Source organism: Trichechus manatus, unplaced genomic scaffold, assembly GCF_000243295.1.
Source record: "Trichechus manatus latirostris isolate Lorelei unplaced genomic scaffold, TriManLat1.0 scaffold00054, whole genome shotgun sequence".
Lineage (NCBI taxonomy): Eukaryota > Metazoa > Chordata > Mammalia > Sirenia > Trichechidae > Trichechus > Trichechus manatus.
The window spans coordinates 998,029-1,070,117 of NW_004443990.1; positions in this window are offsets into that span (position 1 = coordinate 998,029).

A 72,089-nucleotide genomic window follows, 5' to 3' on the forward strand; every position below is an offset into this window, starting at 1 on the left:
ATATGGGATGATTTAAGGAACCCATGGGCAGGAACGCAGCTGGCCTGGAGAGGAGAAGGCTGGAAGAAGGCCTAAGAAGTATTAGAGCTTTCTCTCCATATTTATCTCCTCTAAAATTATCCTTCACCTTTCAGAGTCTCCCACCTCCATTTTTATTTTCTAAATTATCTTTTTTATTATGAATTATTTCTTGTGCGGAGACAACTATAAACAATAATGTAATGAACTCCCGTGTATCTCCTAACCAGCTTTGTTATTTGTTAAATCTTAACATTTGGCCACATTTGCTTCAGGTATATATTTTTTAAAGAAATAAAACATTATAGTACAATGGAGGCTCCCTGTGTGTTCCTCCCCTGTCTCGTTCTCCTCCCTCCCTTCCCAGAGGTAACCACCCTCCAGAATTTAGGGTTTAGTCTTTCCCTCCAAGCTTTAACTACAGACTATAAATATATAAGCCACATGTTGTATTTGCATACTTCTAAATTTTATATAAGTGGCATCCTGTATGTAAACTTATGTGCCTTGTGTGCTTTGTTCTGTATATTTTGAGAATTTATCCTTGTAGCTCTGTGCCATATTCATTGAATGATGGAATATGCCTCAATTTATCCTTCATTTATTGATAGGCTACAATAAGCATCCTTGTACAGATTTTCTTGTGTACACATGGAAAGGTTTCTCTGAGGCATATAACTAGGAATGGAATTGCTGGATGACAGGTCTATTAGTTATCTATTGCTGCATCGTAAACCACCCCAGAACTTAGTGGCTTAAAACAGTATCCTTTTTATTTGCTCACAATTCTGTTCTGCAGTGTCTGGGGTCTTAGCTACAGTGGTCAAACAGCTGGAGCCTGGTTGGAACAGCTCAACTGGGGCCATATGTGTGGGGTCTTGGTTCGATTTTCACATGGGATCCTCAGTTGTCCTCCGCATAGCCTTTCCATGTGGCTAGCTTGGGCTTCCTCACAGCATGGTGGTCTCAGAGTTCCACAAGGGAGTGTTCTAGAGGACAAGCCCCATTGTGCAAGTGCTTATTAAGACTTTGCTTGCCTCACTCTTGATAATAACCCTTTGGCCAAAGCAAGCCACATAGCCAGGCCTAGAGTTAATATGGGAGGGGACTATTCAAGGGTGTGGATGATACCGCGAGATATGGTTCACTGGGGACCACCAGTATAACAGTCTACCACAATAGGGTATGAGCATCATGCCCTTTCAAGATATTGCCAAATTGCTCTCTAAAGAGATAGTATTGATTTATAATCTCCCAACAGTGTCCAAATTGTTTGACATCCACACCAACACATGAGTATTGCCAGGCTTTTAAATTTGCCAACCTAATTATTTGAAAAGATGTCACATTGTTGTTTTAATTGCATTGTCCTGATTACTAGTGGAGTTGATCATCTTTTCCTATGTTTATTGATCATTTATTTGGATTTCCTTTCCTGTGAATTGCCTGTTTGTATTTTTTACCCCCATTTTTGTCAAGTTCTGTTTCTTTGTCATATTAATTTATAGTTGTTTATATTTTCTGGATCTCCAATTCTTAGATGTTTAACCTGACTGTAGAAGGGATGTCTTCTTACTCTCAACCCCCTGGAATAAAATGCTGTTATTGAGGACCCTGGGGAAAACCTTAGGTGGGGAGTTTGGGACTCCAGAGTTCTTTGGGCTGTGACTCTAAATGGCCTCAGCATCAGTTCCAGTCTTCAGGTCTTTCTACCAGAGTCAGGATGCAGATGAGGAGAGCCGGTAGGGAGACCTCATCCTGTTCCGTTCTCACATGGCCCATGGTAGTTTGGCTTTCCTCCTTGCTTTCCCCTTTGCCTTCCCATCATCTCTAGAAGACAGGGACACAATGGCCCCCATGGCAAAACTAGACAATGGTCAGAACATGACAAGGTGAAAGAGGACTAGGAAATCTTTATGTCTTGCTGAGCCTGTATGCATCCCATGCACTGGGCATTGAGCCTGAACATACCCTGCATTTCCTGCCTCGGTGCCTTTGCTTATGTTGTTCCAACTGCCTGGGATGCTCCTCCTCACTGATCTTACCTATAGACCTCCAAGATCTACCTCAAGTGCCCCTTCCATGAAACTCTCCCTCAGGTGGCCCTCTTACCCCTGTACAGGATATAATCTATCCCTCTTCTGACACCCCGTAGAATTTTCTTTATATCATTTGTCCCTTTTTACACACCCAGATTTGAGTTCCAGATAGGATGAGATTACTCAGCAGGCAGACTTAGTGGTTTAGGGTACCCCTAAAACAAAAACAAAACCCAAACCCAAAAGTTCAGCTTTGGTGAACCCAACTGGAATTTTAAAAGTAGAAAATCTAGAAAGAAGTGATGTTAATTTAGCAGATAGCTCTGAGCTGTGCAATACCACAGCCACTAAGCACAAGATGTGGCTACTGGCTACCACACTAGGCAATGCAAATGCAGAACATTTCCATCATCTCAGAAAGTTCTGCTGAATAGTGTTGATTTTTACAAGTTCTGTGTTTTAGAGCTTAATGTTATTTCTTTTTTGAAATGCCTGTGCTGGGAAAGAAACCAAAATCTCTTCATTGTTTAGGCTTCCAAAGGTATATTGCCCTGATTCCAGCTCAACCAATAATTTGCTGTATGACCTTGAGAAAGTCACCCTCCCTCTCTGGGTCTCATCTTGCTCATTTGTAAAATGAGGGCACTGATGTAGTAGGCCTTCCATCACTGACCCAGTCTGTTCCCCCTTGGAGAACAGTTATCTGTGTCCTGGCAGAAAGAGAACAAGAAGGGGTGAGGAGGGGAGGGGAAGAGGAGGTGGAGGAGGAGGAGCTCATTAATGGCTCCCATATTCTTGCCTTTGATCAAGTAGTCTAGAGGAGCTAAGGGGCCAGGAGATGGGGTGGTGGGAGGAAGAGAGGAGCCAGAGGGTTAAGTGGAGAGGTTGAGAGAAAGTAGATATGGGGGGAGGTGGGGTGGGAATACCCTGCCTCTCTTCACCTGGGAAGGAGCCGAGTATGAGTCCCTGCCCAGGGGCTGGTCCCTCCCACCACTCCAGCGCTCTGAGGGGGAGTTCTATGGTGAGACTGGCATATTCCTGCTCACCCCCCCCACCAGAAATACAAAGGTGAAGCAAGAGCTGGCGTGCCTGGAGGAGAAGGAAAATTGGGCTTCCTGGTAGAACCTTGGATAGGTGTCCATCCTGCCTGTGGAGATGGGGGAAGGAGGAAAAGGGACCCCCTGAAAGTAGTGCACTTTGAAATAAAAAAGGGACAGCCTTTTCTGAGATGTTGGCTTTGACTGAAGCATATAACTGGGTTGGTGACTGGGAACTGGAAGTTATCTTCCATCTTTAGACTGACGGTAGGACTTTCCAGTGGAGAGATAACCTTGGATTTGGAATCAGAAGGTTTCCAATCCTGACTTATTGGGTAAATTATTCAACCTCAGAGCCTCCAACTCCTCATCTGTAAAATGGAACCCAAGAAACAATAACAACCGTGAGGAAGAAATGAGGCCCTCCACATGCGTGAAGGCATCTAGCCCTCAGTAGACACCTGACACATAATTGGGAGTGTATGTATTTTGGAGTCCTCTGTAATCTGAGCTGGGACGCCAGCAGGGGAGCCTACATGCCCCACCCTGACAGTCACTCCCAACCTAAGACTCAAGACTGCATGGTGGGGAGGGGCCAGGACCCTTTGATCTTGTGAGTCGGAAGCCACAGCCACAGGGATGGATGGTTGGGTGGGGAATACTGGGGAGGGGGCACTGGCGTCTGGGCCCACTTGGCACAGACCCAGCAGTCCAGGTTTCAAAGGCAAGCTTCAAAGACAAGGCTGTGTTAATGTGGCTTCTTTTGTACCTGCTCAAGGAAGGAAAACAAGCCACCCTCCCTCCTGCCTCAGGATGGTGGGTCAGATCCCAGGAGATACTCTCTGCCCCCACTTCATGCCCTAATACAGTTAGTTTGATCTCTCCATCCGCAGGATTTTTGTCTCATCAAATCAGTGATTAAGGAGTGGATTAGGGTGGGCCCTGCCCTGTCTCACCTGTGACCCAGGGCTGTGCTGGGGTAGGGTGGGGACTCCCCAGTGATGGCGGGGTAGGGGGAGCCAGCACTGGAGGTTGGGGTGCCATGGGGAGGAGGTGGGAAATTAGAGGGAAGGAGGCCAGGAATCACAGCTTTAATGGAGGGGTGAGCGGCAGCGCAGCGAAGCAGAGCAGGCAAGAGAGGTTTGAGAACCTGGGAAGGTGCCTGTGGCCAGGGAGGATGCCGGGAGGGACTTCCCCTCACCTCCCCCTCTCTTCCAGCCCTCAGAGGAGGCCTCTTATCTGTCTCCAGCCCTGAGAGGGCCCTCCCCTCCTCTTCCTTCTCTGGCTACATCTTACCTTGGCCTGCACAGAAGGGGGGCCCTGCTCAACTCCCCCACCCCGGGGGCCGGCCGTGCCAGCATCTCTGTGACCCCAGCACGGCTCAGTGCAGGAATCTCGGTGACCCCACAGGTGCCCTGGCCGGGCCCCAGCAGGGGAGAGGGGTGAAGGGAAGGTGAGCATCCCAGTCCCTCCCATAGTGGGGGCCAGAGGCACTCCAGCGGAACAGGGCTGGGGCAGGAGGTGGCTAGAAGATGAATGAAGTGCTTAGTCTTCTGTCGAGTCACCCACACCTTGCCCTGAAATCCTGGGGCCTCATCCATGTGGAGAAACTCTGCCCCAGAAGAAAAGCCTCCCGCTGCCTGATCTTCCCGCCTCCACCCTCCCAGTAGAAGTTTCAAAGGTTCTCAGGCCTTGGAGGACCAGGGTTTTCTGCGGATTGATTTTTGGGTCTTAGATTTCTAAGCAGAGCACCCCATACCCTTCCCCAGGGAACTGCCAAGTATGAATTAATTCAGTCATGCATTCATTCATTTATGCAGCAACATTTTATTGAACACCTACTCTGTGTCAGACATCCTCACAACTCTGTAAGTTAGGTGTTATTATCCTTATTTTCGTAGTCCCTAGGTGGTGCAAATGGTTAATGCACTCGGCTGTTAAGTGAAAGTTTGGCAGTTCAAGTCCACCCTCAGGCATCTCAGAAGAAAGGCCTAGTGATCTACTTCCGAAAAATCAGCCACTGAAAACTTGTGGAGCACAGTTCTACTCTGACACATATGGGGTCATCATGAGCCAGGTGGACTCAACAGGTGAGGAAACTGAGAGCCAGGGAGGTGAGGTAGCTTACCGAGGGTCACACTGCTGTGAGGGGGCACTCCCAGACCCCCCACTCCCTACATCCAGTTAGTGGGTGAGGGAGGAGGGCTCTCCCAGCCAGGCAAGGATTAGCCCTTTTTCCTTGTTCCACACCCACACCGGAGGTTGGTAGACTGCACGGAGCCCGTTGTGTTGCTTGAGTATGTTCTAGTCTTGGCTGTGTTGTGGAACCCTTCTCTTGAGTGAGCCCTTCACTTGGGATGCAGCAACGTCATTATTATCTGGGCACAGTTCCTTATTAGTAAAGTGTGGTAGATGGACGGGCTTAGTGGTTATTTTGACCTGGGCTGCACATCTGTAATATTTTAAAATGATACCTCCTCACCCACTTCCCCCTCTCCATCCCAAGTGATTCAAACTTAATTAGCCTAGGCTGGGCCGCGGGCATCAGTATATTTTTTTAAGCTCTCCAGGTGATTTAAGGGTGCAGTCAGGGCTGAAAACCCCTTGGACTTGTGAGGCTAAGGGTGAGCCCAGCTCCTTTCCCTAAGCTTGGGGTCCATGGGTACAACCTCATCACCATCATAGCTGCCCATAACCTCTGAGTCTGTGTTCTCAGGGTGGTTATACTGTGAAGAAACACTGAGCAGCTGTCTCTTTAAGGAGATGGTGTACTGGGAGCTAGTAGAGAGCCAGGCCCGATGGCGGATTGTTAGAGGGACTGGCCTGTGGGCCAGGTGGCCCAGAGAAGGCTGGGGAGGAGCAGGTGCCTCAGCAGGAGTCTGGGGAAGCAAACTTCCAAAGGGAGGCAGGGAGGAGGGAAACTCCTTCAGGCCTGGGGCAGGGAGCAGAGGAGCTGAAGCCCTCCCCTTTCTGAAGAGAAGCAGCTCCTGGGTCTGACCCTTTGGGGCCAGCTCTGGGGGTGCGGGGCTGGGAGCAGACAGGGACAGGCTATGAGAACCGAGAACTGTGGTGCCTCTGGGGAAGGTGAACCCAGTGCCCTTGGCCACCTGCCCTGCCATCCCTGCACATAGCGTTCTTACACTCGGTCCCCACGTGGGAGGGGAGGGAACTAGGGGCACCTTGACTATCCTTCCAGAAAGATCTGCTGACAGAGACAAACTTCCCCACCCCCACCCTCTCTGGCTGTGGTTGGCAGTCACCTCAAGCAGCTCAGGTTGGGGACAACCTCTTCCCTCCCTCCTTCCCTCTGTGCTTTCAGCCACACGCTGTCAAGCCTCAGCTCTCCTAGAGCGTGTGTGAGCTGCTCAGAACTTGGGGGCCCAGGGCAGGGGGAAGAAGGGGCCCCAAGACCTGGGCCTGTTCTTTCGCTATTCAGTTTTCAGCTAAAGCAGGACTTCTCAAACTGGGATAGGCAGACACATCACCCTTGGATCTTGTTAAAATGCAAATTCTGATTCAGTAGGTAGGGCCTCACACTCTGCATTCTGGGCAAATCCCCAGGTGATGCTGATGCTGCTGGTCCACAGACCACCCTTGGAGCACAAGGAGCTGGAACATCCCCGCAGTTGTTCTCTGAGCCCAGCCCTCTGATGGGCTGGCAGGCAGCTGGTACGACCAGGGCAGGGCCAGGCTGGGCCGAATGGGCAGAGAGCCACCAGCCCCTGGTGGCTCCCAAGGAACAAGTGGTCTTCATGAGCCTGGCACATGGCGCCATCGATTGATCAGTGCCCAGACGAGAGAAACATAAAATCTCATTTCAAGCCCCAGTGATGGTTTGGTTCAGCTTTCCTAGCTTTTTAGGGACTTAATTCCATGCATTTTTCTTAAATGCAAGGCTGCAAGGCATACCTGTTTAAAATGATTTTTTTCCCTCTACGTTTGAATAGAGTCAGGCAAAGGGAGGCGAATGCTTTTCCTTTCCCTTTTTAGGGCTCTGGTTCTTTCTGTCTCTGCTGTGCCTGTTTTGATGTCTGTCTGTGTTGGCTTCTCTTGTCCCTGTTTCTGTCCTTTCCTTGAAATAGTGCAGGGCTTTGCATCTGTACAGAGCTGAGTTTGAGTACTTCTTCTGCCACAGTTGATTAGCTCTGTGACTTTGAGCAAGTCTCTTAATCTCTCTGAGCCTCAACTTCTTCATCTATGAAATGGGTTCACTAATGGGTGCTTCACAGAATGGTTGTAAATATTTTTATATGAGACCATGAACACTAAAGCACTTTGTAAAGTGAAAAGTGCTGGCCCATGACATGGAATCATTATAGAGCAGCGGTGAAGAGCACAGGCGCAGGAGCCAGAGTGTCTAGAACAGAAACTCGACTTCACCGTTTGTTTGCTGTGTGGCCTTGGGTGAGTTAACTAGCTTCTCTGGGCCTCAGTTTCTCCATTTATAAGAAGAATGTAATAATAGTGTTTACCCCACAAGATTATGGTGAGGACTAAGCAAGATGATGTGTGGATACTGCTGGGCACTGGAGTCTGATATCGTCAGACACACGTCACACAAGCACATACATGCAAACACACATTTTTTCCATCCTATTTTCTTCCCTTAACAATACATCATGAACATATCCCTGTGTTGTGTGTTGTTGATGCTGCATAATGTGTGGACACTGGTGGACTAAATCCCCTTATTGTCGGTCATTTGGTATCCCTGGCTGGTGCACGGGGTTAATGCGCTCGGCTGCTAACCGAAAGACTGGTGGTTCCAGTCCACCCAGAGGCACCTTGGAAGAGAGGCCTGGTGATCTACTTCCAGAAGAGTAAACCACTGACAACTCTATAGAGCACAGTTCTACTCTGACACGTATAGGGTTGTCATGAATCAGAATCGACTTGACAGCGATTTTTTTTTTTGTTTTTTTAAATTGTTGGTCACTATGGTTGTTGGGCTGGAAGTCTGGAGAAAGGTTATGAAAGAAGAGAAGGAGGGTCCAAGAGCCATTTCCTTTCCTTCCTTTTCAGCCTCCCAGGTGAAAGACTACCACCCTGGCTCAGGAGCCCCTCACTGGAGGCTTTAACCGACTGGTTTCCTCACCCATAGCACATCCTGCCAGTTAGGGAGCATAGAAGCCTTCCCTCCTTGGAAGTCTTCGTTAACCCCTGGTGCTGGAATGCAGGGTGTACGTGTGGTGTGTGTGGGGTGGGGGGGGTGGGGTGAGGTGCGTGCACGTACCTGCTGTGATTTGCCCAGTGCTGTCACCCAACAGAAGTACTGCTTGGAATATACAAATAGATAAGCCAGCAAAAAACCAAGGCCTTCTTGACGCTGAGAAGGGAGTACAGGCATGGATGAGGGATGGGGGTTCCCAGGGGCTGCGGGCAAACCCCTCACATTCCGTTTGTGCTACAGCGGGGCTTCCCGCAAGAGGAGGTCTCTGGGGTGGTGGGGTGGGCCCCAACTGAGCAAGGAAAACTTGTTTCTTTTCCACCCTCTTAGGCAGTCCCACCACTTACTAGCAGTAAGGACCTGGGAAAGGTTTTCTTAATCCCTCTAAGCCTCAGTTTTCTCATCTGCTAAAAGGAGATAAAAGAATAATTACTTCCTTGGGCAGTTGGGAAGATTTCCTGAAATGGTACCTGTAAGACAGTGTGTGCCCCTTCTCCAGAGTTCAAAGTATGTATCAGTGCCAGTTGCCATTGAGTAGGTTCTGACTCATGGTGACCCCGTGTGTATCAGAGTAGAACTGTGCTCCATTGGGTTTTCAATGGCTGATTTTCCCGAAGTAGATCACCACACCTTTCTTCCAAGGTTCCTCTGGATGGACACAAACCTCCAACCTTTGAGTTAGCAGCCAAGCATGTTAACCATTTGCACCACCTAGGAAATCCTAAAAGAATATAGCTGCTGTTATTGTCATAACTTTTCATGTCTCCCCGTCCTAGCCCATCTAACTCTGTCTCTGCTTTCCATACCCCTGTCCCAACATCTTACTGGTACCAACCCTCTTACAGCCTTCCCTTCCAGGAAACTCAGGCTCTCCTGGGGGGATAACACCCAGAAGCAGGGCTTACTCTGAAATTGTGTAAAGAGCCAGTGCAAGCAAGAAGCCCTGGTGTGTGAAGGCCGACCTCACCCCTGCCAGAGCAGTGTGTCTAGAGACCATGGGAAAGTGAGGTAGGAGCGGGGTCATAGCAAGGAAATATGTCCTGGTGGTCCAGGTCCCAGAAATTAGAGATTCCCCAGCTTCAGGAACATACCCTTTGCTGTCAGTACTACTGTTTCATGCAGGGCCATACCAAGAAGCCTTCCATATCCCCCGAAGACCCAACACAGTCTGTAGATTAAATTAAAGCAGCCGAGATTTGAGTGGGATATGAGGAAGGCTCTCTTGATACCTGGGATGTTGAGCAGGGGAGGTGAGGGAACACAGTTATGCTGCCCTGTCCCAGGAAGGGAGGCCGGGTAACTGCTGCCTGCAATGGACTATGGCTTAGAGCTGGTGCAGGTGCTCGAGAAATGTTGGTCAAATAAATAAACTGGAGGGAAGAGGGTGGGTTAGCTCATCTGTCCCGTTCTAGAATGCAATCATTTAATTGTGGTTTGACACCTAAGTTTCCCTTAAGCTTAAAGAAAAAATCGTCTCTATGAGCATGAATGTGGCATTCAGCAAATGTCCTGGCTGACAGGGCCCCCACCCTCACCCTTCAAGTTTCCTGAGGGCACGTTTGGCTAAGGGACTAAGTTCGAGGTGTGAAACCCAACTGTCGATATAGTCACTCTCCGCAATCAGGCAGAATTAATTGTGTGAACACCATTGATCAAACCACTTAATACTTACAGGGGCTGAGAAGGAGCTGAAATGTAATTTCATTACCAACCTGCTCACCCCTAATGAAACTCCTAATAACTCTCTAATTTTTCTTTCAGATAAGGACTGATAGGTGGAAATGGGTGTAGGGTGGTGGGGGAGGGACATGGAAACTCATTTTCTCTTCTTTGCTAGACTCCTGAGATAGATCCAAGTTAAATATCTACTTCCAGGGGCATCTTGTCAACTCAAGCCACTTTAAGGCTGTGGTCAACCCTGAGATCATGCCTGGGATGGGGTGGGAGTGGGGTCAAGGAGAAGTTGGGCACGGATGACCCTAAACTGCAAGTGAGGTCAACCAAAAATCAATTCTGATTTGACTTTGGGTGATTATTCAGTGATTCAAGGGCAGCTGATATCTTTTGTGCTGAAAACAAAACACGCGTGTGTTCCCTGGACACACAGCAAGGGATGAGGAGGGTGGGGTGTAAGCAGAAGTGGTCACAGGTTCAAAACTGTCAACGGATAATAATCGCGTGGGAAGGGTCACAAGGTGGGTGCCCACCTGACACAGTAGGTAGTATTAGTTCTGGCTCAGGCCTCGAGCAGACTGAGAGGAGTTTGCTTTCAGGGGCCTGCACACTCACAGACAGATACCCGTACACAGGACGTGGACACATACTGTAAGCACATGTGTACACATACATACACGGATGAATGTAAGTTCCATGAGGACAGAGATACCACCTGTCATGCTTGCTATTTTGTCCTGTGCTCCATAGGGTGTTTGAAACGTAGCAGTCACTCACTAGCTACCTGAAAAGCATGCACAAATAAATAGCACGTGCATATACATACACACAACCCGCACACATATATGCATGTATACACACGAGTGCACATGCTCTCTCCCACCCTTTGCTTTCTGGGAGAGCAGTCTTACCTCCCATTTTATCCCTGGACATAGTGGGCACTTGGGAATATCTATGGAAAAAATAGCTGGGTGCAATACATCTCCAGCAAAGCTCATCTGCTCACATGGTTGGATCATCCCTTAATTCAAAGTCCTGCCCAAGACTCCCCTCTTCCAGGAGGCCCTTCCTGCTTTGCTGTATTCTCAGAGATGGCCTGCCCGTCTGCTTGGTGTCTATTTACAATGGTTACTCTGCGTGTCTCTGTCACGTGCCTCCCTCATCAGACTCTCGTCTTCCCAGACCACCATCACCCCTGCTCCACATTAGGCCAGGAATTTCTTGACAGGAAGGACCCTCTCCTACCAAAGCTCCTGAAGGACATAGATTGCCCTCCCACTCCCCTATAAGACTGGGGGCTAGGACTCAGCCTCCTCCATTTGTCTGGGAGTTCCAAACAGGACAAGCATTCCTCGTTAGATTCTATTTTTTTTCCCAACCATTTTTAATTGTGGTAAAAAAAAAAATACATGCGTATATATTTGTGTGTGTGTATGTATATATATAAAACATAAAATTTGTCATTTTAACCATTTTTAAGTGTACAGTCCAGTGATATTAATTACATTCACAGTGTTGTGCAACCGTCACCACTTTCTATTCTCATTAGAGTCTGTAAGAGGTGCACCCCTCCATTTTTTGTTTAGCTCTCTGCCCTGCCCCCTCGAATCCCCCAGTGCCTGGTAGATGCCAGCAAGCCTGCCCGGTGCCCAGTTTCCAGGGCTGAGCTCATGGGTTGGGCAGGTAGGCAGATGAGAGGGAAAGAGCATAAACGGCTGGGCCCGGAGGTGTGTGCATGTGTACGTGTGCATATGTGTGTGCACGCAGTGTGTGGGTGGAGGTGAGTCCTGCCTTCCCAGATTTAGCCAGTTTGGGCAGTACAATCCAGGCTTCCATGACCTCAGCCCCACCGAGTTCTGCCCAGGATGCTCCCAGCCCACCTCAGGCCCCAGAACTGTGGCCTTTCTGGGGCAGGTGTAGGTGGGGCTGCCCCACGTCTTTACCCTCAAATCCTACAGCCTTCCTTCCTGCCCCAGCTCCTTTTACCTGCCTTCTGAGTCCTGAGAGCGAGGAAAGGGAGGGGGAGGGGAGGAGCGGGGTGAGAGGGGGCAGTGGAGGGTAGTTATTTACAAAGCCTGTGCCCTCGGGACCCTTGTCCTGGACAACAATTACAGCCCCTTAATTAACTGAAATGCAGTCCGGCTGTCGACGGAGGCATGTCCCGCACTGAAGTTGGCTGCGCCTGCCGCTGTCTAGTACTGGTTAATGAATATAAATCAGATAGTTTATAGTTAGTGAACAGGGACCAGGCTGGCAAGGGCCTGAATTCCAATGCAGAATGCCCGAGGATAGGAACATGCCCTCCACAGCAGAGGCCAGGGCACCCACCCATGGGGGCAGCACCGGTGGGGAGGGATCAGCATCCCATACCCACCTTGCACTCGGGCTCTGTGCAGCCCGTGCACAGACGAAACACTCTGCACAGGGCATTCCCTGTACACACAATGTTATACACCCACAAAAGTACACAACACATGCACGCCCATGCCTTCTCCAAAACACACAGGAACACTGAGGAAACACCAAAGCAGTTGCCATAGAGTCAATTCCGACTCATGGCTACCCCATTTGTGTCAGAGTAGAAGAGTGCTCCACAGGTTTTTCTATGGCTGATTTTCAGAGTAGATAACCAGGGCTTTATTCTGAGGTGCATCTGGGTGTACTTGAACCTCTAACCTTTCAGTTAGCAGCCAAGCACCTTAACCATTTACACCACCCAGATTCTGGGGGCCGACCCAGGTCCAGGATGCTGACCCAATGCCCTTTCCTAGGCTGAAGTCGCTGGACTGACAGACCCACTGTGCTCAGCAGGGGCTGTGACTACAGTTGTAGAAGCCTGATTCTGGGTTGGGAAGCTTCTAGAATGTGTGCAGGGATTTTACCCAGGGCCTTCATGGCTGCAGGGGGAATAAATTGGCATGGTCCTAGCCCAAGGCAGGTTCATGGACTGGTGATCTGTGCACAGAGCTCGCACTTAGAAGGGACCCGTCCTTGGTTTAATGCTCTGCTGGTACCTGGGTAGCACAAATGCTTAAGAACTTGGCTGCTAATCGAAAGGTTGGTGGTTAATACCCACCCAGTGGTGCCTTGGAAGAAACGTCTAGTGATTTGCTTCCATAAAGGTTATAGCCAAGAAAACCCTATGGAGCAGTTCTACTCTGTAACACATGGGGTCTCCATGAGTTGGAATCGACTCAGACGGCAATGGGTTTGGTTGGGTCACTGTCTTGAAAGTCTTAATAATTTTTAACAAGGGGCTCCTCATTTTCATTTTACACAGGGCACAGCAAATGATGTAGTCAATCCTGTCCTAGACCTTGGGGTAGGAACAGTGGGACAAAGCTGTTTGCAAACTGTAAGATTGGGGAGCTGGTTTTAGGGGGTCCTTGAATAGGGTCTAGTGACAGGGGTCACTTGTGGAAAGTGCATTTTACCCAGACTTGGGGCTCTATCCTGCTGGCTTTGTCACCTGGGCTAGTCACCTCATATCTAAGGGTCCCCAGTTTAGGCTTCCAGGGAGATGACCTCTCAGCTCTCTTCTAGCCCAGCCACTCCTCTCTGAGGAAGAGGCCAAGCCTCCTTGGAATCTTGGTGAACAGCGTTCACACACACACACACACACACACACACACACACACACACACACACTTAGCTGAGCCAAAGCCTCAACATAGAACTGTGTTATTATTGCCTCTGGAGAGATGAGTGAGAGCGTCCCACACCCAGGCAAGTCTGGACAAGCTGCTTCTAAAATCCAGAGGACAGCCAACACCTTTCCTGGGTTTGTTTATTCCCCTACTGGGTGGTGGGGGTGGGGGCCGCTCCAGCCGCGGGGGGTGTCGGTGGTTATGGCTTGTTGAGGGCCAGATAAAGTAATTGGGCGTCGATGACTTCATGACACCCCTGTGTTCAGCCCCACCGGCTCAGGCTGGGAGGGGCGACAATTATTTCCTCCTCCTGGGCCCCCTGCCAGGAGAGCTGTGGGAGGGAGGGAGAGGATCTGCGGGTTGAGACAAAGGAAAACGATCCTATGACCACCTCGCGAGTGGCAGTGGGCAGGGTGCGGGACTGGAGAGCGCCGCGGGGACGCGGGCCAGAGTGGCTGGGGGTGCACGGGTGGGCCATAGGAGGTGGCCCCGAAGTGGCCGAGGCCGCGGGAGGAAAGGGGTTACTGCCTCGCCTCCTGCCCTGGCTCCGCGTTTGGATTCTAGTTCCCTGTCGGGGGCGCCTCTGGTGGGCGCTACAGGTCGGTGGGCGGGGCAGCTTCTGGTGCCCCAGTGGGGGGTCTCTGGGCATTATTTAGGGGTACCCAGCCTCCACCCTTGTCCGATAGCCCGGGGGAGGGGTAGTCCCTGGTCCTCGCTGTTCGTTCTTTGCAGTGGGGGGTGGGGAGTGGGGTGGGGTGGGGAGGGGTTACTCTGCTCAGCTCAGCTCAGCCTGAGCCTCAGGCCTCAGGGGTAGGTCTTTCTCTGACCCACAAAAGTATCCTCCAATCCAACACACTCATTTCACAGATGGAAGAGTAAAGAGACAAGGTGCTCCCTGGAGACCTGCAGCAACATGGAGGTGAAAGGTCTGGTGACTCCTCCCTAATTCCCCATTGGGGTCCTGCTAAGGCAGTCAGCCCTCTAGTATCCCAGTACTTCCCACACATACACATCATACACACCCTAGAGGTGGAGAGGACCTGAATGCTGGTGTCAGACTTCAGAGAGGTGAGGGAAGAGGAGGGGCTCATCCTGGGGCCTCCAATGCTTGGACTAGGGTCCGGCAAACAATGTGTCCTAATACACCCTTTTATGGACAGGGAGTATGTGCTGACTTACGTAGCTCCCTGGTGAGGGAGACAGGAATGGTGTCAGGAACTGAATTTACAAAGTCTGAAGTCAGAGAAGCGCCTGGAAGCAGCTTGCACTGTGAAGCCAATTCCAATCTTGACTTCTAGCAGAGAGCACCCATATACACACAAGATGCCCCAAGGATGTCTCGTCCTAAGGAACCCAGCTACCAGAGTTGGGGTGGGTGGGAGAAGGTGTTTTTTTGGTGGGAATCTGGCCAGGTTCCCCCACCTCCCCCTTCGCTGATGGAGAGACCTACTCCTCAACGTGGTGAACATGGCGTAAATGAGTCCCTAGACACTGGAATCTACCCAGAGGCACCTCGGAAGAAAGGCCCATGATCTACTTCCAAAAATCACAGCCATTGAAAACCCTGCAGAGCACAGTTCTACTCTGAAACTCATGGGATCGCCATGAGTCATAATCAACTCAACAGCAACTGGTCTGGTTTTGGTTTACGGCGCTCTTGGATGTCAAGGGCTCTGTGGTCTTCATCAGGGAAGATTTCCCAGACAAAGTTGAGACAAAGTTGAGGGACACTCTGAACAGGGCAAGGACAAGCCTGGGGCAAAGATGGGAGACTGTACCTGAGTGGCCAGTCTCTGGGTTCAGCAGGCATGGCACAGCGATTCAACTTGAGGTAAAATTAGGAATTACAAGCTCAGGAGACCGGTTATCCCGTTAGCTGACATCACCCTATCAGTAAGACAAACGGCCTGGAGAGAGCCTTAGGCTCCTCCTTGACTTAAAATTGGCAGAGTTGGTGCTCTGGGCAGTCTCAGGCCCAGGCGTCTGCATGCCCTGCTCTCCTTGGCTGGTGGGAGGGGAGAAGGCAGCTTTGGTTCACATCTTTCCATCCCCTCTCAGAGTTTTCTCAGAGCTCCCCTCTTCCCCAAGGTGTCCCCAGACTGGCCCCACCTGACCCCCACCCACAAATATCTCCCTCCTCACCTCCTCCCCCTAGGATCCAGGAGGCAGGAGGGCACCTCTAAGACTCACTTGTATGAACTTGTCACTCTGTGTGGGAACGAGGAGACAGAGAGAGATGAGAAGAAGAAACACCATTGTCCACCCTTAGGTTTGCTGGTTTGAGCTCTACAAGTGAAAATTGACTCTCCAGTTCAGCCACTGTGCAGCCTTGGGAAAGCCAGTAACCTCTGAGGCCCTCAGCTTGCTCCTCTGTACTAATCCCTCCCTCCATGGGGATATTGGGAAACATAGGGGCAGTCAAAGGAGCCCTGGTGGCACAGTGGTTAGGAGCTTGGCTGCCACCTGAAAGGTTGGTGGTTCAAACCCACCCAGCAGCTCTGAGGGAGACAATCTGCTCCCATAATGACTACAGCCTAGAAGACCCTATGTGGCATTTCTACTCTGTCACATGAGGTCACTAGGAGTTGAAAATTGACTCTGTGGCACCTAACCACAACAGAAGCAATCAAGGTGAAAAGCCTGGCATATAGGCCGTGGCTTATTATTATTGAGAATGAATATTTTTCACAACCACATATAAATGTACATTTATACATTACTGGGAAGGGGGAGTGGGAAGGGAATCTCCTCTATAGCCCCATGTAGGCCCAGACTCTTAGATTTCTCTCCCCATTCTCCAGATATGATAAAACCTCTACCAGCTAGGATAAAACCTCCGCCAGCCCAGCCCATGCTGGGGAATGCGTGTTTGGAGAAAGGCAAGGAAAGCAAGAGAAAGGTTGACTGCTTTTCCCCCCTCCCTCCCTTTAGCGTGGGTGACACCAGTGAGAAGCAAGCAGCTGACCCGGGTTTGAATTTAGAGTGTTCATTAATACGATATTATGCCATATGCTCCCGCACACTGTCTCCCTCTAATGCAGCCGACAATTTGCTGAGCAGCCCTAATTAGTAATGGTATAATGAGAGTATTCAGAGGGTAATGCGGTGGGTGGGGACGGGAGGGATGGGATTGCTCCTGGTTGGTGGGGGACGGACAGGCTCTGGCTGTAGTGGTTGGGGCTGGGGGCCAGGGGGTCCCGGCAAGGGCTCATCTTGCCCCAAGGCTGCCTGAGGCCCAGGAAGCAAGACGCCTCCCCGTCAGCCGTTCCTCAGGGAGCAGAGGCTCAAGGTTGAGGTTGTGGAGTAGGTGGGCCGCAAGGGAGCAGAGAGGGAAGAGGGAGAGGAGAGACAGCCTGGGTGAAGGAGAAGGTATGGATGGTCCTTTGTTTTCTAACCCAAGGTGGCTGATAGAGCAACAGTGGTGTGTGTGTGTGTGTGTGTTGTAGACACTGAATCTCTTGAGTTCAGACACTCTGCTGGCCCCTCCATCCTGCCTTAACTCTTTGAAACTTCAGAATCACCTTGCCAGATAGTATGAACAACATCATCCTTCAGATGGGTAAACTGAGGCTTAGAAAGTTTCGAAGGTCACTTGCCTGGTGAAGGAAGAGAGAACTGGCAGCCAAGATCGTCAGACTCCAGAGCTGGAGACGCTCAGCTTGACCATGACTGTATGGAAGCCCTGGTTATGGGTGAGGAGGAGAGAGTACAATGGAGGGCTTATGGATGGACAGGGGACAGGGACAGGAGTGGCCAGATTGCTCATATTCCTCTTTCTTCCCTACCCGTGAGTGTTTTATCTGTCCCCTCCTTCCTTTCCAGGAATCACAGGATTCTCAGTTGAGAAGCCACTATCGATGAGGACCAGGACATACTCCACACCTTTGGCCATTGCTAAGCCATGTGCACCCTCAGCCTGGGCAACTGGAGCCTCTGAGCTCATAGCAAAGTCTGCCACCAAGCAGAGGTGAACCCCAAGGAGGGGCTGCGAGCCACAAGGAGCATGAAGGACTTGTGCCTCAGCTTCAGGGCTGCCCCACTTTCTCTGAGCCTCCCAATGCCAAGGGGATCAGTGGGGGCAGGTGGGTGGGCCCTGGAACATACATCTTTGAGACCTTATTGCCGGTGCCCTCCCCTCTAGCTCCCTCCTTCCCAGGCACAGCTGGGCAGCACTCCCTCCCCAGGTGATCGCAGCTCTCCCGAAAACCCACGCTCAGGAGATGAAATATTCATCACGTACATATTGGCTCCTCCAGCGGCTTTTAGGGAAAGCAAATGAGACTGACTCCGGGAAAGAAATGAGTGTGAGGCATGGGGGGTGGGGGGCACCGGTGAGGACAAGGGTGGGGAGGGGCCTCCCAGCTTCAGCCTCTCTTGGATCCAGCTTCTGGGAGCAGGCTGCCGTCTGCACCTTCTATTTCTGGTGCCCCCAGCTTTCCTGGTGCCCTCCAGTGCTCCCCCCAATACCTTCACCTCCCCACCAACCCTAGAGCCCCCACCTCTTCTCTTCAAAGATGAGAGTTTAGAGTTTTACCCCCTAACACATCCAGGCAGAGCCGTGAGACATGGATCCATTTAGTCAACAGCCACTCTGAGCCAGACACTGTTCCAGGCACTGAAACTAGGGGGGTGAGCAACGCAGCAAGGTACCCGCCCTCATGGAGGACACAGACAATAAACAGACCATGAATGTATAAGACTATTTCAGGTGGCGTATGAGCACAACAAAATCCTTACCTTATCTTGGGTGGCCAAGGAAGGCCTCTCTGAGAAGGTAATACTGGAGCTGAGACCTGGCTGGTGAGGAGCAAATTTCTAGGCAGAGGAACAGCAAGTGCAAAGGCCCAGAGGTGGGAATAAGCTTAGAGTGTTCAAGGAAGAGCAAGAAGGCCACGGTGGCTCTGACTCAGGGGGAGAGTGAGCTTAAAGAGGCTTCAGGGCCTCATCAGCCATGGAGGACTTGGGGTTTATTCTAAAAGCAAAGGGAAGCCACTGGAGTAGCAGGAAGAACACTGGATTTGGAGCTGAGGACTTAGGTGTCAGGTCTGAGTAGGTCCCCTAACCTTCTAGCCTCACCTTCCTCATCTGTGAAATGGGCACAGGAAAGCCCAGCTCACAGGGCTGCCGTGAGGGTTAAATAACATCATTTATGTGTGTGTTGCTCTTTGATGTTAACAGTAGAACATTTCCCTCCTCCCATCCCTGAGTGAACCCCTAAAGGTCTGCCTGGAAAATACCCAGCTGTAGAACCTCAGAAGCCTGGAGTGGGGCAGGACCTTAAAGATCTGTCATTCAACAAGAATTTACTGAGTAACAAAATTTACGAGTATTTACTGCATGCTTGGTACTATGGTTGGTGCCAGGATGCAGCTGTGAATAAGACGGACTCAGCGGATGGGCTGGAGAGGATTTGACCAGCCCATTTCATAGACAGGATATGGCAAGGTCAAGGCCACAGAATGTTGAACAAGAATGAGAACCCAGGTCCCCTTATCACTAGTCCAGTGTTCTCTCTGGGATTCAGACAGTGGGCACTTCTCCCCAGCTCTAGCTAACAGGTTGGCCAGTACCAGGGCCCTGCTTGGAGTGAGGAGGAATTCTGAGGGGATCAGGAAGCTTTCTGGAGGAGGGAACAGCTGTGGTGGGTCTCTAAGGATAAATGAATAGGGTCTGGCTGTGACAAATGGAGCTGGCAGAAGGGACAGCATGAGCAAAGGCTTGGGGACAGGAATGCATGGGGCATGTGTGTTAAACAGTGGCTGGGTCTTCAGAGAGCGAGAAGAGGAGCAGGGAGTGATGGGCCTGCAAGGGCATGTTGAATGCCGCTTCCCCAGGCAGTGGGGAGCCAGGGAAGCTATTTGAGATGGGAACGGCATTCTCAGGACTGTTCCTTAGAAAGCTCTGGCAGCTCCGTGCAGGCTGCATCCGAGGGGGAAATGGAGGCAGGGAGATCCGTGAGCAGGCTATCACAGTGGCCCTGGTAAGTGTTAATAGAGGACCCCACTAGGGCGGTGGCAGTGGCAAAGAAGAGAAAGGAACAATTTGAGAGGCATTACAGAGGAGGATGCCACAGGAGCTGGCCCCTGATCAGGTGTGGCGAGCAGGAGGGAGGCAGGACAGAGACAAAGAGCTCTCAGAAGATTGGAGATTTAGCTGCTCTTTATTGATTCCACGAACATTTCCTGAGCACCTGCAGAGGGTCAGGCCCTGTGCCATTCAGGCAGGAAATTGAACAAAACTGTGCAAAGCCTGAAGTCTCATGATTTGTGCTCTTGCTGGGGTGGGGAATGGGGAACTGGGGGTGAGGGGGTCGTCTGGCCGATGGTACCCCTCTCAGAGCCTTGATCTTGCTCTCTGTAAAACGGAGGCATTTCAAAGGACAGTTGTCCTTTGAAACGGCCCCCAGGGCCAGAGGGAACACTAGCTGGGTGCTTTAGGAAGCTGCTTCTGGAGTGACACTCAAAATTCTGGAGACATCTTGAAATGACGGTGTGCATGTGCGGGAGAGTGAGGAGGACAGGATTCTCTTCTGTGGCTGGGGAGGCAGACCCAGGTAGCAAAACAAGGAGCCCTGTTGGGGGCCAGGGGTTATGTCCTCCTGGGATTGTGGGAACGGTGTCTAAGTGCATCCCACTCCCACCTGGGGAAACAGACCCAGGAAAGGGGCACTTTAAGAGCAGCGAATGTGGCAGTGATTCCGTCAACAGCAGCAGCAGCTAATGTTTCCTGAGTCCTTCCTCTTCGAGTAGCTTTACCTGCATCGGGTCAGTTAATCCTCACAGTCTCTAGGAACAGGTACTGGTCAAAACCCATTGCCTAGAGTCAATTCATAGTAACACTATAGGACAGAGCAGACCAGCCCCATAGGGTTTCCAAGGAGCAGCTGGTGGATTCAAACTGCCGACCTTTTGGTTAGCAGCCTAGCTCTTAACCACTGCCCCACCAGGGCTCCTCAGGTGCTGGGAGTGTCCCCATTTTCCAGATAAGGACACTGAGACCCAGATTGCTGAGACCAGTAATAAAATGACAAGCCAGAATTGGAACTCAGACTCCCCGACTCCCACTTAACCTCCAGCATTTAACCTTTTCTCAGCTCCCCTCTTCTGATAAGCCACCCAGGACCTGGAGCCCACCTGCCCTGCGGTCCTATCTACAAATGGCTGCCCCACACCACCAAGCGGTAGCCCCACCTTCCCACTGCAGTGTGAGGCAGTAGAATTCAGAGCACCTTGGTGGGAACAGAAACATTTGAAGAGAACGGTGGAGGACAGGTAAAATTTGAGCTTGCCAAGATGGGGGAGGGAAGGACATTCCAAGAGTGACTTTGTACGACCAGGGCAAAAGTGTGGTGGCCCCTCTAGTGTGCCCTGGAGCTGGGGGAGGCGGGCGCTGAATGCCGGGACCTCCTTCCTCCCCATCCTGTCACCAGTTTTCCCGGAAGTTTGGAGTCTCCCCCTGCCCTCCCCCACTCACCAGGGTGAAGGTTTGTGGCGAATGTTCTCCCGCAGAACTCGGCACGAAATAAATTCCATTCTTACTCTGCAAATGACACTGCACATAAATATTCAGTAAATTAGCAGCACGCTTTTATAGATTTATCAGTCATTGCAGGCACAAAATGACAGGCAATGTTGTAGCTGAAATATTAATGCTGACAAATTAATGATTTCTGAGTAAATGATGTCATTTTTGCACCGTTTCATTAAAATTTACTCACTTCTGCTTCATTTCTGGACCTAAGAAAAAATTAAAATCATTTCTTTCTCCTCTTTCTTCTTTCTTTTCAGTGTGGGATCGGTTCCCAAACCTGAGAGGGACATCAATTTTCCCCAGCAGCACCCCGGAAACTGAGGTGGGGAGTCCCAGGGGGCTAGCGTCTCCCTACCCCCTTCAGCTCCTGGAGAGGTGCTAGGGCGAGACCCCTCTGGGTCCCGGTGAAGGTTCCCGGGGCCTCCGCTTTAGTCTAGATGTAACCTAGCAAAGCGGTTTCTCTAGGTCGAGCCTGGAGTGAGGGTGGGGATCGTAGAGGAAAGTGACGACGCAGCTTTGGGAAGGGAGTGTATCGCGGTGAGGCGCCCGAGGGGGCAGGAGTGGGAGCAAGTCATTATCCTCCCCCGTTTGGAAGCTCTGAGGACCCCCATCGCCCTCATCATACATGGCCTCCTCTTTTGCAATAAATTTGGGGAATAATTAATTCCTGCGACTTCTGTAGTAGGTAAACGGAAAATACCGATTGTATAAATATGCCCGACAACCCACCCCTCACCAAGACCCTCCTGAAGAAGAGTCTGGTCCACATCCGGGTCCTACCACTTACGCGGTGTGACCTTGGGCCAGTATGGTAGCTTCTCTGAGACTCAGTTTCCCCATCTCTAACTAACTCATCTCTCAGGGGTCTTGGGAAGTTAAATGGAATGACGTCCTGCAAAGGGTCAGGCTCCCCCGTCGGACCCCGCCCCCTCCCCCGCCGGACGCCTTCTCTAGCCTCCCAGCCGCTCCCGCACGCGCCCCCAGGAAGGCAAGCAGCGTGCGGGGGAGGAGCAGCGAGGCCCCTGCACGCCCCCGGCAGCGCCAGGGTGACCTAGTCCGACCCTGCGGGGGTGGGGGCCCAGGAGCGAGCGGATCTCGGAGCCCCGCGCCACTGCCCGCCTCGGTTTGGCAAACGTGGCCCGATGCAAACCACCTCGCTTGCCCCCGGCCGGCGGCGGGAATGGAGGGCGGCGAGGCAGAGCGAGGCACGGCGGACACAAAGGAGAGGCGCGGGACGGGAGCGCGCGGCCGCCGGAGCCCGGCCGAGCCGTATCGGGCAATCTCCGGGCTAATTCGTGTCAGGGCCGGTCTCCTATCTCCTGCCCAGCTCCCCGGCCGCTGATAAAATTGAAGTGGAAATGAAGTTGGATGCACTGGAGGATCCGCGCGACGATGGGGCGGGGGTGAGGGGGGCGCTGCGAGCCGGGCAGCTGCGCCCTCGGCGGCCGCCCTTGGCGCTGCCCTTGGCCAGGCGGAAGGAGGTGGGGGCGGCGAGGGAGAGACGCCCCCGCGAAGACCCTGCCTCCGCCCCACTTACCATTTATTTACCCAGCAATGGCAGTGGGGTAGGAGTAGGGTGAGGAGGAGAGAGAGGGCAGGGACGAGGATGGCAGCCGGAACGCGGAGGGGGCGGTGGGAAGGTGGGGACGTTGGGCTGTAATAACGCGCTCGTTTATCGAGCGCTTATTGTGTGCCAGGCTTAGAGCCAGGCGCGTAAAGTGAGTTATTCTCTCATTTAACCACCTCATCATTTAAGCGCCCCCCCCCGCCCCGCCTCATCGTTGCGCGATCCTCCAGTGCATCCAACTTCATTTCCACTTTAATTTTAATTTTACCACCTCATGTGAAGTGGATCGAGTGATTGTCCCCATTTTTACAGATGCAGACACTGAGGCGCCCAGAGTCGCAGCTAGCCCAGGGACAGCTAACAGAGTGGCAGGGACTCCAGCTAGAGCTCTTAACCACCACACTCACCCTCTACTTAGGAGCGCCCCATTCCGGCTCTAAGAGGGCTGTGGAGCAGGGCTGGGCGCTGGCAGCTATGTGCATCTGTTGTGAGCCACACCTTCCAGCCATTATCTCTCTTGCGCTCAAAATCTTCCTGAGAGGTTGATATTATCATCCCCAGTTGAAGAACCTGGGTCTGAGAGGGGGCTGAAGGAATCCAGCTTCTCACCTGGACATCAGGGGATGCAGGGTGCTAGCCTTCTGACTTGTCTTTCTAACTCCAAAACTCCAAATCCATTCAGGATGAAGTCTATGCAGTACCTTATTTTGTGTGGGGGGGCGACGGGGAGGTAGGGAGCCTGGAGTTGATGATTGGCCCTTGTAATGCTATTCAGTTATTACTCATATTCATTTCTATTTTATTATTTATTAATTGGCCCCTATCTGCCTGACTCCCATCACTGCTGCCTGCTCCCACCTCACTCTGGCTCCAGCCACACTAGCCACCTTTCCCCTTCCAATGCCTCCAAAGCCTTCAGCTCATTTCTGCCCCATGGTCTTCACACATTCTCTTCCCTTCTCCTGGAATGCCCTTCTCCTAGCCAACTTTCTCATCTTTAAAGTTTCATGATCTTTTTAATGATTTTTTTTTTACGGCATGGAGTTGATATACCAAAACATATACACTTTTTTTTTTTTTCAGTTGGACATGGAACAGTAACCCAACTTGAGCACCTGTTAGGTCACAAGGGAAGTCTCAAAGCATTCCAGAGAATTACATTATACAGAACATGTTCTCAGCCCATGTGCAATAAAACTAAAAATCAATCAAAGAAAGAGAGCTAAAAAAGCCCCTTATGTTTTGAAATGAAAAACCTCCCTTCTGCATAATCCGGGGGTTAAAGAGGAAATCAACAAAAATTATTAAATATTTAGAACTGAATGATAATGAATGCACTAAGTATCAAAATTTTCAGGGTGCAGTTAAAGCAGTACTTACAGGGAAATTTGTAGACTTAGATGCATGAGTCACTGTTGTTAGTGCTATTCACCAAATATTTCTAGCTCTTTGTTTTCTGTGCAAATCTGGAATGGGCTTCCTCTGCTATTCTTTTCTTTCAAAGCACTTGTCACATATAAATATTTATTTCTGAGCATATTTCTTAGATCTACCCCCCGCCCCCCAGATAGACTGTATACTCTATGAGAGCAGGAATTATGGCTATTTTGCCCATCATTGTGTTCCCAGCATCTAACACAGGGGTTCGCATACAATATGTGCTCAATCAATATTTCTTGAAGGAATAAATATATTAATTTAGTAATAAAATCACACCCTACCTACCGTCTTTCAAAATGGATTTGACATGGCCTATAAACATGGAGTCCCTGGATGATGCAAAGAGTTAACAAGCTCAGCTGCTAAAACCAAAAGGTTGGAGGTTCAAGTTCACCCAGAGCACCTCAGAAGGAAGGCCTGACAATCTACTCCTGAAAAATCAGCCACTGAAAACCCTGTGAAGCACAGTTCTACTCTGACACACATGGGGTCAACATGAGCTGGAATTGACTTGATAGCAAAAGGTCTGGTTTACAATAAATACATAGAGCTTGTTAACAGTACAGCTTGGTAGAGAGATGAAAAACCTGGGAAAGGAAGAGGGAGAGGTGATAATGAAGTGTGTTGAGGGGCAGCACTGAGGATTCTGGTGCTCAGATAACCTTCCCAGGTTCAGGCTTGGGGACAGCTGAGAAGGTAGGCAAGAAGAGGAAGAAGAGGGTCTGGGTGAGGAGTCAGGCTGAAGAAGCCAAGCAGATACCCTTGCAGACACTAGAGGAAGGATGCTTGAAGTTGGCCCTTGAGAGTGGAGAATAGGGCTCTAGCACAAACTACGTGGGTGATGGGGAGAAGACAGAGATGAGACACAGAACATTCGTTCATCTGTTCATCCCACAAGCCCTGTGGGCTCTGTAAGTAAAGGCCGTAGAGCTGGCACTAGAATTGGGCCATGGCTGCAGTGGATCTGAGTTCCTGGCACTCAGGTTTGGTGCCCTCTGGGACAGTTGGGTGGATCTCTTCTGTGGTCAGCAAAGGACAAGAGCCCAGTTCCATAGAACATCCAACTAGGTTTTGTCTCGGTTCTGATGACCACCTAGTTTAACTTTCTGGTCCTCAATTTCTATTTTCACAGTAGCTCCTCCTCAAGAGGACATTTGAGAATATTCTTTCTTACCAAGATGAACAGCTCTGTTGAATTGTTTTTATGGCCCTTTCTAAGTGCATTGTGAAGAAGTTACTTTTTAAGAGAGGTTTACGTGAAGAAATCTCTATCTGGAGCCAGAAAACTAGTCTCCGAGTCCTGGCTCTGTCACTTACTTAGTTGTGTGACCTTGGGCAGGTTGCTTTTCCTCTCTGAACCTGTCTCTGACTTTGAGAAAATGGACATAAAAATAATAATATCTGTTGCACAGAGTAAATAGCATAGATATAGGTAAATAGCAATGAGGTTGTGTGTGTACATGTGTGTTGGGAGGATCTGTGAACTATGAAATCTTCTACAGGCATCAAATGTGTATTATTACAGTATTCCAGGTCTCCCTTTACCTCTAGTCCTGCCCCGTGTCTATCCCTCGAGATCCTCTACAGGTCCCACTGCTCCCACAAGGACTTTACACATTCCTCCCACACCCCCTGCCAAATCTAAATTATTTTCTCCCTATCCTGTCTTCCAGCTGCACCGTGTGTGGACCTCTGCGGGGCCCTCTCACTATCTGCCTTGTATAGGAATTACTAGTGCTTGGTTTTCCCCTCCTTGAACTGAATATCCCTGAAGAAAGTGACCTTGACTTTCCTTTTTTCTTTCTTTTTTTTTTTTTGGACATTTTATTGCGGTTTAGGTGAAAGTTTACAGAGCAAATTAGTTTCCCCTTCAACAATTTATACACAGCTTGTTTTGTGATATTGGTTGCAATCCCCTCAATGTATCAGCAGTCTCCCCCCTCTTCCTCCCTGGGTTCCCCATTTCCATTCTCTCAGCTTTCCTACCCCTCCCTGCCTTCTAAACTTTGCTTTTGGGCAAATGCTGTCCTTTTGGTCTTGTATGGTTGATTGTTCTGAGGTGCACATTCCTCACAGGTGTTTCTGTTTGGCTGAGAGGTGATCTCCAGGAGTGGGTTCAGTTCCAACTTTGAAGGGTATCTAAGGACCATAGTCTCAGGAGTTCCCCCAGTCTCTATTAGACCACTAAGTCTGGTCTTTTTTATGAAATTGAATTTTGTTCTACATTTTTCTCCCACTCTGTCCAGGACCTTCTATTGTGATCCTGGTCAGAGCACTCGGTAGTGGTAGCCAGGCATCATCTAGTTCTTCTGGTGACCTTCACTTTTCATTTCTGGATCCCTAGAGTCCATTGCAGTGCTCGACACATAGCAGAGGCTCAAAAAATGTCTAGAATTAGATACTTTTGACCCTTTGTTAATCTTTCAACCAATATTTTCCAAGATAAGTATTTTTAGTTTTATAAATTATAGAAACAAGATAACAACGTTAAATATAATTTTGAGAAGAGAAAAAAATTACCCAGACTCCCACCAGTACAAGTCAATAATTATTTTCATTTTTGCTTATTCTTTTCCAGTCTTTGTTTTTATGCCTGGATAGTTTTACATTGCTGCGAATATAGCATGTGTTTAGTATTCTGTTTTTCCATTTCACATTATCTCAAACATTTGTACACTTTCTACATTTTCATAATGATGTTTTTAATGGCATAGAGTGGGTGTTCCAAAATTTATACATTTTTTCCAATCACACATTGAACAGTTACCAAAATAGAACATATATTAGACCACAGAGGAAGTTCCAGAACATTCTAGAGAATCAGTATTATATAGAACATGTTTTCACACCAGAATGTGAGAAAATTAGAAGTCAGCCACAGAAAGAAAGCTAACAAAACCTCCTATCTTTTGAAACTGAAAACCAAACTTCTAAATAATACATGGTTAAAGAATAAATCAATGGAAATTAATTAAATATTTATAATGAAATGATAATGAAAGGGCTAACAATTCTGAAATCACTATACATGTATACTGGAGCATTTGAGTAAATGGAAGGTAGATGGTGGGAGCCAGGTGTCTTACTGTTGTAGTGACAGGTTACACATAAGCAAGGGGTTGAAACTATGATCCATGTGTAAGGGGTTAGAGTTGGAGACAGCAGTATGAACTCATGTTCAGCTAAATATAGATACAGATGGTTACATATAGAAGCATTTATAGATAAGTAGACATACACGAGTTCATATACATCCATATATGTCCTTGCTCTGCCAGCTGAGAGGGCCTGGAAGCAAACACACCTCAGAAGCAACAAGCACACTTAGCGCCCAGATCTTGGTTTCTAATACCATTCTCCAATGAAAGAAACCAGGGCTCCTTGGAGAAATGGCTGATTCTAGGACTGGGGCAGGAAATATATAAGATGAGCCTGGAATATCTTATAGTGCCAAAAAATAAGGAAGTGCTCAAAACCAAAACAAAAACAACACAGAACGATACAGGGGTAGTCTAAGAGACATAGGACCTAGCTGGAAGAGCTCCCAGTGGCCAAAGCTGGAGCAATTTGAACAACAAAATAATGTAGTATTGTATTAAAACCCAAAGTAAATAAATATCCAGTGAGTCCATACAGATATAAATAAATTAATAGGGGAGAATAGACAAATCTCCCATGCAGAATAATTCCAAATAATTTATGTAATATGGGCTTAGCATAGTGACTTCCTTACAAAGAGTTCAGTATGCAAAGGGGGCAAAAAGGAGTAACTTTACAGTGGAAACCTGAAAAGCATTCCCTCAGTCAGGTGATCAAGATTAACATCAATAGTGATTAGTTTTGTTGATAGAATGTACCCGTGGTGTGATGTGATGAGAATGGCACTTCTGTAGTCTTCCTCCTAAGAACCCATAACTCCAGTCTAAATATGAGAAAAACACCATACAAATTCCAGTTAAGGGCATTCTACAAAATACCTGACCAGTACTCCTTAAAACTGGCAAGGTCATCAAAAAACAAGGAAAGTATGAGAAACTGTCATAGCCAAGAGGAGCCTAAGGTGACCAAATATAATGTGGTAATAAGGGAACAGAAAAAGGACATTAGGTAAAAAGTAAGGAAATCTGAGTAAATTATGGGCTTTAGTTAATATAATGTATCAATATTGGTTCATTAATTGTGATAAATGTACTATACTAATGTAAAATATTAATAATAGGAGAAACTAGGTGTGGGATATATGGGAACTCTCTAGGTACTATTGTCACAATGTTTCTGTGAACCTAAAACTATTCTAAAAGTAAAAGTTTATTTTTAAAAAGATAATCAAAGTACTAGGTAAAGTTTGTAAGGAGCAGTTAAAGCAGTATCTAGAGGAAAATTTATAGATGTAAATGCATGTGTCATGGTCATTAGTGCTGTCCAGCAAATGTTTCCAGCTCTTGCCTTTTGGCACATGGTAGGACTGCACTTCCTGGTCCCTTGCAGTTAGATGAGGCCAATGAGTTGTGAGCTGAAGTGACGTGTGCCACTTTCAAGAAGGGGCATTTAATTATAGGTATAAGACCATCCAGTGCTCTATTTCTCTCTGCCATGGCGACCACTAACATTCTAGATAATGACTATTCCACCAGCTGGTGGCCTCGAGTCAGCATGACATAGAGCAGAGCCCTAACCAACCTGTGATGGACAAGGACTGTGAGAGAGAAATAAATTTTTATTGTTTTAAACTACTGGGATTTGGGTGGCTATTTGTTATTGTAGCATAAATTTGTTCACTCTGGCTGATAACAAAAAAAAGGAAACAAACGAACAACAAAAACAAACAAACCATTGCCGTCGAGTCAATTCCAACTCACAGTGACCCTATAGAACAGAGTAGAACTGTCCCATAGGGTTTCCAAGGAGCAGCTGGTGGATTCGAACTGCTAACCTTTTGGTTAGCAGCTAAGGTCTTAACCATTGTGCAACCGGGCCATACAGCATATATTTAAAATACTTGAATCAGGTAAGTCACTTTCAGCTGTTAAGTAACAGAAACTCCAGCTCAGAATAGCTTAAATAAAAGAGGATTTATTACTTATCGCACAAGACGTTCTGAGGTAGGATTGGTTAATTCAGAAGCTCAGTGATGTCATCTTTCTGCTCTGCCATCCTTACTTACTAGCTGCTTTCATGGTGGAGGGATGGCTACAATGACTCCAAGTACACCCTGTATTAGTTATCGATTGCTGCATTATAATTACCCCAAAACTCAGTGGCTTAAACAATTAACATGTCTTACCTCACAGTTCCTGTGGGTCAGGAATTCAAACGTGGTTTAGTTGGGTAGTTTTGGCTCAGGGTCTGTCATGAGGTTACAGTTAAGATGTCTTCTGAAGTCTTGACAAGGACTGGAAGATCTGCTTCCAAGGTGGTTTATTCACATGCTTGGCAAGTTGATGCTTGTTATTGGCAGGAGGCTTCAGTTCCTTCATCCACAGACTCCCTGAGTATCCTCACAACATGGCAGCTGGTTTTCCCCAAAGCAAGTGATCTGAGGGAAGCAAGGCAGAAGCCACAATGTCTTTTATTACCTAACCTCAGAAGTCATACTCCATCATTTCCATAATATCCTATTGGTTACACAAGTCAGCTCTACTCAATGTGGAAGGAGAGTACACAAGACCATGAATACCAACCAGGAGACAAGAATCATTGAAGGCCATTTGGGAGTCTGGCTACCATACCGATGCCCAGAGGCCAAAAAATGACTTCTGTTTTCCTTGTAACTCTTTTTGAAAGCTCAAAAATCTGTTATAAAACTGCTCCCGACAGACTTCCCCTCATGTCTCACTGGCCAAAAGTGGTCCACACATGTCCCTGCGTAAGCCAATCACTGGCAAGGGGAATGAAATTACCAGCATCGGCACAGATTAATCAGGATTCATCCCAAGGTTGTGAATGGGGCCAGCCTTCTATGAAGCACATGGACACCAGAATAAAACTGGGCTTCTGTTAGCCAAAAATAAGGGAATAAGGGGGAATCACTTACTGTTGGGTAGGCACCAACAGCCTCAGCCAAAAAACTATTGAAGATGAGATAGCTGAGTGTGTGGCTCAAGAAGCTAGAAATATAAAAGAACACACTCAAAGGAAGTAGAGAAAGAAACAATAAAGATAAAAGCAGGAACTAACAAAATAGAAAATAAAAGAATAATCGAGATGGTCATCAAAACCTGGAGCTAATTCTTTGAAAAGATAATAAAATAGGCAAGCCTTGCCAAAACTGATCAGGAAAGAGAAAGAGAGAGTGACAGAGAGAGAAGTACAAGTAATTTTAACAATGGAAAGGGAATATGACTAGGAATATGACTATAGATATAATGTAGAGTAAGAAATATTAAAGAGGAAAACAAGAAATCATAATCAATTCAATATAATTCAATTATAAACTTGAAAGTCAAGATGAGACAATTAAAAAAAAAATTGCCAAAATTTATCCCAAAAGAAATATCCCAAAAAGAAACCTGAGTTCACCTATAACCCACAAAACCATCCCTTCTTCTACATACATTCTTCCAAAGGCACCTGTCTCAAATTGCTTTTTATCAAACTTCCGATAGAGATAATTCCTATATTATACAAATTACCTCACAGAATAGACAGAGGAAAAGCTACCTAACTCATTTTATGGGATGAGCATAATCTTGATATTAAAGCCATCTGGAGAAAAAAGTATAAGTCAACTCTCACTTATAAACAAGAATACAAAATCCTACATAAAATAAGAGCAAATTGAATTCCACGATGAAGTCTCTCAGAAATATAAGGATGATTCACTATTGGAAAGTCTATCAGTTAGCTTACCACATTAACAAATGAAAGGAAAAAATATAAATAATAATTTCAACAGACACAGAAAAATCATTCTCTAAAATTCAAGATCCATTCATATAAAAACTATTTGTAGACTAGGAATAGAGGAAGTTTCCTTAACTTGATAAAGGGTATCTGCCAAAAACTGATAGCAAATGTTAGAGTTCTTAATAGTGAAACTTCAGATGCATTCCCACTACAGTCAGAAATAAGAATCCCCCATGTCACCACTGCAGTTCAACAATATACTAGCAGTCCTAGTCAATGCAATAAAACAATAAAAAGCTACAAGAGATATAAGAATTAAAAATTAAGAGGCCACATTGTCATTATGTATATATGATCATTATCACCTAAATAAAAACCCCAAGATAATCTAAGGACAAACTATTAAAACTAATAAGAGAGTTAAAAGGATACTGGATACACAGCCAACATGCAAAAATGAATCTATTTATACCATCAATAACCATATAGAAAATATAATAAAAAATATACTATTTATAATAACAATAAAAGCTATAAACTACTTTAGAATAAACCCAACAAAAATATATAATATTTTTACAGAGAAAATTATAAAACATTATAGAAGGACCACAGAATCCTACGCCAATGTAGAGAGACACCATAGTCATAGATGGACTCAATATTATAAAGACGTTAATTCTCCCCCAAATTTATCTATAAATCAACGCAATTCTAATCGAGAACCCAATCGGATTTGTCTGAAACCTTCACAAACTGATTTTACCATCCACATGGAAGAGTAGCTAATTTTGCAAAATAGGAACCTAGAGTAAAATTCACCTTGCTGGATATCAAACTATATTACAAAATGATAGTAATTAGAGCAGTGTGACACTGGCCCAAGCTTATATGGATATGTTAACTATCCCCCAAATCAATTCTTCCCTTCTTAACAGGGTGATGGTTAGGCACATGGCAGTCTAGCTGGCCACTGCATTTCCCAGTCCTTTTGCAGTTCAGTGAGGCTATGAGACTATGTTCTTACCAATGGAGTGTGAGCAGAAGTGCTGTATGCCCCTTCTGGACTATGATTCTTAAAGCAGCAGGAGTGTTTTCTCCATGAAGTTTCTTCTTCCTTCCTGGAGACTGGAACCCAGATGTGCCATTGACTCAGCTTTCAACAGATGAGTGAGCCACAAGATGGAGGGAACATGGCTTCCTGAATGGCTCCACGGAGCAGAGCTCACTTTGGACTATTACGAGCATAAAATATAAACTGTTCCTTCAGTTGCATGATTGCTGGAGAGTCCTTTTTCGGTTTCAGTGATATTGGTGATCTAATTGCTCTGAGCCTCAGTTTCCTCATCTGTAAAATGGCACCAATCAGCCCGACCTCACAGGGCTCCTGTGGGGTTTCAGTGGGATCATCTCTGCACGGGCTCAGGCCTCGGTGGCAGGTGCTCAGCAGCCAGGGTTAGAAGCTGTCCTAATTGTCATGCTTCTCCTGCATTCTCCAAGTCACCACACCCTGCCCCCACCCCATGTGTGTCACTCTCCTGGGGCTGGATTTGCACCCTCGCCCTCCCGTCTTTCTCTAGATTAACTGCCCTAAGAGTTGGGTCTCATCCCGAGGGTGGGAGAAGAAACTAAAACAGGTGGTGGTAATCAGGGACTTAAACTGACTCAACTGTCCCTGGCTGCAGCCTCTGTTTCCCAGGCCATCTAAGCCACTTCCAATTTTAAAGGATTAACTTGCTCGCCTGGAGTCACAGAGAAGCCCAAGGTCTCTCTTGGGGCCGGGAACAGAAAAACTTAGGGTTTCCCTGGGAGAATAAAGCGGATGAAGAGGGGGAGGCAGAGCTCAGATCTTGCTTCTTTTCCTCCTTTGCCCTTCACCAACCCGAGCCTGGCTGCCATCTCATGAAACCCCGCACCCCGGGGTGTCCCTGGGGTGAGTCAGGCCCGGCTGGCCCATCTCTCTTCACTGGGAGGCAGGATTTGGCTAATAAGAACCAGCTGTGTTGGTGGTGGGGTTTTTTTTTTTTTTTTTTTTTTTTTTTTCCCTCGGCCCCTCCCCTGCCCCTGCTCTGATAGCTGTGAGAAACCGATGACAACCTGTTTGACATCTGACCTCCGAACTTGACCCGCTGCTAATACCTCCAGCTGCTGATTGCCGCTGAGCCTTTTGTCTCGGGCTGTTTGGGAGCCAGGACAGACAAATGATTTCTATTTGTCCTCTGGTGCCTCGGACGGAGCTGATCAATAGGAACCGCGAATGATGTCAAGGATTTGTCACCGCGGCTATGAATGACAAAAACGCTCCTCGACCCTCCCCAACCTCTTCCCCCCTCCCCAAAGAAACACCTTTTGGGGGAAAAAGACTGAAAGCCAGAGAAGGCATATCGATTTTTTTTTCTTTCTTTCTTAAATAGCAGCTCGAACCACAAAAGAGAGAAAGGCAATGCTTTTCTGTGCTAAAATGCAGCAAAAAGCTTCCCAGAGAACGAGACTAGTGATTAGATCAGCTATTGCATTTAAGTACCACAAGCCGCCACACACCACAAGTGCTCAATTTTGCCTGCTGAAGGCTGTGCCAATTTCTCCCCCATTTCTGAGCACTCCCGACCCGAGGGAGGCTCCAAAGAATAAAGCGCTTGGCTTTTCTCGCTTGTTTGTCTGCCTCCAGCTCAGTGATGAGCTCTGTCCCTTTGCCTCTTTCTCTCTCCTTATTTCTTCCTGGTTGAGCATGGGCTGGGCACAGCCAGGCCCTGGTATGTGAGTTTGAGCCAGTTGCTGTTATTATTGGTGTTAGGAGTCATTGAGTCGATTTTGACTTACAGTGATCCCATGTGACAGGGCAGAACCGCTCTATAGGGCTTTCTTGGCTGCAATCTTTACGGAAGCAGATAGCCAGGTCTTTCTCCCGTGGAGCTGGTGGGTAGGTTCAAACCACCAACCCTTCCACTTGCAGCTGCGCGCTTAACCATTTGTGCCACGAGGGCTCCTTTTGAGCCCGTTAGCAGACTCTATGTAGATTACCAGCAGCCTTTGAACTTGGATCTTTATTTGGAAAATAGAAGGCAGAGGGTGGGGAAGTGATAGCAACAACTCGGGAAAGACTCTCCCGAGTTCTCAATGGAAGGGTAAAGGACAGGCTTCACGGGAGTCTGGGGAGATTCTCTATGGAGAACCAGTAGGCCCTAAGGTAGGTAGGGAAGTGGAGGGCCTCCTAGCCCTCACTTTAACATCTGACACATTTATTGAGAGCCTGCTGGTGCTGGGACCCCAGGGGGAATGAGGGCTCCCTGGTTGTCCTGAGGGAGCTCACCCTCTAGAACAGACAAGCAAACCATTACAGTGCAGAGGGATGAACTCTGGGGCCAAGGGGAGCAGAGAGTAGGGAAACCTGACCCAGGCTGGGGGTGGTGATGGGGGTCAAACTGCCCAGAGGAGGGGGTGCTCTTGTTGAGCTTTGACAAATGAACAGCAGTAGAAAGCAGGCCACTGCATTCCAAACTGTGGCGACTAAGGACCTCTCAGCTGGCGGGGGTAGAATCTTCAGGCAATGCCCTAAACCTGTTGCCGTCAAGTCGATTTCAACTCACAGCGAGCCTATAGGACAGAGTAGAACTGCCCCATAGGGTTTCCAGGGCTGTAAATCTTTACAGAAGCAGACTGCCACATCTTCCTCCCACAGAGCAACTGGTGGGTTTGAACCATCAACCTCTCGGCTAGCAGCCAAGTGCTTAACCACTGTGCCACAAGGGCTCCTCGGCAATGCCCTAACAGAGGCCAAATATGCAAGGGAGCCTCCAGAGTGAGTGTCTATTGCATTGATGATTCAGAGATTCCATTTTCTCATCTGTGAAATGGACACGGCAACAGTATTTGCCTCAGAGGGTTGCTGAGAGATTAAATAGAATAATCTATGTAAAGTATTTTTACTGCCGAGCCCTGGTGGCACAGTGGTTAAGAGCTTGGCTGCAAACCAAAATGTTAGCAGTTCAAATCCACCAGCCACTTCTGGAAACCCTATAGGGCAGTTCTACTCTGTCCTATAGGGTCGCTATGAGTCGGAATCAATTTGATGGCAACGAGTTTGGGTTTTTGGGTTTTTTTTTTTTTTGGTAGTATGTGATGGCTGCTACTGTTTTTATTTTTTAAATTTTTAGCTGTTATAATTTGAAGACTTGCTTCCAATCTGAGGAGTCCTCAGTCAGGTGGGTTGAATGAGGATGCCTCTCACACCCCCTAACTAGAGCCAAGAACTGAGTATAGTGGGGAAGCTGAATGAATGGGGTTCTGGCAGGACAAAGTCTCTGACTGAGGTCAGAGCATGGGAGAACACCAGAATGACCCCTCTCCTCATGCACAGGCCCAACCATGGGCAGCAGGGAATGCTGGCTCTTAGGTGAGGACAGTGTCACCTCACCCAGTGTGATAACTCATGGTGTCCTCCCTCCTCCATGGGCCTCCTCCCATACCAAACCATACAGGATCCTTAGTAATGTTTTTGGCACTAATGTTACTCACAAATTGTTATTCCCGTATACCACTCCTTTTTTCCTTTAATTACAACTTCATTCTCAAAAAAGTTATTGATATAGGTTCACAAATACCAAGTACCACAATATTGTAGCTAAAACACCAGAAAATTTGACAAAAGCAGCTGCTGTAAAAACACTGAAGCAACAAAATCAACAGCATGTGATTGCAGGGCATGCAGAGGAAACCACATGATTTGAAGGGTCATTGTAATTGGGTAATAATGACAGCTCTGATCACATTACAAGGTTAAAAAAGTAAATTAGCATAGAGTTTAGCCTTGTAGGTATACTGATAACATGTAAGTTGGGCTTACGAAAAATGTTTCTGTTGTTTTTATAACTAACTACAGGGATATTTTTATTAAAAAACACTTCTGCTGAAACACTGTACAAAAATTTTATAGACAGTCATTTTGGTGTCACTCTCTGACCGTGTCACCTGGTGCGATCCACACCCCCTTAGTGATGCCACTGAGTGAGGATTGGACAGAGTAGCTGCAAGAATACAAGGATGCAACTTAGGCCCTCATTCCTGGTGTCTTGGATCATTGTAGTGGCCTCCAACCTGGTCCCAGGTCTCTCCCATCCATCCCCCACACCACCATCAGAGCCACTTTCCCACTTCAAAATCTGAACATGACACCCCACCGTTTACCTCCCTCCAGTGGCTCCCCATTATCTTCAGGATAAAGCCAAAACTCCTTATCCTGGCATTCAAGGCCCTCCTCAACTTAGGCTCCAGCCTACCATCCAAGTCTCCCCCTAGGCCCCATATTATGTTCCCTATCCTACAGTCACCCTGTTCTGTATCAGGCTATCCATACATCCCATTGACCCCACTACCCGGCCTCTGCTCAAGCTGTGCCCTCTGCCTAGAATGCCCCCTTTGCCTCCATCTTAGTAAGACTCTTCCTCTTTCTCCCTATCTTCCCACAGCACATAGTATTTCCACTGGAGCACCGACAGCAGTCTACCCTCAATCAGAATGGTTTCTGCCCACTTCTGTCTCCTGTCTAGATGGAGGGCCTCTGGAGGCCAGGGGACCTGCTGCACAAGAATCCCTCACACAGCTGACTGTTATTGAGTGGAATAGGTGGAAGGTGCTTGAAGATGAGAGCAAATTTAGGAACTAGTGTGGGTTGGTGGGGTGGGCGTGGGAGGGGCATGCACTTATACCAACAAAAAAATTACAGTAGGCAAGGATTTTGTTTTCAGGTCGATCAAAGTGTGAAGGTATTGTCATTGATGGTTCACAAATGGCTGCTTAATTTAAATTTTTTAAAAAACTGAACACGCTATATACTCATCGTAGAAAATTTAAGCCATATGGGAAGGTATTAAAAAGGGAGTAAAAACCTTGTAAAATCCCCTAGGACTACTGTATTTCTTTTACAAGTGTTAGAAAACTCAGCTCAAACTGTTTTAAGCATAGGGGGATTATTGGCTTGTGGGACTGAGGAGCCAGGGATGGGCCTGGCTTCAAGAGAGGCCTGGTCGGGGCTCAAATGACACCCTCTGGACCTCTCTCTCTTTCTTTCCCCCCTGCATCCTTTGGCTTTCCTTCAAGCTGGCTTTATGCACTGGCTTCTCCTTTGTGGTTCCAAGTTTGCTGTGCTGTTCCAAATCTTACGTCTCTCAGCTTCGAGTCCAGTGGGGAAGAAAGACAGTCTATGGCAGATTGTCTTTTCCACAGAAGGTCACCGCAGAATCTCCCATCCCACATGCTCTTCTGCAATGTGACCTTGCCGCTTCTCCATCAAGAGGCGGACTCTAATTCCCCTCCCCTTGAATCTGAGCTGGCCTTAGTGACTCGCTTGTAACCAACAGAACGCAGTTGGAGTGATGCTGCCATGATTTCTGAGGCCGAGTTGGGAGAAATCTTGTAGCTTTTGCCTTGGTCTCTTGAAACACTCACCCTTCAGATTCTTCCCTCCAGGGAACACTTCCTCTTGGAACCTGGCTGCCATGCTGTCAGAAGCCCAAGCTACATTTAGTCCACATATAGGTGCTCCGGTCTGCAGTCCCAGCTAAGCCCAGCCTTTGAGTCATCCCAAGATGTGTGCTAGATTGTGAATGAAAAACACTCCAAATGATTCCAGCCCCTGCTGCTCATGTTCCCAACTGAGGCCCCAGACACCCTCTCTGAATTCCTGACCACAGATTTTGTGGTCATTATAAAATGGAAATCAAATGATGCATTGTATTAGGCAAATCTGCTGCAACAGTAAAAAGATGTCACCTTGAAAACTAAGATGCGCCTGACCCAAGCCATGGTGTTTTCAATCGCCTCATATGCATGTGAAAGCTGGACGATGACCAAGGAAGACCGAAGAAAAACTGACGCCTTTGAATTACGGTGTTGGCGAAGAATAGTGAATATACCACGGACTGCCAAAAGAACAAGCAAACCTGTCTTCAAAGAAGTACAGCCAAAACGCTTCTTAGAAGCAAGAATGGCGAGACTTCATCTCATATATTTTGGACATGTTATCAGGAGGGATCAGTCCCTGGAAAAAGATATCATGCTTGGTAAAGTGGAGGGTCAGTGAAAAAGAAGAAGACCCTCAACAAGGTGGACTGAGACAGTGGCCAAAACAATGGGCTCAAGCATAACAACGATCGTGAGGATGGCACAGGACTGGGCAGTGTTTCGTTCTGTTGTACAAAGGGTCGCTATGGGTCAGAACCGACTTGATGGCATCTAACAACAACAACACAAGGTTGTTGTTTTACATGAATGAGTTTTAGAGAGCTTCGCTAAGCAACAGTCTTTCTCAGAAGCCTCAGCTTAATCCACATGGGTTTGGACTGGGTCCCTGTGGTCAATTCCCTGAGCCACGGCCAGTCATCCTGATGCTAGGGTGAGTTAGCTCCACCAAAATGAGGAAGAGAGTTGGGTAGCCCAGAAGGACTATGAGGACTGGTTACCAAAGAAAGCAAATGGATGTTGGAGAGCATAGACCACATAATCCTCCATTCTTATCGCCCAGAAATTGTGGTGAACACCCTTCCAGATACCTTCCTGAGCTAATGTCCACACATAGGTATAAAATTCAGCACAAATGAAGCATGCTGTACATGATCTTTTCTAACCTTTTTTAATTTAATGGACCATGGGGGTCCTTGATGTCAGTGGGTACAGATGTGCATCATCATTTTTAATGGCTGTATAAGATTCTATTATCTGACTCAACCATAATTGATTTAACCAGTTCTCTATTGATGGGTTAAGTCATTTTTATTTTTTTCACTATTATAATTAGTGCTGAGATAAACAGCCTTGCACATACATCCTTGGGCACATATTCCAATGGTTCCTAAGGATAAATTCCAAGAAGCTGAATTACAGATTCTAAGGTTATGCACATTTTCAAGGCTTGCTTTCCAAAAATGTACCTCTTTACATTTCTGTCGTCCCATCAACAGGGCAGAAAATTGGCCATTTCCCCCACACTCTCATCAGCATGGAATATTTGCCAATTGGAAAAGTGAAAAAATGATTCCTCATAGCTGTTGTAATTACAATTTCTTTGATTACTAGTGAGGTCAAGCACCTTCTCATATGCATATTGACTATTTCTATTTCTTCTTTTGTAATATTGCCTGTTCGTGTCCTTTGACCAATTTTTAAATTGCAGCATTCATATGTTTTATTACTGATTCATAAAATCTTTCTGTATAGTAGAGCGTTAACCTGTTGTTGGCCATATGTCTTACAAATGTTTGTTGTTTGTCCTTTAAGTTTGTATAGAGTGGCCACTGTCATACTATATAAGCAAAGGCACCAAGCGAGGCAAAGTATAAGCCTTCAAAAGCAGTTGCCACCTGGTGAGAGAGTTAACTTTAACCACTCTTGTCAGAGAGGATCACCTGCCTCAGGAAAAATCCAGGGCCGGGGAACTGGAAGGGTCAACAGAATTGATCATCATGGGAGGAGTCGCAACACAGATACTAGAAGGGGGAAGGAGGTGTCCCCCCAGAAAGTCCAACGCTGAAGTAGCAGATGAAGGTCAGAAATGAGGGGGAGTGAGACAGAGATGTTCTGGTGCCAGGGACTCTGCTCTCCTCTGTGACAGCCCCTTGAAAATGCTGTCTCCACAGCAGGCTCCATCTCAGTGCAGGGCAGCAATCTCTGCTTGATTTCTACTCCAGGGCCCAGGTACCAACATGGGCCACCTTGGGGGCAATGCCAAAGGTAGGAGGCTCTTAGGCTCTGCCAAGCTTGGAGAGACATTATGAGCAGCAGCCAGAGGAGTATGAAGGTGATTTAGCCCAAGGGATTACTGAGGGCACCATGCCATTGCCAGGGAAACAGGACTGAGTGTTCAGTCTGAAGGGCAAGGCAAGGACATTCTGCCCAGATCCTCTTTACTGCTGTGAGTGTTAGCTGCTGGTGGCTCTTAGCTGCTCCCATGTCCAGAGAATTCCCCTTGGTAAATGGGAGATACCTTCCCTGAGAGATTACACACCCCCTCCCCTGGGCAGCCAATAACCAACTGACATGGGACAGAGGGGTTACCAAAGGCCAGGACCCTTGTCTTAAGGAGGGACCCACTCTCTGGCGCAACTGATGTTCCAGAGCTCCCTGTGGGATTAGGCTGAAGCTAGAGTCCAGTTAAGACTTCATCCTTGCTTAGCTCCTTCTCTGACCTAATCCTGCTTCTGCTGTGTCCTTGCTCCTGAGATCACTCCCTCAGAATCATGTATACCAAATCTCTGTCTCACGCTCTGCTTCTCTGGAGCCCGGCTTCAGATGAGTCCTGAGCTGCAAGTTCAGGAGAAGGATGGAATGAGATTAAAGAAGGGGCAGAGAGGGGGATTCAGAACTGAGGCTGAGTTGTTTGACTGGGGGCTGGAGGTCTCTTTACTGGGGGTGCTGGTGTGCAGAGGGTTGCTGTTGTCTGCCCAGCACTCACTGCCCCGTCTTCTCAAAACAGAAGGCCAAATTTCGTATGAGAACCAATAAATTCCCCCTTTTGCTGAAGCCAGTTCAAGGAGAGTTTTCTGTCACTTGCAACCAAGAGTCCTAACAGATGTGCATGATATGTGTTGACTGCTCAGCACAGAGATCTAAGGAAACCCAGCAAACCCACACAAGTTAGGGCCAGAAGACTGTGCCCTAGTCTGTCTCCCTGCACTTCTATCCCAGGCAGCCTCCTCCCTCCCCCAGAGTGTACCATATTCACCAGGGGATTTTGGCCAGAGTGAGACCAGTCCAGGGCAAACCCACCACTGTTGTTGTTATTCAATTATAGTGGCGAATTCCCTCCACTGTGGCCTTCAGATTCTCTCCACCTTCACCCAGGGAATCCATGGCATATTCTTTCCCTGTTTCTGGGATGGATCGAAGGGAGTCCATTCTAGGCAAGGAGGAACAAGAACATTTCAAAAGCCGCATTAATTAGAGTGTTTCCTGTCAGGGCTAGGATCCAGGGAGGTGACGGGATGTGGAGAAAAGATCAGAGGCTTTGGAACTGGGTAGACTTGGTCTCAAGTCCTGACACTTCCCATCTGGGTGGCCTCTTGTTTAAACTCTCTGGACTTCAGGTTCTCCACCTGTAAAGTGTGGATAAGGATGTTACCCTTACTGGAGCCCTAGGGCACAAATCCCATAAGGAACTCCAGCTTTTATTGGGCTGGAGGGTCAAAGCTGAGTCTCTCCCTGGGGCTACAAGGGAGGCTGACCCAGCAGCTGACTGGGTCCAGGACAGCCTCCCTGGGGTACATCATGGGGGTAGGGCAGACAGAAGCAAGAGTAAGGTCAGTTCTGGGAATTCACAGTGGGAGTTTAGGCTTTGCACTCTGGGGGTGGGGGCACTGAAGGATTCTCAGAAGAAAAGTGACATGAGCAGGTCTGTGCTGTATAAACCCAGCTCTGCTAACGATGAAGAGGGGACATGGGATGGGGCAAGGCTAGGGATAGGGGGCCACTGAGAAACAGTTGTAATGGTCCAGGTGAGTGCTGACGAGGGTCCAAACTAAGGTGAGGACAGTGGGATGAGAAACCCCAGGTCTGTCTTCCTGTAGGGGAATGACTATGTACATGTTGTCTTTACCTGCAAAGCAAGTATCTGGATTGTAGCTGGTGACTCCCAAGCTACCCTTCCATATTCAACCAGTCCCATTCCCTGGATGGTCAGCTCGGTCTTGGCCACCTGTTCCCACCGCCCAGTGATACGGGCTGCAGGGATCATTAACCCAAGCCGTGAACTCACCCTTCCTCCTAACACATCTGGCGGATAGAGGCCCCTGAAGGGCGGAAGAAATTGGGCCTCCAGCCCAATCGAGCATTCCCCTTCCTGCAAGAATGCCAGAGACACACACCTGCCACTCTCATTATACTAGAGTGCCCACTAGTACCAGGAGCGTGTACCCGAATTCCATGGCGTCATGGAAGGAGCGCTGGACTAGGAGTCAAGGGGCCTGGGCTTAAGTCTCAGTTCTGCTGTTCATGAGCTCTGGGCCCTAAGCAACCTACTTACCCTCTATGAGCCTTGATTTTCTCTTCTGCACAATGAGGATAAAATACCTGCCTCTCGGGATTGCCTTGTGGATGAAAAAAGGGTACATGAACGTCCTCGGTAAACCTTAGATATGCTACTTAAGTGTTGAATTTTACAGACATTTTCATTCATCCCACAATCTATGTTGAGCTCTAACTCTGCCAAGTGCCGAGGAGTTGGCTTGCCTTTGTACTTTCATAATTGTGATCCTGTATCAGTCTTCACACACCCTGTGATGAGGAAGAACTTTGTTTGAAATACAAGCTACGTTCACATCCTGTATATGACAAATGGGAAAATGGCTTAAATTAAAGGAGGAAAGATTTTATCAGGACTAACTTTCCAAGGCAGAAGTCTGGTTGCTTCCTGGAAATCTTCCCAGAAGAAGGAATCAATTAAGTACTTTGCCTAGAGGAGACCCCAAATAAATTGTTCAGTGGAATTGACTCTGTCATATCATTTGCCAAGAGGCAGGGGAATGAATCAGATGACTTCTTGGGACCCCCTCCTCCATCTGGTTTTCTATATACCATATATACTTGTATATACACATACATATATCTGTGTGTATGTGTTTTCATCTTTTTTGCAGGCAAGAGTCTAGGAATGGTAGTCAGAAGACATGCCTCTAGCCTGCTGTGTGACCTTGGACAAGTCTCATGCCCTCTCTGAGCCTGTTTTCTCCACCATTTATTAAGCAATGCCAATCTGAATGAAAAACATAATGAACCTCCCAGGATAGTGTCTGCACTTAACATTCCACAAGCGCTTGTTGAATGAATGAATGGCACTCAGTAAGGTGCATGATTCATGTTAGCCCCCCTCTGTCCTCTCTGGGCCTGAATCTGACCACCTGTCAAATGTGGGCATTGAGCTGCCCATCTCCAAGTTTCCTGTCCGTCTGGCTTCTGTGATCTGCCGCTGTACCTGGGAGGAGGGCAGCTGGGGGATTCAGGGTCTGCGTCTTCACGCCCAGCAGCTCAGGTTGCCCTCCCGTCTCAGGGCATGGGCAGCAGGTATGTGCTGCTGTTCCCACGGGGCCGCCTGGCTTTGCCCAAGGCTCCCTTTGCTGGGAGAGTAGCCTGGGCTGCAGCCCTGCACTGACCTGCTCTTAACCCCCAGGAAAGTTACACAAACTCCTCCACGCTCCGCTGGGAGCTAAGTCGCACAAGGTGGGGGCAGGAACAATGCTTCCCCTTATGCCTTCAGCCTATTCCACATCAGCACACATGGGGGGAGGGATGCAGGAGGTAAGTGGAGGGGGCAGCCCAGCTCCGGTTTCAACCATGCCTGGAAATTGGATCTTCCTCCCTGGCCAGAACTCCCTGGGGCATGAAGCAGGGCTGGGGCCCGGTTCTCAGCAGGAACCTGCTTTCTTCTCCCTGTGGTCCCCCCTCTAAGCCCAAGCTCTGTGCCTCAATTGCAGAACAGATCTACAGAACTCCTTACCATCACCTCTCCCTTCAGCAAACGCACCCTGGCTCTGCAATGTACCTATGTGGAGACGGTGAGGAGGAAAGAGCTCTACTCTGGGAATCAGGAAGCCTGGGCCTGGGCCTGGTTCTGCATGGCCAAGGGCCAGACTAGCCAAGGGCAGAGAATGCAGGCTCTAGAACCAGAAAAAAAACCAGTTGCTGTTGAGTCAATTCCAACTCACAGCAACCCTATGTGTGTTGGAGTAGACCTGTGTTCCACAGAGTTTTCAATGACTGATTTTTTCAGAAGTAGATCTCCAGGCCTTTCTTCCAAGGCACCTTTGGATAAACTCAAATGGTCAACCTTTCAGTTAGCAGCTGAGCCCATTAACCATTGCACCACCCAGAAAGACTAGAGTCAGACTACCTGGTTCAAGTTCCAGCCCTATCATTTACCAGCTGGTGACCTTGGACTCCTCTGATATGTTTCCTCATCTGCTTTAACAGTACCTATCTCCCTGGGTCTTTCTGAGGAGTAGATGAGTTCTTCTGTACAATGCACTTAGAGCAGTATTCCACAAATGCCAGCTGTGTGGCTCACTCTCTCCACACAGCTTATGTAGGAACAGCAGGCACTTGTAGTCCTTCCTCAGCTTCCCAGAATTGTTCCGATTGCCTAGAACAGGAGAGAACTACTTAAAGTACATGAAGCTCACTGTCAAAATTGTGAAACGCAATCACAGTTTTGATTGCTCTGTGATCGTGTAAAAATTGCAAGTCTGTCATCAGGCTGGAAAAGAAAAACAAAGAATAACTACCATCAGGGCTGCCACCCCTCCCATTTGTGTTCTGCATGCCCGTCTGAATTAGTCTGCTCGTGTTGGCACATGCACAGCTTTGCATCACTTGAGACACACATTTCTAATTCTTCTTCAGTCATTTTATATTTAGGCAATAGTAGTGGTTGGTTTCTTTCCAGGTAACTGTTGTTATTTGAAAACAATGTCAAAACACAAGTCTCTCCTCTTCTCCCTGATGGTCTGTGATAGCTATGCCTCTCTACCGCCTGTGTCCACTGTCCTTCTCTTTCAGTGCCCTCCCTTCTGCCCCAGGACCCCCTCTTTGGCTGAGAATTCTTGGAAGAGAATAATCAGGAATCACCAGTGTCCAGAATGGGAGAAACAAGCATGACCTGTAGTGTGAGGAGTTTCAGGACCATGGACAACAGCACATGTCTGCTCACCGGCTTGTCCCCCACATCTGATTTTAGCCATGTTATATCTCCTTGAGACCCGCTTTTCTCCTCTGTAAAAGAGGCGGTGGGGTCCCTGAGTGGTGCAAACGGTTAATGCGATCGACTGCTAAGTGAAAGGTTGGCGGCTTGAGTTTACCCAGAAGTGCCTAGGAAGAAAGGCCTGGTGATCCACTTCCGAAAAATCAGCCATTGAAAACCCTGTGGAGCACAGTAGTACTCTGACACACATGGGTTCACCATGAGTTGGAATTGACTCGACAACAACTGGTTTGCTTTTTAAAAGGGGAAGGGACAGAGGTAAGAGGGCTGGAGGTGGACAAGACCATGGCTAAGTCCTTTTTAGAGCTCTGTGACCCTAGGCTTAATGTTTACCTTCCCTTCTGTTTTCCTCCCTGTCCTATCTACCCATCTATATAGCTATCTTTTTCTCTCTCTCTTCCGCCCTTTCTTCCCTCCCTCCCTTTCTCCTTTTTGCTCTCTTTTTTCTTAATAAGGACCTTCTATTTTAACCGGCTGATAGCCATCACCCAGAGAAGGAGCCAAAGGACAGCGCTCGTCTCCAGAGGAACAGCTAACTAGCACTCAGAAACCTTCAGAATTCAGCACTGAGGAGTTTCTCAATTTTCCCCTCTGCTTCTAGTCACTTAGACATTGTGTTAGTTATGGTAAAAAGCTGAACTGCTAAAACAAAGTCCACTGGCTTAAAGGACAGGAAGGTTTACCGTGATCTTACGTAAAAGGGTGGGTAAGCGGCTCTTCTGCTGCACAAGTCATACAAGAATCAGATTCCCTGCACGCATCCCCGCCCCTTGGCCATGCCTTCGTCTGCACGTTCACACTGGGTCACGGGCACATCCACATAACATCTTCAGGAAGGAGCAAAAGTGGAGGAGCACATGTGTAGTGTTTTAAGGGCCAGTCATGTCCACTCTCATTCCTTTAGTGGGGACTTTGTCACACGGCCACGTCACATGGCCACACCAAGCTGCAAGAGGGCTGGGAAATTTAGTCCCTAGCTGGGCCAGCATGTGCCAAGGTACAACTTTATACTTTGGAAGAATATAGTGGACTTCAGTTCACCCAGTGGTGTCCACCATAAACATTATCTTCCATTTAATGGATGAGTTAGAGATGTGGAAATAGGGAGTTTTGCTCAGGTACAGGAAAGGGAATTTACTGAGTCAGCCACCACGCTAAGTGCTTTCCCATACACTTAAAATTCCCTGGTGTCTCATCTTCCCAAATGTTGAACACAATCCAGTTACCTCCTCAACCTTTGGTTGTATTGTTTTCCCACCTGAAATGCCCTCATCTCTTGGATGAGCTGATCCCACCCTTCCTTCAAGCTCAAGAATCACCTCCTTGATAACAGAATTCTGGAGCCAGAAGAAGCCTTAAAAACCATTTAGATCAATGCCTTATTTTATAAGTGATAAAACTGAGGCCCAGAGAGGAAAAGACACTTGCCCAAGGTCACACAGTAACACATCTACATAGCCAGAACTGGAAGCTACGGCTTAGGACTCCAAGCCCAGTATTCTTTCTTCTACGCAGCACTGAGAATCCCCTGCTTGCCCAACAGGCTTCTATTCCACCTCTTGTGTGTGACTTTGGACAGATCTCTTGGCTTCTCTGATCTCCATATTCTTAAACTGTGAAATGAAGAGGCTGCATCAGATTATCTCTAAAACCCAATTATCTAATGGTAGGGCCTCCCCATATTTTCAGATTCTGGCCCCTCTTAATGATGGCGAGACAACCCCAGACAAAACTCTACCAACCTCTCTCCACCTACTCCCAGGGAAGAATTCACAGTAGATTCAGCAAAAGGGCTCCATTCTTCCCACCTCCTGGGGGTTTGGGCATAGGGCTGAGCTCTTTACATGCTGTATCTAATTTCCTCTTCTAAAAATCCGTGGGAGGTGGGTATTATCATCCCCATTTTTTAGATAAGGAAACTAAGGCTCTGAGAGGTTAATGGCTGTCCAGAACAAATAAATTAGGCTTGATCTTGGGATCCCCAAGGTGGAGCAGTAGAACCAATGGAGGAAGTTACAGGGAGATATTGGTTTGCTGCAATAAAGAACCTCCTACCAGAGCTGCCTCTTGAGAGGATAGTCTGCCTTAGAAGGGCATGATTTCCTGGTCACTGAGGGGTGCACACACAGAAGGCAAAAATCGAAGAATTTTAAAGAATTTTAGCGCCACATTGGTGGAGGCTAGGGCAGGGGGTGGACTATATCGTGCTTCTCAAAGATTATTTTAGGATATTATTTTAGACCAGCACTAAATAACATTGCTCTCACAGAGAAAAAAGTTACTCCTTCAATTATTTTTCAAGCTTTCTGCTTTTGACCAGGACAAAGTCTTAGTTCGGTACTGATACAACTTTCAGGCCTCTCCACCACTTGTTAGCTCCCTTTTGAACAAGGAGAGATTAAACCTTAGGCTAACAGCTCAGGAACAGCATTATTTGTAATAGCTGAATGTCCATCAGTAGGCGAGTGGATAAATTAATCGTGGAGTATTCATACAATGAAATACTACACAGCAATCAAGAGGAACAAACTACTCTTACATGCAACACAAATGAACCACAAACATAATGTTGAGTGCAAGAATCCAAACACTAAAGAGTGTATCTCATATGATTCCATTTCTATAAAGTTTTTAAAATATGAAAAACTGGAGCCAGGAGAGCAGTTACCCTTGGAGGGGATTTGAGACTGGAAGGGGCTATGTGGGGACTTCTAGGGATCTGGTGATACTTTGTTTCTTGGACTTGGTGCTGGTTACACAGATGTGTTTCCTTTGTGGACGTTTTTCCAGCTATTCACTTTTAAGCTGTGCACTTTTCTGGATGTGACTATAACATTTTACATAAAACTGGATCCATTAAACAATATTTGATGCGAACAGTAACATAGGGGGAAAACTCTATGGCCCAACAATTCTTCCCACTCCCCCCGCCCCAGGATATGCCCAACAGATATGTATTCATTCTTCCACCAAAAGACATGTACAGGACTGCTCACAGCAGCACGAATTTTAACAGCCCCAAGCTGGAAACACCCCAAAAGTCTATCAACAGAAGAATGGATAGATACAGTATGGTCTCTTCATACAGGTGAACACTATGCAGCATGCAAGAAGGGCTAACTATTGCCTCATCCACCCACACGAATGGAGCTCACAGATATGATGTTGAGGGAAAGGAGCAAGACACAGAAGAGAGTCTACTGGGTGAGTCAACGTATATGTAGTTCAAAAACAGACAAATCGAATCTGTGGTTACTTTTGGGGGTTACTAGCTGGGAGCGGGCATGAGGGAGTTTTCTGGGTGTTGGAAATGTTCTATATTGTGATGGGGAGATGACAACAGGGTGGGTTGTTGTTGCTGTCAGCTGCTGTTGAGTCGGCCCCCGACTCATGGTGATCTCTTGTGTTACAGAGTAGAACTGTGCCATAGGGTTTCCTTGGCTGTAATCCTTTTTTTTTTTAATTGTTGTGCTTTAAGTGAAAGTTTACAATTCAAGTTAGTCTCTCATACAAAAATGTATACATACATTGTTATGTGACCCTAGTTGCTCTCCGTATACTGTGACAGCGCACTCCTCCTTTCCACCCAGGATTTCCCATGTCCATTCAACCAGCTCCTGACCCTCTCTGCCTTCTCATCTCACCTCCGGACAGAAGCTGCCCATTTAGTCTCATGTATCTACTTAAGCTAAGAAGCACACTCTTCATGAGTATCATTTTAGGTTCCATAGTCCAGTCTAATCTTTGTCTGAAGAGTTGGTTTTGGCTGTAATCTTTACGCAGCAGATAACCAGGCCTTTTCTTCCGCAGTAGCACTGGGTGGGTTCGAACCACCTACTTTTCAGTTAGCAGCTGATCGCAAACCACTTTCACCAGCCAGGCTCAAGCATGTAAAAAAAATTGATCAAGCTGTACACTTAAGATATTAACATTTTAGGTTTAAAACACGGGGAAACTCAGAAATGGTCAACATTATGAAAGTAGAACACAAATGACTAAAATTTGGGAAATAGTGGATGAGAAGTTCTTCCGAGAGCTTCCAGCCCTGAAAGAGGGATCCTCTAACTGCAGCACTGTCACCCCCTCCCCATTAAGGGCCCTAAGGTCCTAAGGTCAGTGTGCGTACTGCCCCTTATCTGGCCTGGTGATCAGTGGAGGCACAAGGTTTAGGGGGTCAGACACCAGTTGCCCCCATCTGTCCCCAGGGCCAGCTCTGAGCCCTGCAACCCGAGTCTTTGGGATCATGAGGGCAGACTCCTGCCTGAGCCTTTACAAACAAACATGCCTGCCATCCTCCCTGCTCATCCCCAAGGCATGTGGGCTTTCTCCTGGGTGTCCTGGGCCTCCCCTGACCTGCCTCCATCTTGGACCCAAGCATCTCTTGGCATCTCCCCATGGGCTTGGCCCCAGCATCATTTTCTTCCACCGGGTCTTCACGGCTCTTTTACAACCACACTGTGGGATAAATCATGGCACTTCCTTTCCCCATTCCTCATTTCTACCCCTGTAAAATGTGGGGACAAAGAAGACTCAGGAGCCATTCAGATAAGAAGTACAGACCAGCCACACCCAAAGCTAGGCTCCTTCTGCAACACCCCAGGCAGGCAGTCACCCAGCCTTTGCGGGAATACTTCTCACGATGGGGGCTCACCTCCGACAGTTAGAAAGGGCTTCTGAGAAATAAGGCACAGCTAGTACGTGCCTCTTTTTGTAAAATATTAAAATTATCTATCATTTATCTAGCCACATATATACCACTTGCTGTAGAGTCGATTCTGACCCATGGCAACCCCTTGTGTTGCAGAGTAGAACTGTGCTCCATAGAGTTTCCAATGGCTGATTTTTTGCAAGTAGATTGCCAGGCCTTCTGGGGGTGTTCAAACCACCAACCTTTTGGTTAGTAGTCAAGCACTTAACTGTTGGTGCCACCCAGGGACTCTACCTACCTATCTATCTATCAATGTATCAGTCTATCTACCAATGTATCAATCTATTTATCTATCTAATGTATGCCTAATATATATAGATAAGCTCTCTCTGGGAGGCTATATGTTAAACAAGCAATACCGGTTGCTTCCAGGGAGGGGAACTGGGTGGCAGCGGTAGGGGGAGATTCACTTTCCATTCTCCCTCTTCTGTACCTTCTGAATTCTGTACCATATGTGTGCATGACCTAGTCAAACACTAAGTAGAATTCTTTTGAAAAGAAGTTCTGACACGACTTGGCTGGCACGGCTCTGGGTGTGGTGGGGCCCAGGCTGCACCCCACCCACCAGTCCACACCCTCTTCGATAGAGATTAAGGCTTTGGAAGCAGGCAGACACCTGAGCCCCAGGCCCCCTTCTGCCAGTACTCATGGTGAGACTGTGGCAAATCGCTTAACTTCTCTGAACCAAGGTTTTCTTGCCCACAAAATATGAAAATAATAATATCCACCTCACCGGGTTACTGTGAAGATTAAGAAAGGCAATGTCGGGCTCAGAGTAGGTGCTTGATAAAGTTTGTTATTTAATCTTGTCCCCGTGTTTCACCTGCGTACACCTTTCAATTTACAAAGCATTTTCCTATTTAATTCTCATAACGATGTTGTGGACATTTTTAAACCCCAGTTTACAGATGCGAAACTGAGGCTCACTGACTTCCCAAGGTTACACAGCAGGTGGGTTGCCAAGCCAAGGGGCAGGCCTCTTGATAGGTACAGTGCTCTTTCCTCTTCGCCATGCTACCTCTGGGTCTGGGATCTTTGTTAGGCAACTTAATTATTCTCTGCGGGGCATGGAGATGGCCCTGCCCCTCTTGTTCTCACCCCAACCTCCAGTGCCCAAGAAGTGCCTCTTTCCCAATTAAGTCTTTGTTCTGGCACCCTGGGCATTTGGGGAGGGAGATGGTAGGTCTCTCCCCATAGCCCAGCCCAGCTCTGGTCAGGTTTTACCCCTCAAATACTGGGGTCCCTGAGACTTGTCTGGAAGAGGTCGGAGGAGAGACCAGCACATCCAGTAGTCTCAGGGCCATATGAAGTTATCACCTTGAGAGGCCCGCAAAGGGCAGGCAGCTGTAATTAAGAACTTGATTGGAGGTGAGCATGGGCCAGGAAGGCAGCCCTGGGCCTCAGGCCTGGCCCAGACGAAGGTCTCTCTCAGACTCCTCTGGCCATAACGAGCCAGCGGGCTCAACATTCCCAATGAGGACATGTTTATGGGGTTATTCACTGAAGTGCATCTCACCCCTGGGCTCCAGTTGAGTTTGTTCATGTCTGACATGCTCAGCAGCACCTGGCACAGACAGAGCCTGGCACATACTAAAGCCAAAACCAAACCCGTTGCTGTTGAGTCAATTCCAGCTCATGGTGACCTCACGGGTTCCAGAGGAGAACTGTGCCCTAGGGTTTTCTTGGCTGTAATCTTTACAGAAGCAGATAGCCAGGTCTCTTCTTCTGAGGTGGCACTCAGTGGGTTCAAACTGCCAACTTTTAGGTTAGTAAATTTAAAAAAACCAAAAACCAAACCCAGTGCTGTCGAGTCGATTCTAACTCATAGTGACCCTATGGAAACAAACACACACAAAAAAACCCATCGCCATCGAGTCGCTTCTGACTCATAGTCTCAGAGAGACCCTACAAGACAGAGTAGGGTTGTTCCCTAGGATTTCCGAGGAGCGGCTGGTAGATTTAAACTGCCGACCTTTTGATCAGCAGCCCTAGCTCTTGACCACTGCGCTACTAGAGTAAAACCACCCTCTAGGCTTTCCAAGACTATAAATCTCTACAGAATCAGACTGCCACATCTCTCTCCTGCGGAGTGGCTGGTGGGTTCAAACTGCCGACCTTTTAGTCAGCAGCCGAGCACTTAACCACTGCACCACTAGAGTTCCTTTTAGGTTATAGTCAAGCACAAAGCATTTGTACCACCCAGGGACATCTGGCACGAATTAAGTGCCTATCAGGTATTTGTTGAATGGACAAGCGGTACCCCACAGGTCTTCTCACCCATTCCCCAGGCTCTGTGTACTGCTATCTGCATCACGTACCCATTTCTGTGGACTCCGACCCTCCCAGCGTCTGGGAAGTTCTGGCTGAAGTCTGCCCTCCATCCTCCCCGTGATAGCCTGGCCCCTGCTCCCGGCAGTAAATGGAGTTTCAGGCTGGGAGCATTGTAATATTTACAAGGAGCCACAGTAGAGTGACTGCAGCCCCCTCAGCTCCCAAAGTGCAGGAGAAAATCAGGGCTGTAAATTTCCCCAGGCGGTGCCCCGCCCGGCTCCTCCTCCCAGATTCCAGCCCCTTAGCCTGAGATTTACCGTGATTCACCAGGGAGAGAAGCAGGAGCCTCAGGAGCCGCCTCTGCAGGAAGGGAACAGGTAGGCACTTGCATCCCAGGCAGAGGGGATGTCCTCACCCCAGGCCCGGGGCAAGAACCCCAGTCGTCTACTAAAGAACCCCCTTCCTGGGCATGGGTCTTCTGCATCCCACCTGGCATCCTCTGCTGGGGTCCCCGTCACCCTGCCTACTCCACCCCGGATTCCCTAGGCCCCAAAACTCCCAGGAGGGGAAGCCAGGAAGCATCAGATTCCACAACCATTTGCCTTCTACCTCTTCTTTTCCATCCGTCCAATGGGGCTATTGAGAGAGCACTCTGAAATAGGAGCACTCCAGCCAGGGGGCTCCTCTAAGACTGAGGTGAGAAACACAGCATTCATTCTTTCTCATTCATTCATTCAATCATTCACTCAAAGCCAGGGGGACCCCAGATTGCACAGAAAGGAAGCTGCGGAGCATCCAGAGGGACCAGGGCTGGAGCTTTCAACTCACTTCAGGCCTGGGCCTCCTTCCACCAGGTCGTGATGGGAAAGAGTCCCAGCTGCAAGTCCAGAGGTCTGGATTCTGGTCCCCACTCTGCCCAGAGCTCCCTGTGTTCCCCTGGGTAAGTGTCTGGCCCTTTATGGACACCAGTTTCCCCATCTGTAAAATGGGGGCCTGGGCCAGGTGGTGTCTAAGGGTTATATGGGAAGCCTGAGGGGGTACCCTCCACCCCTATCCTCCCTGGAGTCTACCTCACATCCTGTGGCAGCCATTCACCCATCTGGCTAGAAAAGTGACTCCCTGACCCTGGGTCATGGTATGATATCCCCATCCTACTCCCTAATTCTGGAGGAGGACAGGAGTGGGGCTTGCTGTCCTGGACCCTCTAACCCCAGGGGCTATCACTGAGGCAAAGCACCCCTCTTCTCAGGCTGGAGGCACAGGCTTTTGGAAGCCCTCCTCCCCATCCCCCCGCACCCCTCCCCCCCCACTCCCACCACCACTCCTTCTAGCTCCCTCCCACAGTGCCATCACTCAGAGGCAGAAGCCACTGTCTCAGCCCTAGAGCAGAGCCCTGAAGGAGCTAGGGCTTCTCATCCCCACACCCCAGGTCTCATTTTCCTCTGCTCCAGCAGGAGCAGGAGCCAAGGAGCCCGAGAGCTTCTGGGAGGTCTGGATTGGGGGTGCTTCTCCTCTGCTCATCCCCAGCAGCAGGTAGGCATGGGGGATAGTCTCCTTATATCAGGGCCCAGGGGTCAGAAGGAGGAGTGCGTGGAGAAACGACCGAGGTGAGGGGACACCGGTTGCAGGTCCAATACATGAAGGCAGTCAATCGCTGCTGGGCTGTGGGTGGCTCATTGGGGCCTGCAGGGCCTGTGGGCCAAGCAGGGCATCTCCTGGGGTTTTCTCAGGCCATGTTTTATAGTCATCTCACAGTCAGATAATAATAATGGTGACCACATGTATTGAACCAGACCCTATTCTAAGCACTTTATCTGTAGCAGCTCATTTAACCATCACAATGACCCTAAGAAGTGCGGGTGACTAGTCTCCCCAACTTATAGTTGCGGACAATGAAGCACAAAGGGGTGGAGCCTCTTGGCCAATGAGAGACCAGAGCAGACCCCAAACCCCAAGGGTCTGGCAGGGAACCTGAGATCCACTCACCACCCTACGCTGCTTCTAAGCATTAGAGGGGCGGGCCCTGGTTCTAAGGAGCCCTGGTGGCACACTGGTTAAGCGCTTGACTGCTAACAGAGAGGTCAGAAGTTCAAACCCACCCAGTAGCTCCGCAGGAGAAAGAACTGGTGATCTGCTCCTGTAACGATTACAGCCTAGAAAACCCTATGGGGCAGTTCTACTCTGTCACATGGGGTTGCTATGAGCTGAAGACCGACCCAATGGCATCTAACAACAACACCTTGGTTCTACTCCTCTTTTGGGAAACGGAGGCCAGAGAAAGGAAGAAAAGTCCCCAAGTCCTCACAGCAAGATAGAAGCAGCCCTTTTGCTTGAACTGGGTCTTCTGAGGGCCTCTCCTGGGCGCTAGTCCATATTCAGCCAGTCCCTGGTAACCCTGGGGTCAGAGTGGCCCACAGCATCCAGAAAAATGAAGAGGACACCCCTCCCCTTCCCACTCTCACCCTGTCCTGGGTCTTCTCAATGTGTGTGGCAGTTCCATGGTGATGGGTCGATGGTCTAGAAGCTCTTTTCATAACACAAAACCCATGGTTCAAATCATCAAAAAAAGTCCATCATTTTTTGCTTTTATATCAAACTTTGTTCTAAGGCATTAGTTTTGCCCTTCTGGAACTCAGGTCAGCTAATGGTAAAATCCTCTGCCTGCCTGAGATCTCACACGGGTGGCAGGGGGGTGGCCTGGGTCCCTTCGGGCAGGGGGTCCACCTACACAGGGACTGGTTTGCCTCAGATTCTGGGAAACAAAAGATCCAAACTCAGTTCAGTCAAGCCATGAGTGGCTTTTTGCCTGTAAATATTTTATTCTTTCAAGGCCTAAACTCCTCCAGGCAGGGTCTGTGTTTTTCCATTAGATTGGGGGTGGGGGAGTATCCATGGCAGAGCTGTGTCTCCTCCATCTGACTGGGGGTTCTCCCAGGACAGAAGTGGTGTTTCCCCCATCAGACTAGTTATTCCCTGAGGATAACACTGTCTCTCCCATCAAACTGAACAAGAACTGTATCCCCCTTCAGCCAGCTCCCATCCAATGAAGCATCGGATGGCAGAAAAGCTCACCTATCCCTCCCACCCCATCCCCAGGGAGCCAAGCCACAGAGGCCACTGCTGGGGGCCACTGGGGGGCCTGTCCCAGGCCAGCAGGGCCCAGCCAAGCCCACAGGCTCCTCTCCCCACTTCCACCCCCACTGGACAGCCCGGTGCCCCCTGACCCCATGGCCTTCCATCATGGGAGATCTATAACATTTACAATCCCAAAACAAAAGGCCCCGAGAGCCGAGGACAGAATTCATCTTCCCAGCTGACAAGCCTCGTTAATTAACGACTTGGAAATCGATGACGAGAAGGGACAGGCGGCAAATGACACCTCATCGTGAGCCAGGAGGAGGGAGGAAATGTCCGGGGACTGGCGGACACGCACCACGGGGTTGGCCGGGCGCCTGGGAGAGCCACCGCACCCATCTGTCACTGTCACTTCAAACGCGTTCAACTACCCCCCAACCCAGAAATTCTCATTTCCCATCACAGCAAGTCCCCAAGACAGAGGGGGGTCTCTGCCCAAAGAGTGAAGGGGAAGTAATTTATGGAGCACCTACTATGTGCCAGACCTTGTGCTAAGTGCTTTTCATTCATTATTACTTCTTACAGCAGCCCTGGGAGGGAGGTTTTATTATTCCCATTTTAGGGATGAGAAAATTAAGGGCCAGAGAACAGTCAGACTAAGATGGGTTGTTACAGGTTGGTGAAACCAGGTTTTGGATCTAAAGAGGCAACTTGGCAAAGAAAAGAGCTCTGGATTTGAGAGCAAAAACTCTGAGACTGAGGCCAGGTTCCATCTTAACTATCTGGGTAACATCAGGCAAGTGATTTAATTTCTCTGTGCTTCAGTTTCCTCATCTGTAACATGGAGAGAATAATCCCCACCCTGATTACCACATGGAGGGTTTACTAACCATTATGGATGAGCTTAGGGAGTCCTAAGGCCTACACCTAGAGGATTAGACATTTTCTTGTCACTAGGCCTGTTGATCCTCAGTCACCCCCATTCAACTCTGGGGCAAGAGAGATGTGGGATGAAATGGTAGGAAGAGCCAGGAAGGGCTGTGTAGGAGAAAGGCAGGTTCCAGAGGGCTCAAGGTAGACATCAAAGATGTGAGAGCAAGGCTGGGAAACAGGCCCCCTTGGGCCCATCTGTGTGGAATTCAATCTTCCTGCAAAAAGGAGATAAAAGTACCTAGCTCATGGGGTTGTTGTGAAGTTTAGACAAATCATACAAATAAAGGGCTTATCAAGTGCCTGGCACACAGTAGGTGCTCAATAAATGTTACAAAGTTTTGTTCTCCTATTCTCCCTCCCTCCCCATGCAAATGTTTATTGAGATGCAGTGATGTTGGAGAGAATAAACATATGGAACACCTTCCTGACCCAGAGCTTGAAGCTGAGGGCGCAGGGAGGGAGCCCGGCTTCCGCTCTGGGAGAACACCCCTGAAAGCGAGCCGAAACCAACACTTAGCACACTCTATGCGGAGCTCAATGTTGGGCCTGAACAGGGCTCCAGAGGAGGGATACTGAGTTCTGCCAGGGACACAGGGAGGATTTCACACAGGACGGGCTGTCGGAGCTGGGTTGAGAGAATGAGTAGGAAGCCGTCAGGTAGGGATGTAGGGGAGAAGGGGTTCAGCAGAGGCTGGGGTGAAGGAGCCCAGCCCAGTGCATGGCACACAGTAGATACCTCGTCCTGTCCCCTTGAACTGGCCTGGACCTCAGCGGAGTCCAAGAGGTGTCTGTGGAATGTTGGAAGTCCCTTCTGGCTGCTGGGGATGTAAGACTGGGGTAGAATAAGAGCCTGGATGGCAGCTGGGGCCAGATGAGGAAGGGTCCAGAATGCCACACCATACTAGGCAGCTTAGAGCCTCAGCCTCCTTGATTATAAAGGTAGACCAAGAACCTCTTTGGCAAGAATCCTGCTTTACAATAGCCAAAAGGTAGAAACGACCCAAGCGTCCATCAACAGATGAATGGATAAACAAAACGCGGTACCTACATAAAATGGAATATTACCCATAAAGATTCCATTTTACTTGGATCCACAATCAACACCCATGGAGGCAGCAGTCAAGAAATCAAAAGACACGCTGCATTGGGCAAATCTGCTCCAAAAGACCTCTTTAAAGTGTTCAAAAGCAAAGATGTCACCTTGAAGACTAAGATGCACCCGACCCAAGCCATGGTGTTTTCAATTGCCTCACATGCATGCGAAAGCTGGACGATGAATAAGGAAGACCGAAGAAGAACTGACGCCTTTGAACTGTGGTGTTGGCAAAGAATACTGAGTATAAACCATGGACTGCCAAAAGAACGAACAAATCTATCTTGGGAGAAATACAGCCAGAATGCTCCTCAGAAGCAAGGATGGTGAGACTATGTCTCACATACTTTGGACATGTTATCAGGAGGGATCAGCCCCTGGAGAAGGACATCACGCTTGGGAAAGTAGAGGGTCCGCAAAAAAGAGGAAGATCCTCAATGAGATGGATTGACACAGTGGCTGCAACAATGGGCTCAAGCATAACAACAATTGTGAGGACGGCGCAGGACTGGTCAGTGTTTTGTTCTGTTGTACGTAGGGTCGCTATGAGTCGGGACCCACTTGCTGGCACTTAACGACAACATAAAGAAAAATAAAGTCCTGACACATGATAAAACATGGATGAAACTTGAAAACATTATGCTAAGTCACAAAAGGACAAATACTGTATGATCCCACTTACATGAAATATCCAGAACAGGCAAACGTATAGAGAACAAAGTTTATTAGTGATTACTAGGGGCAGGAGGGAGGGGAGAGGGGGAGTCAGTGCTTAGGGGACGCTGAGTTTCTATTAAGCGTGATGGAAAAATTGGGAACTGGATAGTCGTGATGGTTGTACAACATGATGAACATAACTAATGTCACTGAATTGTACATGTAAAAAATGTTGAAATGGCAAATGTTCGGTGATATGTATATATTTTTCCCACAATTAAAAATAAAAAGAATCCTGCTTTAGCTGCCTTTTTGGGGAATGCCATGGGATCAGGGTAGCCCTGCCCTGGGTGGACCCTAGGAGTTGAGGGTGGGAGAACTCATCCTGCTGCCCTTCCTCCTTTTTTCCAGCTAACCTCAAATCTCCTCACCCCACGCCCGGGCCCAAGGCATGGGGAGAATGTTGGCCAAGAATGGGCCAGTCTAGGCCTTCCTCTAAGAGCAGATGGCTTCACTCTCCTCCCCTCTGTCTACCCTCTCCCCCTACCCCCAGTCCCTTAAAGAAGAAGAAACCTTTCCAGAATACGTCATCTCACCAGAGCTGTAAATGTCAAATTTAAATTCATACTTTGTACCACCTTTGATTTCAAAGGGGATTACACCTCAGTGGTGAAAGGCGGCCACAGCTCGCGGCCTGAGCAGGCCTCCTGGGCCTCCAATCAGCCCAGAAGCATTGTTAACTCCTTCCAATTCATTAGGTCTAATCCTAGTGGTGCTTAGTAAGGGACCCTGGGCCGGACCCAGCTCTCAGGACCATATGTGCCCATTGTATCACTCCTCCGCTAATCCAGCACCCGTTGTGGCACCAGCCCTCTGAAAAGGGGCTGTGGCCACCCGGTCCGGGCTGGGAGGGGGTTCTGGCCCTGAGTGAGGAGGGCGGGGGTAGGCAGGGTCTGGGTAGGAGCACTAGGCCCCAGAACTCCCACAGATTCTTTGTGGATTGGGCTGAGAGGACCATAGAGTGGGGAGGAGGGGGTGTAAGTCCTGGGAGAGGTGGAAAGACAGATGCCCATCTGTCCTGTTCTTCTTTCCCCCAATACACACTCACATACATCCCCAATATGAACACACGCTCACATACCAGGTACAGGGGTTTAGGCTGCCTTGAATCTTGAACTTCTGGTCTGATCTCTCTCCTCAGCCTCAGGCCCCCTCCTAATTACCTGTCATATCTATTTGAATACTCCTCTAGGGCCTATAGGGTCCCTATGAGTCGGAATCAACTGGACTGCAACGGGTTTGGCTGGAGCCTCAAGTGCCATGGTTCTAAAACAAATGTTAAAGAAAGAAAGAAAAACGTAAAAGATTCATCACTTCACCCCAAACGCCTTCCTTTACACTGTCATCCTCCCCAGCCACCCAGGTGTCACCCCTCTTTCTCTTGCCCATGACCAGTTGGGCACCACGATATTCACTAGGAACACCCTCTTCCATATATGCTCTGAGCCTAGTCCTCTGATTCTAGCACCCCGAGCCAGCCCACCACTCCAATCCAGCCTCCATCCCTTGCGGTCAGGTGGCAGGTATCCGCCCCGGCCTCCAGTGGGTCCCCACCATCTCTAGCTTGAAGTCTCAACGCTCTTGCCTGCCAGGTCTCTAAAAGGCTTTGGCTGTAGTCTTCCACAAACAAGTCCTCTGCTTTAGGCCAGCCTGTCCATCATCCCAAGTCAGTGTTGCAGTTCACTGTTCCCAGGAGGAGCCAAGGGCATCCCAGTTGAGAATTTGCTCGTGTGTCCTCAATCCCCTTCTACTCCTTCAAGGCCAGCAGGGCATCTACTTCCCCCAGGACCCTACCTGCTCTCCCTCCTCTGTACACCCTCCCTGGGCACTATCTCTGCATCACCCCAAGGGCGAAGAGCCTCTGTTCTTAACTTCATGACCTTTATTTCATTCCCCGCTAAATGAGGGGCTTCCCCAGGCAAGGACTGCTTCTCCTCCCATCAGGCTGGGAGCTCCCCCAGGACAGGGCTGTGTCTCTCCCCTGAGGCTGAGAGCTCCCCCAAGACAGTGCTGTGTCACCCCATTCAGGCTGAGAGCTCCCCCAAGACAGTGCTGTGTCTCCCCCCTCATGCTGAGAGCTCCCCCAAGACAGAGCTGTATCTCCCCCATCAGGCTGGGAGCTCCCCTAGGAGAGAGTTGTGTCTCCCCCATCAGATTAGGAGCTCCCCCAGGACAGGGCTGTGTCTCCCCCATCAGGCTGGGAGCTCCCCTAGGACAGGGCTGTGTCTCCCCCATCAGACTAGGAGCTCCTCTAGGGCAGAGGCTGTGTCTCCCTCCTCAGGCTGGGAGCTCCCCCCAGACAGGACTGTCTCCCACATCAGATCACAGAGAGCTCCTGCCAAGGACTGGGTCTCTCCCAGGGGGTCATCCTGGCAGAGCCTGCATCTCCCCCATCAACTTGGAAGAGGTAACACCGTGTTTCCTATTCCTTCTGTGGCTCTGTCCGTGGATTTGGACCTCAGGTGGGATATGGCTGAGCTCCTCTCCCATCTAGGCACCCTTGATCCCTCCTTTTCCCGGCTGTGGCTCTCTGGACCTGAAGAGAGAAGGCACTGAAATCAGGCAACCACCTTGGGAGCGGAGAGCGCCTCTGCCCAGGGAAGTCCCAGGGCAGCGTCAGTCTGGAGTCCTGTCTCCTTCCATCCCCACCCCACAACCTCCCCAACACCTGTTTACAGCGCTGTCCCCTGCTCCAGCACGCCGAGAGAGCCCAGGACTCCCAGAGCCACAAAGCCACTTGTTAATTAATTGCACTAATTAGCTGGGACGAGGCTGGACATCTGGACCCTCTCCAGGGTGAGTTCAGACCCTCAGCATACTGGGGCTGAGGACAGCTGTCCAGCAGGGGCACCATCTCCAGTCTGCCGGATCCGGTGACCCCCCCACAGGCACAGAGCACTCCCATACACTCTGAGGAACCCAAAGGGAGAACAGAAACCGAATCAGGCCAGGGTCGGGAGCATTCAACTGCTCTCCCACCAAAGACCACCCCTAGTCTCCTCTGGGGTGAGGAAGGGAGGGCTTGCTGAACTCTGGTACCCACCTCAGAGCACAGGTTCAATAAAACTTTGTCGAACAAATGAATAAAGTGAATAAATCGGAAAACCACGAGGCCTTGCCCAGGTTTCCCAGGGGTCTGTGGACCTGGCCATTTGCCTCCTCTGATTGGACCGTCCTTCTTTAGCCACACCCACTCTTCAAACTCTCATTTTCGTCAGCTCCAGCCAAAGCCCGCCCGGGTTTATCCCGTGGGTCGAGCTTCGTTTAGGTTCTGGTTCAGTCTCCTCAGCTGTCAAATGTGACTATTGTGAGGATTAAATTAGATTAATCATGTAAAGCACTTGCCCAGTGCCTGGAAACAATGAACAGTCAATAAATGTTAGCTAACATTTGTGATGAGGGAGGGTGACGGAGTGAAGCTGGAGGTGAGGCAGTTCCCCAAGAGGACCCAAATCTGCCCCTCTTTCCCAACCCTGCAGGCTGAGTAGAAAGGATAAGAATTGGGGCTCTGACGGGGAGAGCAGCTAAATCTAAAATGTTACGCTATGTGGGAAACTGAAAAGCTGGAGAAGGGAGGCGATGTTTATTGAGCGATTGTTAGGAGCGAAGAGGCATCACTTTTTACCCATAATGCCATTCCCAGCCTCCTGCTGAATGCCCCATGCACCTCTGTCACAGCTCACATGGTATTTGCAATGATATATTTCCACATTTGCCTTTCTTGCTGTGGAACTCCTTCAAGGAAGGACTGAACCTTGCCCCTGTGTCCCAAAGCCTTGTAAGCATGAAGGTAGGCTAGCCTTATCCCCGTTTTTCTAGATCAGGAAATGAAGACGTATGAAAAGTAAGTACCTTGTCCAAGGTCATGGACCAGGTGGGTGTTGGAACTGGGATTGGGCTGTGTGACTCCCCACAGAGGAGTGGGGGTAGGGAGAGGAGTTGCTGAAGAGAACAGAGTAGGGAGGGTCCTGGCTGGGCATTGGGGGTGAGGAATCTGGCCTTACAGTGCCTTCCTGATGCAGCAGCAACTCCATCACTGCCACCATTAGTGAGCACTGGCTGTGTTCCTGATATAACACTAAGCGCTTCACACACATTATCGCATTTCATCCTCCCAGCTACCCTGGGAGGCAGAACCTATTTCTAGCCCCCATTTTATAGGGGAGAACACCGAGCCTCAGGAAGACAAAATGACTTGCCCTCCATCCCATGGCTGGACAGAGGCAGAGTCAGGAATAGAACTCTGTTCTTTCTGACTAAAAGTCTGTACCCTTAACTTCTACCCTGTTCTATAGCCTTTAGGATAGGCAGCAGCCACCCCCCTCTCCCAGAATGCCCCAGTTCCCACAGCTCCATATTCGAGACTCATGGATTGATTATTGATTGATGCATTTGTAGTCTAGCTCCGGAGCCTTTCAGTCAGGCCCTGGGCAAGGGCAAGATGGGGATGGGGCGGGGTCCTCCAACCCCAGGAAAGGCCCTCAGGCTGCCCCCCTCCCCAGCATCGCTGCTTCTGGTCTCCACCACTGCCAACTCAACCCACCTTCCCTCTGCCCCTGGATTTAAAGGCACAGTGACAATTAATCACCCGGTGACATGGAGGGCAGACTGCAGAGGAGTTAATTAGGGAAATTTCTCCAGCCCTCTGAAGGTGAAATGTGTGGGGAGGGGACACGGCCAGGGACAGTTATTATTCAAGCTGAACAAGTTCACTCTGAAACAACTTCTAGAGCAACTCCAGGGGTGCCTTGGGTGGGTGGAGACCGCACCAGGGTAGTTCAGCATGCCCAAGGCTGCTCTCCTTAGCCCAGCTCTAGGCCTCCAGCCACAGAGGGGTGGGGTCCCCCTCTTTAGCTGATGGGCTGGGGTTGACCACAGGGGCAGAGGGGTCTCTAAGAACCAAATGGAATAATAAGAGAAATGCTGTTGCCAGTACCCCTTCCTCAAATAAAAGCAGCCAGTAATAATGTGTATGCCATAGGCCCAGGGGAATGATGTGGGTGTTGTTTGCACATCCTGGATGCTCCAGACACATGGATGACTGGGAGGGAGCTCTATGGGACCAGCCCAGGCTCAGGAAGGGAAATCAGGGGGAGGTGCCTGGTCCTGGGGAAAAGGGTGGAGGGGAGGCTCTTTTGACCCCAGGCCCCCCTCCTCTGCCATGGTCTTGAAAGGTTGATCCCCTTGTGCTGGTAGGGGCTCCATTCTAGCTGCCAGGTTGGGAGACAGCCCTAGAGGCAAGAAGGGGCTGGCCCTGCAGGACCCCATTTTCACCCAAAGTTGGAGCAGGTGGTTGACTTGGTCATGAGATTAGGAGCAGGTGGTTGACTTGGTCATGAGATTAGGATCAGTAGCAAACGCCACCACCACCACCACCACCACACCAAGCATCACCTCTCTGCAGTATCAAGAAGGACTACAGTCTTAGAAGCTAGAGAAACACTGAGGTGACAGAGATGCTTAAGACCCGGCTGTACCTCAAAGGCACCCATAGATCCTCCAACACCATTGACAGACAAGGCAAATGTCTGAACCCAAAAGATGGCAGACGCAAAGCCCCATGGGAGCATGAAGGGCGCCAGGTATTATAATGATTGGGGGATCAGGGAAGGCTTTAAGAATGTGGCATCATCAGGGTGAACACCTGGAAAGAAAGCTGAGACTTCAACAAGCATTCCAGGCAGAGGAGTGGCCTGAGCAAAAGAATGGAGGTGACAAGCTGCACGGTATACTTGTGGAAGGTGAGATGGTGAGTGGGGGGGCCACTGTCTAGAGTGGAGGATGGGGAGCATAGAGAGGGCTGGAAATGAGGCCAGAAAATCAAGGTGGGCCTCAGGTGCTGGGACTGGCCATTATGTGGGGGAGGGAGTCATCAGGGGCTTTAGGGTAGAACCTGCCAGGACTGATTAGCTCTGGGCTTTGGAAAGAGCACTCTGGCTGCTGGGGGACAATGAGTTCATTGGAGAGGGATAAGGAGATGGGAAACTAAGAAGAGGCAGTTTTCATGGTCTAGGAGAGAGATGATGGCTTCGGCCAGGAGATAGAGCGAAGGGAAATATGATTTATTATCCACCTACTAAGTGCTGAGTACTAGACTGGACGCTTTCCATTCACCTTTTTGCTTCATCCTCAGGATTTTTATCCAGAATTTTTAACCTGGATTTCTGAGCAACTAGGGAGCTAACGGAAGGCAGTGGTGGTTCAGTGGTAGAATTCTCGCCTTCCATGCAGGAAACCTGAGTTCGATTCCCTGCCAATACACCTCATGTGCAACCACCACCTATCTGTCAGTGGAGGCTTGCATGTTGCTGTGATGCTGAACCAGTTTTAGCAAAGCTTCCGGACTAAAACAGAGTAGGAAGAAAGACCTGGTGATCTACTTCCAAAAACCAGTCCATGAAAGCCCTGTGGATCCCAACAGTTCTCTTCCGTTGTATCGGGGTCTCCATGAGTCAGGGCTGACTCTGCTCCAGCTAACAACAACAGGAGAGCAGGGTCTGCACACCTGAGCACCCGAATTCTCTCCTCTACCTCCTTTGAGCCCTCCCCACCCTGCAGAAGGGTCAGGGCCAGGATGGGTCTGGGGCCTGGGAACACTGCCTATGCCCAGCTCAGGGACGCTAATGGAGAAATAGTGCAAAGCAATGCCACCAAGCCCTCACTGCCCCCACCCACTCCCCCATCGCTGCCCCTCCAATCACTTGTCCGACAGGAAGAGAACCTAATCCTAAATCTGAAAAACTATGTGATGGAGGATTTACAGTATTAGAAGGTAAACAGTGGCAGGTGTAATTAGGAGAAAAATCCGTCATGCTCTCGACTTGGGGAAGAGAAGGGAAGGTCTGGCATCACAATCTCCCTGGTGTTTACCCAGCGTGTGCACACACACGGGTGAGCGGGCGCTGGCCACGGACAGATTAATATTTGATGCAAGGAAGAGAAACGCATGCTGTTCATGTTTATTTAGGATATTGTGAAATACAGTGAAATTTGCAATTTTATTGGATTTGGGGGGGACGGTGTTTTGGAGAAGTCTTAAGCTGCATGGTGGGACACACACATCTCTCTGGAGCACAGAGGCACCAGCTTTGGTAGTGAGCCCTTTCTACCCCCCGCCACTTCCCAAATCCAAACTTCTAGTTTCATTCCCCTCTTGAAATGAGAAAGGATTGGCCCCAGGGGTATGGGTGGAATAAGACAGAAATCTCAGCTGGGCCTCTTAATTTGGAGTTTAGTGGCATGTGGCTGGCACAGAAAGAGGATCTCTCTGGGGGGTTCTTGTCAATTACAGAAGGGCTGGAGGCCATGGTTGGGCAGCTTTAGGCACTGGTGACCCTGGCCCAGCTTGTGGGGGGCAGGGGGAAGGGTAGAGTGAAATAAAGAGCTTTTCTCTTTGTGTCCAAGATGGAAAGCACCTTAAAAGGCATGAGTCTAGTCCCTTCTCCCCAGTCAAGGACTTGACTCTCCCTTCCCTTTTCCCCAAGTGGTCATCCAGCCTGTGCTTCCACATCTCCAGTGTGGAGGAACTCATTAACTCATTCTATTGCCAAACAATGCTTGATAGAAAACTTTTTCTTGGAAACAGTCTCCAAGCTACATAGTTGTTGTTGTTAGATGCCATTGAGTCAGTTCTGACTCATAGCAACCCTATGTACAACAGAACAAAACACTGCCCGGTCCTGCGCCATCCTCACAATCATTACTATGTTTGAGCCCATTGCTGTAGCCACTGTGTCAATCCATCTCTTTGAGGGTCTTCCTCTTTTTCTGCTGACCCTCTACTTTACCAAGCATTATGTTTTTCTCCAGGGGCTAGGAGTGAAAAACAAGAATCAGGTCATACAGAATGCTCTCATTTGTGTTAAAACAAAGTAGATGGATGGATGGATGATTGGATGGATGGTTGGATAGATGGAAGGAAGGGTGAATTGTAGGAAGGTAGACAGATCGTTGTTAGGTGCCATAAAGTCAATTTTCAACTCATAGTGAACCCGCGTGACGGAGTAGGACTGACTCATGGGGTTTTCTAGGCTGTGATCTTTAAAGGAGCAGATCACCAGTTCTTTCTTCCGCAGAGAGACTGGGTGGGTTTGGGCTGCCAACCTTTTGGTTACCAGCAGAGCGCTTAACCATTATGCCACCAGGGCTCCATTGATGATTGATAGATAGATAGATAGATGGATAGATAGATAGATAGATAGGGGAGGTAGGTAGACAGGTCAGTCATTTGGCAGATACACTTGTATGCACAGTATATTTCTGAAAGAAAATGTAAAAATTGTTAACAGGGATTGCTTCTGTTTAGGGAAATTGGATGAGTGTGAGACTGAGGAGTCTGAGGAGAGAGAGACCTACTCCCCGCTGTACACCTTGTGTACGATTTGAACTTTTTATCATGTGCATGTAGTACTTTTTCTCAATAAAAATACTATTTACTTTTTTAAAAAGAAGATACATTTCTACTTGGGAAACAGGCCGAAAAAGAGATGGGATGAGATATAAGGGAGAAAAGGAGATAAAGAACTGCAAGAAAACGACAACCGCAAGAGCAGAATTAACAGCGAGAGAGAAAATTCACATTGATCATCCTAGTGAACCAAAGGCGGTCTCCTTCGAGCTTCCACCCGTTTCCAACTGTCCTAGTTCTACCATCTGGGCCACACAGACGAAGTCTTTTCCCTCTGCCCCATGGCAGCCCTTTAGGCATCTGAAGATAGAATGAAATTCCACTAGACCCATTGGCACCTATAAATATCTAAGCTGGATCAAATGGATCTTGCCCCCTTCCCCACCCAGACCTCCCTCCTCCACTACATACCACCACCCCTTTTCTCAAGGATGAGGTTTCATGTGCTCCCACAAGGCTTTGGGCTCTGGCCATGTGCTCGAGGGCTAATGCTGCTCTGAACTGGAAGCCCAGAGCTGGGCCGAGCCTCCTCCGGTTTGGGGCTATCTCTGTAGTTGTCTCATGTTGAGACCCAACCTTCCTCAGCAACAGACTATGGACATCTGGAGCTTGATGGCCCCAGAGCCCACTGCATTCAATTCCCACATTTTAAAAATGGGTAAACTGAGGCCCGAAATGGGACAGAGACTGACCTGAGGTCACACAGGACTTCATGGGTTGAGGTTTCTTGATTTCTAGCTCCATGTTCTTTCTTATCCTCCAGGAGGGAAAATACTCTCGCACTGAGAGAGTGTCATGGAAGCAGCCTGTGTCTACCTCCTCTCCCTCTTGTAAGCATTCGGGAGCTCCGGCAGGATGGAACCTTGGGTAAGACCCGTGGTAGAAGCCAGGGTAGGAAAGTGGGAGCAACTCCAGCCAGCCTGGGGAAGTACACCCCCACCTCCCATGTTGAAAGTGACTCTTTTTCCAGACTAGATGCAATAAAACCCAAACAACTGGGCAAGCCAGACAGGGCTTGTGGAAAAGACAGAGGAGGGTAGGTATCAGTGTGCAGTGGGAAGGTGGCAATGCCAATGCTTGTGTGTGCTCATCCTTGAGTGTGTGTGTGGTATATGGGTGCACACATGAACTTTTGTGGGTGGTGTCTGTGTGTATGTCCACATAGGTGTGTGTCTGTGTGAGTGCAGGGACTGTGTGTGTGTGTGTGTGTACCTGTGAGTTTTGGCAAGCATGCATGCCTATGGTTGTCCAGGTGTTTGAATGTGTGTACATGTGTGCTCTCTACCTCTGCCACAGCCCTCAACACACTGACTTGCCTGCAGTTCTTCACAAGGCTGCCTCCTCCCTTGGACTGTGAGTTGAGATTTCATCTTTTCTTTTTTTTAATCTCGGTATTCCCAGTGCCAAGCACAGTCTGCAGCATATAGTAGGTGCTTAGTCAACATTTGGGGGACTGAACTGGATTGAACTGAACTGAACTAAATTGCATTTCCCTGCCACATATCTATGTGTACGAGTCAGTGCCAGGGAGAGGGAATGAGCACGTACCCACATGGGTGAGGGCTTGTGGAGCGTCCATGCATGTGTGCCTGGGGCATGTCTCTGCATTTGCACGTGGGTCCATGTGCATATTGTGAACATGCTCTGGCACAAGTGACTTCAAACCACAAGGAGGGAGTGTGTGCATGCATGCGTGTGTGTGTGTGTGTGTGTGTGTGTGTGTGTGTGCCCATGCGCCAGCTTCAACAGCTTCCTCATGCATGTAGAAAGCCCAGTGACTCCCTGGCTTTGACTGAGCCAGATTTCTCCCCAGTAAACCTGGAGCGGCTAAAATCAGTATGAAAATGGTAGTGTTCGGTTAAAAGGAAGGGGGGTGGGAAGAGATGAGGATGCCCGTGAGTGCTATTTTATTTCTCAGTGAGAGGATAAAGTGATTTTTCCTACATAATTTTTGATGTAGAGGCTAAATTAGGCCGGAGAAGAGGGACAAAGCAACTTTTGTCTTCATTAGTATTCTGGCCGCGTTGGCCCAGCCATGGCAGTTATGTATTTTTGCAAGTATGCATATAATTTATTGTGGAGAACACAATTTACATGGTAGTCGATGCCTGTTTTATAGCCTCACAAATAGATGTATGAACTCAAGCATATAATGGCCCAACCAGCAGGCGCAAATACGTTCTAAATCTTCTAAATGTGCTTCACAAAAATGTAACTGAGGAATATAAAACAGATCAATTCTTGCATGTTATATATTGGTTTTTGATTTACAAATCTAATCTGGGACATTTCTCCAGAAATGAGGGCATTTTTCCACCCTTCTCCTCCTCCTCTTCTTCCACCAACTTCTCTGTGCACAGACCTCGCTTGCTGCCCAGATGCCTGCAGACGCTGCCACCTCCAGGGCGTGGGCACATGTATGCCCACGTGTGGGGTGCCGGTTCGTGCCCAGCTGCCTGTGTGTGCACTCGCGGGTATGGTGGGAAGCTGCAGACCTTGGGCAGGAGGGATGGGATAGCCTTTGTGCCATCTGTGTGACCTCCCCATCTTCAGGCTGAACATTGTGGAGAGCCCCATGGTGGTGTGGGCATCTCTGGGGTTTGGTCCCTCTGGTCTCTGACTTCATGGCTGACTTGATCAGGAAGTGAAAGTAAGGGTCTCAGAAATGAAAATTAAACAAACATTTGTTGAGTTTCCTTTTTAATTTTTATTTTATTGAAAATATTTTTGTCAACCTACCTTCATGGACATGGCTTTTCGAAAGCCCACTCCATCGGTAGTGGCATGGTTACATACATTGTGGCATATTCATAAAATGGAATACAACACAGCAAAGAAAATGAAGAAGCTACTGCTGCATGCGACCACAGGGGTGAATCTCACAAATATACTGTTAAATGGAAGAAGCCAGACCCTAAAGAGGATCTGCTGCATGATTGATTTATATAAAGTCCAAACATATACGGAACTATAGTGTTTAGAGATGGTAAAACTATCAAGGAGAGCAAGGAAGTAACTTACCGTTTAAGTCAGGATGGTGGTTATCTTTGGGGGAAGGGGACCAGGTGGGGGGACAAGAGGGACATCAGGGGAGGAAGCAATGTTCTATTTCTTGACCTGGATGGTGGTCCTATGGGTCTTTGCTTGATTTTAAATTACTGAGCTATACTTTGTTTTATTCACTTTTCTGTACATGTATTGTTTTACAATAAAAACATTTACAAAAGTAACACTTAAGGGTTTATAATGAAAAGCAAATGACCCAGTTCCATCTTCCCCAGCACTGTTCCCCAAAAGCAATCACTGGTATCCATTTCTGATAGTTTTCTCCATATCTCTAGAAATGTTGTGGAGCTGCTTTCAAATCTATATGTCAATGGAATTTTATCGTCCTTTTTATTTCTGTAACGTCACGAGTAATGTCTTCACTTTCGTTCCGATTTTAGTAATTTAAGTCTTCTCTCTCTCTCTCTTTTTTCCCATCAGTCTAGCTAAAGGTTTATCAATTTTGTTGATCTTTTCAAAGAACCAACTTTTGGCGTTGTCTCTGTTGTTTTTCTATTCTGTTTCGTTTATCTCGTCTCTAGTCTATTATTTCCTTCCTCCTGCTGCCTTTGGGTTTAGTTTGCTTTTCTTTTTCTAGTTGCTTAAGGTGGAAGGATAGGCTATTGATTTGAGGGCTTCTTTTTTAATATAGGCGTTTACAGCTATAAATATTCCTCTGAGTGCTGCTTTTGCTGCATCCTATAAGCTTTGGTATATTGTGTCTTCATTTTCATTCATCATAAAAGTATTTTCCAATTTTCCTTGCGATGTTTTTCTTTGACCCGTAGGTTATTTAGGAGTGTGTTGTTTAATTTCCACATATTTGTGAATTTTCCAAATTTCCTTCTGTTATTAATTTCTAACTCATTCCATTGTGGTCAGAGAACATAAATTTGTATCATTTCAACTTTTTAAATTTATTGAGGCTTGTTTTGTGACCTAACATATGGTCTATCTTGGAGAATATGCCACGTGCACTTGAGAAGAATGTATATTCTGCTGTTGAGTGGGGTGCTGTATAGATGTCTGTTAGGTCCGGTTGGTTTATAATGTTGTCCAAGTCTTCTATTTCCTTGCTGATCTCTGTCTAGTTGTTCTATCCATAATGTCAATGGAATTTTTTATTCCACCTACATGGTGCTTATAATGTGAAAGTCACAGCCCCAATTTTAGGGGCCTACAATTCAGTGGAAGAGGGGGAGCTTCAATTCTACTGAGCTGGTCTACCCCATCCCTGTTTCCCAATACAGGATGGTCTCCTTCACCCCCACACTGTCCTGTAGCCTGGGGTCTTGGGCTGCTGTGAAGCCCCCACCACCCTCAATTATTCCCCCACATTCCTGGGGTTACTACCCTGGTGTGAGCAAAGCAGAACTAGAAGAAATCATAAAGACCATGTAGAGGTCAATGCCCTAATGGTATGGATGGGGAAACTGAGGTCTAGAGAGGGGAAGGATCTTGTTCTAGGTCTCCTGGAGCCAAGCTCGCTGGTGTCGCATCATGTGCTCTGTCCACGGCACCACGGACTGACCCACTGGTTGTCAAGAGAAAAGAGACATAGCTGGTAGCATTGTCTTTGTCATTTCCATTTGTCGTGTGCAGTGGTGGTGGGCAGAGGCAGGATTGGAGGAGGCAAGACAGGCTGTAATGAAGTGGATACCCCACGGCACTTAGAAGACCTAGGCTTCCATCTCAGCTCCAGTACCCTGAGCTGTGTGACCTTGGGCAAGTCACTCTCCCTCTCTGAACTTTACTTTCCTCATATAGAAAATAGAAAGCATCAGGATCATGCCACCATTTACTGAGTCCCCACCATGTGTCCAATACTGTATGTATATAATCTCCTTCAATCCTCCCAACAGCTTTGGAAGAGGTAGGAAACTGAGGCCCCTGAAGGCAAAATAACTCACCCAAAGCCACAGCTAATCAGTGCTAGGACCAGCATTCAATCATTGCTCTCTTGCGGCTCCAAAGCCATATCACAGAAAGACCCCCTACCACAAGGCTTTCCATTCACCCTTAGAGCTTGGGTTTATTATGAAATACACCACCAAGACCGTCTCATTTTTTAAAATGAGTTTGGGATTGCAGTGCATTTGCCCACCTGTCCCCAGGACTTCCTCATTCCCTGGACCTCGTGCATTACACCTCCTTCCCTTTCACACCCTTTAGACTATAGCTCCAGTGGACCCTCCTGCTACCCCCACAGAATTCTCCGCTCCTCCTCCTGGTTCCCTTAGGACCTATCCCAAACCCAAAAACCAAACTCGTTGCCATCGAGTCGATTCTGACTCATAGCAACACTATAGGACAGAGTAGAACTGCCCCATAGGGTTTCCAAGGAGCAGCTGGTGGATTTGAACTGCCGACATTTTGGTTAGCAACTGAGTTCTTAAGTCAAGCTCTTAACCACTGCACCACCAGGGCCCCAAACCTATCCCAGCAAGCATTTATTGAGCATCTACTACAAAGCTAGGCCCTTTCCCTGTACCCACAGCTCTGGGAAGTAGATGTAAACACACCAATGGGCAAACTGAGGCTCAGAAGGCAGGTGTCCTAAGATAAAAAGACATTTGTGAACCAACTGGGATTTGAAGATGGACTGAACATCAGATGATAATCATCAGTGGGATTTCTGTTTGTTTGGTTGATCATGGCATGGTCAGTTATCAGTTAGAGGTATGTACTGCAAGATTTCTAGGTAAAATGGTATGGTATCTGGGATTGGCTTTGGAAGAAGTACAGCCGGAATGCTCCCTTGGTAGCAAGGATGGCGAGATTTCGTCTCATATGCTTTGGACATGTTATCAGGAGGGATCAGTCCCTAAAAGGACATCATGCTTGGGAAAGTAAAGCGCAAGCAAAAAAGAGGAAGACCCTCAATGAGATGGTCTGACACAGTGGCTGCAACAATGAGCTCCGGCATAACAACGATTGTGAGGATGGCACAGGACCCGGCAGCATTCTGTTTTGTTGTACATGGGGTTGCTATGAGTCGGAACTGACTCAGCGGCATCTAACAACAACACTCCAGCAAAGGAGTCCCTGGGTGTCACAAATAAGTGCTCATCACTCAGTCACAACAACTATCAGCTTTGCTAACTGCAACTGAAATGTTGGGGGTCGAACCCACC